Raw genomic sequence first — 72,089 nt, 5'->3', positions numbered from 1 at the left:
GGATGTTGGGACAGAAATTGTGGATCACCAGGGGCCACCTTCTATCCTCTGGCTACAGTCTTAGAAACCACTGGTGTAGTAACTGGTTTCTTCCATACCATCAGTATGGGTTCTGTTAAGGCGTCATTGAATAGGAGATGGGGCTCTGAAGAGGAAGACGATGAATGTAAAACCTCGGTCAGAATATTGTTTTTTAACTCTGACGCAGGCAGTGGCAAGTCCAAAAATTCTGTCGCCTTCCTTATCTCCCCATGGAAGGTAGTCACTTCCGCCGTGAGTTCACCACCAGGGGATAAAAGCTTCCACTCAGTGGACGTATCCAACCCACTAGCAGAGTCTAAACCCTGGAAATCCTCTGAAGGCTCAGGGATTTCTTCTTCCTCCAGTTGTTGTTGTTGCTGTTGTTGTTCCTGCTGATACTGCTGCTTCTCCAGAAGTCTCAAGGCCTTCTTTCTAGACCTCAGCCTGGACTCCAAACGCAGCACTGATAGAGAATTAATCGACTTTGACGACACGGGCTTTGAAGGAGATGGCAACATTGGTGGGGATGTCGCGTAGGCTGTCATTATTCTAATGAGACCACTGGAATGTGAGCAGCAAGATCATCCACGGTGTGGGAGACTGAGTCTGACCCACTGTGGGTGACATCTGTCGCTCCAAATCCGGGTTTTGCTCCGGCTAACTAGCAGTGCCTCTTCCCTCCCGAAAGGTAGACATGATTGGGCAGCCAAGCGCATGACATGTCATACTTCTCAGGGAAGTCGTGGTCACTCAGGTCGCATCCGGTTCTCTCATTCACAATTCGGTCTCATATATAAATGACAATGAAAACAGAATAGGTTTTAAATACTGGTGTAATAAAACGACTGCATTTTAGATAGCAAAGCGTGAGCTGCAATAACCAGAAGGACACAACATGACAATATTAAAATGGTGACGATGAGAGTGAAGCATAAGAATAACGCTATCATATTGCCACTAGAATGAATGGACTATTTTCTATCTGAATCATAATTTGAGCACAGCATGTTAAGCTCTAATCCTGCCTTTCAGGTTCCCCCGGGAGGACATCGACCCTCATACCTGAGCAAAGGCCTGTAGTCTGCGTTAGCATCTGCAGCAAAGCATTCAGCATACAGTCATGGTTCCCTGGCTGGAATCTCCTTCTTGACGTGTAATGGTTCAACCGCAATGTACCAAACTGTAGCCTTGACTGAAGCACAAAGTGATTAAGAATGTCTTGTTTGAGAACACAGTGCTGGGCTAAGCAAAACAGTTGGATAGAAGAAATTAAAACAAGACCGTAAAACTGGTTATTGTAAAAATAACAATGCGGAGCCGAATAAAATATATCTAGATCAAAGTGCACAGCGGCCTAGTGTATTAAACTAATGTGCATGGACCTATAACTAAAATGGCTACACAACACCCTCCCCTTGTCGGTTGAAAGTGGTTCAAGCCAAAACTAAAGATTTCGCAACTTAAGATATATATAAAACCCCAGTCAATTTTGACAAATTAAAAGGACACACAAGCACACTATTTGGCAATTTAAAACATGAGCATGTGGCTTATAACCGAATTCAATGATAATGTCAATTTAGAAAAGTTCCAAATTAAGTACGAGTCATAGAAAGTAGGAGATCTTCCACTTCGGCAGGTGACAGAACCGGAAAGTCTGCGCCAAAAATGATCGAGGAGCAGGTGTGTTCCATAGCCCCAGTGTCAACCAAGGCGGCATCCCATGGAGTGCCCATTGATGAGTTGGTGGCAACTTCCTCCAGGAAGGGTAACTCATAATTGGCTTCACGTAGCAAACGCAGCCTCAGTGCGCACGTCTGGTAATGAACCCTCAGCGATAACATCAACAGATCAGCATCTATTGCTGGGAGGAGCTGCTGTGAAAGACAAACTTCCAGTGCATGTTCGAAAGAGCACCAGAGGCAAAGACCAGTCACACTCCAGGAGTGTTGCTTCAAAATGCTGCATCATACGTTCATGACACAGCTGCGCAGATGGGAGCGCTGTCATTTGTCCTCGTTGTGGCAGGACAGCCATTGCGCATAAACAACAGCAACAGCAGGATGCCAGGTAATAAAGCCAAAGTTATCGGAAATCCCCCCAAAATACTACCGAAAATTGAGTGGATAGCTGAAGGTATCAAACCGAATATGGAGGAAAAAGTGTGAACAAAACCAGAACCAACAGCTTTGAAAAAATGTGCTATTCCAGTCGTGCTGGATGCATTAAATATTCGTCCCACGCGTTCACCAAAGTGTCTCGGAAAGTTCGTATTTAACAGGGACTGTATTTCTGCTGATGGCCTTGCCACTTGAAGTGCGTAGGTCTCGCGTGCTGATGTAAGGGCCACATGCTTTTGAAACAATAAAGCCTTGAGTCTACTTAACTTGTCAAAATTCATGTATGAAGTAGCAATGTAAGGCCAGATATCAGCTACCTCCTTAAATTTAGTGGGGGGAAACAGTACGTTCCCGCAGCATGTAATGACCTTAGAGACCGAAACAACGTAAACTATTCCGGCTCGCATGCCACAACAGTCTTCACTGTTGAGAAGGACGTAGCTGCCGTTCGAAAGCACCTGGAATGTAGGTCTAATCAAGGGGACTGGAACTCCCTTAAGATAACAAGCCAAGTTTGCAGCCGAGGCATTACACGCCCCATGCAAGGACAGCTGTTTACAAATCATTGAATGACTGACTGGAGTCTCGCATTCACTGCCGCTAAGAAAGACTTCTTTCATGCCATTGAAGCATTTGTACGAGAAGGGAAGCTCCCACACCTCATGGATGTAACTATCTCCCAGCTTTTCATATCTGCCTACCGGAATGTGTTTCAACCAGGAGGTGAATTGTAGTGTTGAAATAGGCAGATTAATAACCCCATGTATTAACCACTCTGCCGATGGTATTTCGGCCACGGTAAAAGGCAACTTTTCTAATTTCTCAGTGTTAAGCATGACATAAGTTGCTTCTTTCTTAGCCATTAGTAGTTGCTTTCGCGTTAGATTAATAGAATAAAATATCTCCCTTGCACTGACGTGCTGCCATGGAACGCGACCCGCCTTCAATGTCTGAAGTGTCCAACCCAACTGCATAATGGACCTGATCTGACTCTGTCCATGGTATAAAGAAGACATATCAGATTGTATAATGTCTATAGCAGAAGAGACAATGGGCCTGATTCCGACTTTGGCGGGCGGCGGAGGCCGCCCGCCAAAGTCCCGCCGACAAATGACCGCGGCGGCCATTCTTACATTTCCGCTGGGCCGGCGGGCGCTCTCCAAAAGAGCGCCCGCCGGCCCAGCGGAAATGCCCCTGCAACGAGGATGCCGGCTCCGAATGGAGCCGGCGGAGTTGCAGGGGTGCGACGGGTGCAGTGGCACCCGTCGCGTATTTCAGTGTCTGCATTGCAGACACTGAAATACTTTGTGGGCCCCTCTTACGGGGGCCCCTGCAGTGCCCATGCCATTGGCATGGGCACTGCAGGGGCCCCCAGGGGCCCCGCGGCACCCCCTACCGCCATCCTGTTCCTGGCGGGAGACCCGCCAGGAACAGGATGGCGGTAGGGGGTGTCAGAATCCCCATGGCGGCGGAGCGCGCTCCGCCGCCATGGAGGATTCTGTAGGGCAGTGGTAAACCGGCGGGAGACCGCCGGTTTACCCTTTCTGGCCGCGGCTGAACCGCAGCGGTCAGAATGCCCTTGGGAGCACCGCCAGCCTGTTGGCGGTGCTCCCGTGGTCGGTGACCCTGGCGGTCACCGGCCGCCAGGGTCAGAATGACCCCCAATGTTGTTAATTGTATATATCCAGTCGGACAAGGTATTAATCCCATTATCCACAACAGCTAATGCCTTTTTTAGATTTCCCTGATCTATTTGCCTTAACCGGGCAGCAGCATCTTGTTGGGAAAGTTTCCATATTTCATTGTATACTGCATATAAGAAACGCTTCCTACGTGGTGTTCTGGGGCCTGACAAGAAATCTTGTAAGTCAGTGGAGTTAGACAGGAGATTCAGGTGTTCTTTAACCGCGTTCAGTGAGGATGACTTTAGCCACTGTTGGCATAACTTTCCTACACTATGGGGGTTATTACAACTTTGGAGGAGGTGTTAATCCGTCCCAAAAGTGACGGTAAAGTGACGGATATACCACCAGCCGTATTACGAGTCCATTATATCCTATGGAACTCGTAATACGGCTGGTGGTATATCCGTCACATTTGGGATGGATTAACACCTCCTCCAAAGTTGTAATAACCCCCTATATGTTGTAATGATATCTGCATGTTCTGGAGATGTATAGCGAGGGTCTGGCCTACTCGTCCTAAAACCCCAGAGGAGTTAATAAAACGTTGATGACACCCATTGGTATCTACTGGCCACAATAACCACCCGCCTGGACGTGTCAGTGAAGCATTATGCGTACCATTCTGGACCCACTCATCAAGCTCATCTTTAGTTGCATTTGTGTATTTTTGCCATTTGTAAAGTTTTGCAGGGGCAGGTATACTGGGCGTGTTTAATTCCCTGATTGTTGCTAAGCCTAAACAACTTGTTTGTTGCATTGTTTCATTTAAGAAGATCATTTGAACAGGAATACGACATGCTCTAAACAATGTTTCTTTTCCCTCAATTTGCCAATTTTCTGTTCCCCAGACACTTTTCAGATCAATTGATTTGGAACAATATTCATAGCCTTCTATCGATAGCCGGGAAACAAAGGATTCCGAATATATAAATTTTGTATTAGTCAGTAACATGTGCATATCCTTAGTAGGTGGTACCTTAAAGTAATACAAATCAGCATTCTTTTGGTTGTGCCCAGAAAAATATGCAAACTTTTCAGAATACGTTTTAGAACTCCCTTGCAGTGGAGTTGGACAATAATCCCATTGCATGTAATTAAATACCATTTTGGGACTGCTCGCTCTATGTATGAAGTGGTGCCCATAATAATTATAGCAAAACATATCACCATATTTTTTTTTTAATTGATAAACATCTTCGTTTTCAAAGACAGTGTAATATTGCAATTCTGTCATCACAGAATCAACTGTTTTCACATCCCAATCATTAGATACAATGCCTGGTATCACTATATCAGTAATTGATAGTTTGAACACATACAGTATTTTAATAATTTCCGTGGGACCATATATATCAAACATTAATTTGTCCCAAACAATCCCATCAGGAATTGGCACTGCAGAAATGTTCAAAAAAGATAAATCTCTTCGGACTTTGTGTGATGAAAAATGTGGTTTCAAAACCTCCTCCACCTGTTCAACTGTTGATCTTTCAGGAAGAAAATGACCAGGTATTAAAAAAGGCAATAACAAAACCAATCCAAAGTAGAAAGGCTAGGTCAGTCAGAAAAAGCCATATATAGTTCCATGCAAAAATGAAATACCTTTCTTTAAGCCAGTTTGTTAGCTTACGTGTACTTGACAAATCAGCTGTCGAAGAGGCGAATGAGTCTGAGAAATCATCGTTGAAGTCGGCAAAATAACCAGAGGCAGTTTGTGCAAATGGCGTAGCCGTTGTCAGTGGTGGAGTTGGTGTTTCCTGTGGTGGCACACTATAGACAGCACCATCCGTTTGGCTTGTAGTTGAATTGACTTGGTCGAATGTTTCTACGTTAGTTGACGTTAGTGGAACTAATGCAAGATCATCTTCCACCCTCCCCAAGCTCGGAGAGGTATCGATGTTGGTATAAACAATTTGTAGTGGAACTTCTTCGCCAGTAGTGAGAGGGATTCGGGAACTACTGGATTTTCCTCTTGTTCGGCTGTGCAGGATCAGCCACATGGTGAAATTTGACATTGTCAATAGAGACAAAACTATTTTCTTTGGCACCTGCCAACGGTGGTAGAATAAGAGTTCTGGTACCGTGTATCCCCAGTACAGGGACTGGTGCTCGATAAGAAGGGCCAAATTCCTTTTTCACTGCGACTTTTTCACGTACAAGATCCCCAACTCTGGGAATCCAGCTGGTAGATGTTACTGGCACATCCTTAATTCCTGTGGAGGTGGCACTTTTGGAAGAATTATCATCACGGAACTGTTGCAATTCCTGTAAGACAGTGACACGTTCATTTATGTCAAAAGGTGTTTCTGCTGCCTCCACGCCAGGACCATCAAGATCCGGAACATACATTCGAGTTCCGAATAGGCACTCAAATGAAGTACGACCCCCCAGGGACCTTCTAGGCAGGTTATTTAGTGCTCTCTGGACTCCATACAGGTGATTAGGCCAACTACGACCTGTACCTAAGACTCTGGCTGTTAAGGAATTGCTTTAAATCGGGGTTTAATCGCTCCACAACACTATTTCCCTCAGGATAAAATGGAGACGAGTACTGGAGTTGGACCCCCAACTAAGCCATGAGGCTTTTGAGGCAAAAGCAGGGCCCTTGTCCGAATGGAAGGCCGCAACTGCATATGTACCGATAAAGACTTGCAAATCTTTAATAACAGTCCGAGCGTCAGCCGAGCGCTGTGGCCATACCCATACAAATCTGGAGCATGAATCAACAGCGACTAGTATATATTTTTATACACTATCAGGTGTTAAGGGACCGCAGTGGTCCAAGTACACACACTGTAATGGTTTGTTTGAAATTAAGAGGGGCGTCTGCGGCGGGCGCTAGGCAGTAGAAACTTTGATTTGTTGACAGATGTCACAACAAAGGACATACTGCTTAGTTTCTTTATAGAGACCTGGCCACCAATAACGGGCCTGTAAGATTGAAATTGTAGCCGCCACACCAGCATGTGCAGATGCTACCCCCTCATGCGCTGCTTTAATCAATTGTGGTCTTACATCCTTGTTAGGGATGTCTCGTACGCCTATGCCTGGTGTCTTAACTTCAGCATACTTCCCATATGATAATGATATTTGTTAGGAAATCCTTCAGGATGGGGGGTATCATCAGCCGTAGCTTTCACGTCAGCCCAAATGTCTGCGTCTGGTTTCGAACTCGATCGAGTCACTGCAGCTACAGTGGCTACTGTCACTGCTGACTTTGCGGCTTCATCAGCCAGTGTATTTCCAGCAACATGTATTCCAACGTGCTGGTGTCTAAGTGTGTGTACAACATGGACATTTGGTAGCGTCTCTTTCAGGTCTGCTACCTTCCCTCACAGAAGTCTGTGTTTAATGGTGTTGCCTTTAGAATCTCTGAACCCATTCTGGCGCCTATAATGCAGGTATTCATTAAAGGACTGGACACAGTAATATGAATCACAAACAATCAGCGTAGGCTGTGCAGGATCTGTGTGTTCCAATGCCATCAGCAGAGCTTTTAGTTCAGCCAATTGTGCTGTACAATCCCCTAGGGTCTGTGTAAAGGTATGTAGAGGACAAAATGTATCCCCTTCCATATAGCCACTTACGACTGCGCAAGCAGTAGAATATTGATGTTTAGTTCCAATTGCAGGTTGTGCAGAGCCATCGGTGTACATGACTCTATGATACTGATCAATAGGCAAGGTATTTGCTGGAACTGGGTATTCTACTTCATATTGTAGGAATTCCTGAGTTTGTAACTTTGGGTCGAAAATGTAGTCTACATCAGTGGCTGTCAACGACTTAGCCCATTGTATCCAACGTGGATGTAGTGCTTTTGCGTTCGGAAGTGCTTTTGTAACAGCCTCTAGGGCTGGGATTGGAGAAACAACAACAATGCGTTTACCTTGGGCATGAGGTCTTTCTTTAATGACAGCCATCTGTACAGCAGTGAGAATTTTCTCTGTGGGAGCAAAGCATTGTTCAGCTGCTGAATACAAATGTGATTTGCATGTAATCGGGACTGTCTCACCTTCATTAAATGTCACATAGGTGAAACCGATGGCCCCAGCTATTACAATGATGACCAAATGTGTTTTGTTATCCCTTGTGTGTAAATGTTGTGCTGCAAGCATGTCTGTCTGCAATTCTCTAAGAATTTGTGTATGTTCAGTTGTCCAGAATTTACTTGAAAAATCGGGACGTATTAGGTCATATAAAGGTTTTATGCGCGTAGCATAATCTGGAATGTAGGTTCTGCCAAAATTCAAGAAACCCAATAATGATTGGAGTTTTTTATCGTATTCGGTGGTTGTAACTGTGCGCACTTTTCTAAGAATTGTGGCGCTAGGCTCTTCCCTTCACTTGACAGTTCATATCCTAGAAACAGGACGCTGAGGAAGGCTATTTTTGTTTTTTTTAAATTTAATTTAGCCAAATTCGGCAAACCCTACAACAATGCGGGCTACCCGTCTTAAATGTTGTAGTAATTCCTCATCTGTGAGATATATATCATCTACATAGGACAATGCTTGAGGGTCGATCTCGTGTAAAATAGCAGTGACATGAGCCGCGAACAGTCCTGGGCTGTTCTTATACCCCTGAGGTAAATGACAGAATTATTTCCGAAAAGCCCTGTGCGCTAAAGCTTGTTAAGTCTCTGCTTTCAGGTGCTATATTCTGGCAGAAAAACCCATTAGAAATGTCTAGTGTTGTTTTGTATTTTTTACGCACAATGTTGCTCATTAGCGCAGTGCTATGTGAGTTTTGTATAGCATAGGTGCATGTATGACTATTTAGATGTCTGTAGTCTAAGACTATTCTGTATGAATGATCTGGTTTGGCTAAGGGGAATAAAGGGTTATTCATTGGCGAGACACAGGGTTCAATTACACCCTGATACTCTAATTGCATGAGTATTTCTCTCACTGGTGCTTTTGTTTCATGTTTTATAGGATACTGCGGTTGTGGCTGAGGTTCACTTTTAATGGGAATTACATGGTGGGGGAATCCTTATCCCATCCTACGTGATTTCTGTATAATGCAGGTGCTTGTGATAGAGCCCATTCAATGGAATAAGATTCAGCTCGTTCCTCTGGAACAAGGGGTGAGAAGGAAGGCTTGAGGACATCTTCTCCATATGGGCAGGTACGGATAAAGTCAGGCAGCCAATCTTGTTCGGCCAACAAGACATCATACACTTTTACTATGCAATCCCAAAAGATTGCATCTATTGTGTGTTCAATGTCTCCTTCTAATTGTAACGTTACTTTGTACTGTTGCGTGGGCTCTCATTATCCTAAATGAGACTACTGGATTTCTAGGCAGCAGGATCGATAACGGTGTGGGGGACTGAGTCTGACCCACGTGTAAGGAACTCTGTCACCCTAAATCCGGTTGTTGCTCCGGCTAACTAGCAGTGCCTCATTTCTCCCACGGGGAAGAAATGATTGGGCAGCCGAGCGCATGACATCTTTGGAACTTCTCAGGGAAGTCGTGGTCACTCAGATCCAAACCAACTCTCTCATTCACAATATGGTCTCATATACAAATGACAAAGACAGTATAAGTTTTATATAATGTTTTAATAAAACGACTATATTTTAGATATTAAGGCGTGAGCCGCAATAACCAGAACAATACAACATAGTAGGATTGATATAGTAACCAGGAGAGTAAAACATAGAAATAAAGCTATCATAATTCCTAACCGTTTCTACTCTCCCTCTGCTTGTTCTATTTAGAGCACAGCATGTTAAGCTTTCAGCTTGCCTTTCTGTATCACTAGGGAGACGGACACACTCATACCTGAGCAAAGGCCTGTGATCTGGTTCAGCATCTGCAACGAGGCAGTCAGCGTCTAGTTGTGGTTCCCTGGTCGGAATCTCCCTCTCTCATGTATTGGGACAAGGAAGTGATTTTATAACTAACATGTCATCGTGATCACAAAATGTTCCTACGCAGGAATGGCAAGTCTAGACTCCTACCACGTCTATCGGCAATGTACCAGACTGTATCCTTGACTAAAGCACAGAGTGAATATGTTATGAAGAACTCCAGTGCTGAAGTAGGCAAAACAGTGTGATATGAATAAAAAACAACACCGTAGAACTGGCTATTCTGTAAAATAACAGTACGAAGCCTAATAGAAAGCATTTAGAGCAAAGTGCACAGACGCTCTAAGCTGTTAGCAAATGAATAAAATATATTTAGGGCAAAGTGCACAGAGGCCTAAGGCCTGAAGCTAATGCGCAAAATATACGTAAAACTGACCACACTACACCCTCCCCTTGTCGGTAGCAAGTGGTTCCAACAACATTAAAAAAATTAAAAAAAACATGACCTAAATTTAAACCCAACATTTCGACAAGATGAGAAGACAACAAAGTCATAAATTTAGGAAACATGTGACGATAGAGCGAATTGCAATATAGTGTCAATTTAGTCGGGAGAGAGAGAAAAAAAATCCAATTGTCAAACAGAAGCAATAGAACGTAGAAGCTCCTCCACTTCGAGATATGTCAATATCGGAAGATCCACGCCACAAAGTACCATGGAGCAGGTGTGTTCCAAAGCCCCAAAACCATTCAGGGCGGCACCCCGTGTAGTGCCACGGAAAGAGACAAAACCATCTTCCTCCAGGAAGGGAATCTCATAACCCGCTTAACGAAGCAAACGCAACCGCAGTGCACAAGTCTGGGAATGAGCCCTAATAGGGAACATCAACAGATCAAGATCAACCACTGGAGAGCGCTGCAGTGAGAGACAGAAAGCCAGTGCATGTTCAAACGAGCACCAAAGGCATCGAAACACGGGTTGCACACAATCCAAAACCGGTCGGAACGACAAAGACCAGTCACACTCCAAATGAGCCAGGAGTGTTGCTCCAAAACACTGCATCATGCGTTCACGACACAGCTGCGCTGACGGGAGCAGCAATACAGGATCTCGTTGCGGCGGGGCAGCCATTGCGAAAAAATAGCAACAATAGCAAAACTCCAGCCAATAAAGCCAAAGTAATTGGGAAACCCCCAAAAATGCTTCAGAAAATAGAGTGAATAGCCGAAGGTATCAAACCGAATATGGAAGAGAAGGTGTGAACGAAACCAACACCAACGGCTTTGAAAAAATGAGCAATACCAGCAGTGCTGGATGCATTAAATATACGTCCCACAAGTTCACCGAAGTGACTCGGAAAGTTAGTATTCAAAAGGGACTGTATCTCCGCCGATGACCTTGCCACTTGAAGTGCGTAGGTCTCGCTAGCAGATGTAAGGGCCACATGCTTTTGAAACAATAAAGCTTTCAGCCGACTCAACTTGTCGAAATCAACCTTGGAAGTAGCAATATGAGGCCAGATGTCCGCTACCTCCCTAAATTCAGTAGGGGGAAACAACACATTCCCGCAGCACTTAAAGGCCTTGTTGACGACAACGACGTAAACTATTCCGGCACGCATGCCACAGCAGCGTTCGCTGTTAAGAACAATGTAACTGCCGTTAGAAAGCACCTGGAAAGTGTTTTTAATTACCGGGACTGGAACTCCCTTCAGATAACAAGCTAAGTTAGCAATCGAAGCATTACACGCTCCGTGCAAGGACAGCTGTTTACAAACCATGGAATGGCTAACAGAAGCTTCGCATTCGCTACCGCTAAGAAAAACTTCCCGCAAACCATTAACACATCTGTACTGAAAAGGAAGCTCCCACACCTCGTGTATGTAACTGTCACCCAATAGTTCATATCTACCCACCGGAATGTGCTTCAAACAAGAAGTAAATTGCAGAGTGGAGATAGGCAAATTAATAACCCCATGAATCAACCACTCAGCTGACGGAATCTCAGCCACCGTAAAAGGCAGTTTCTCCAACTTTTCAATATTTAACATAACATACGTCGCTTCCTTCTTAGCCATCAATTGTTGTTGACGAGTTAAATTAAAGGAGATAAAGATCTCTCTGGCACGAATGTGCTGCCATGGAATGCGACCCGCCTTCAAGGTCTGAAGAGTCCAACCCAACTGCATGATAGATCGTGTCTGACTCTGCCCATGATATAAAGAAGACACGTCTGATTTTATAATGTCAATAGCAGAAGAGACAATGCTGTCAATCGTGTAAACACGGTCAGAAAGGGTATGCATGCCATTATCAACAACAGACAAAGTCTGCAGCAGATTTTCTTGATCAATCTGTCTTAACCGGGCTGCAGCCTCCTGCTGGGAAAGTTTCCAAAACTCTTTATACACTTTGTATAAGAACCTTTTTCTCCGGGGCACCTTGGGACCTGACAAGAAATCTTGTAAATCAGTACCATTAGACAGTAACTTGAGGTGTGACTTAACTGCACCCAGCGTGGAGTACTTCAACCATTGTTGACAAAGTTTCCCCACACTGTATGTAGTTATTATATCTGCATGTTCTGGTGAAATGTAACGAGGGTCTGCCCTACTAGTCCTGAACCCCCCAGAAGAGGTAACCAAACGTTGATGACACTGATTAGTGTCTACAGGCCACAATAACCACCCGCCCGGATGTAACGATGAAGCGTTAAGCGTACCATTCTGGACCCAATGCGTAAATTCACTAAAAGTAGCATTCACATAGTGCTTCCAGTTATTTAATTTAGAAGGGACAGGTATTCTAGGCAAAGTCAATTCTCTAATCGACGCCAAGCCCAAACAACTAGTCTGTTGTACTGTGTCATTGAGGAAAATCATTTGCACAGGGATAATGCATGCTCGAAATAATGTATCTCTGCCTTGCATCTGCCAATTTTTCGTACCCCAAACACTTTTCAAGTCAACAGTCTTCAACCAGTATTCATATCCTTCGACCGAAAGTTTAGATACAAACGAATTAGAATACAGTAATTTAGTATCGGTCAACAAAATTTGCCTATTAGAATACGGTGTCACTTTAAAATAGTAAGACTTAGCGTTTCGCTGATCATGCCCAGAAAAATATGCAAATTTATCATTATACGTTTTCGAACTCCCTTGTGGAGGAGTCGAGCAATGTTCCCATTGTACATAATTAAAGATGGACTTAGGGCTACTCGCTTTGTGAATAAAGTGGTGTCCATAATAGGTGTAGCAAAACATATCACCATGATTATCTTTAAATTGGTAAGCATCTTCATCGTCATAGACAGTATAATATTGCAAATCTTTTAGCATAGCATCTACTGTCTTCACATCCCAATCATCAGAAACAATGCCTGGAATAACAATATCATTCATTGATAACTTAAGAACATACGGTATTTGAATCAATTCAGTGGGACCATATATATCAAACATTACTTTATCCCACACAATTCCATCCGGAATTGGTATTGCAGAAATGTTCACATTGGATAAGTCTCTTCGAACCATATGAGACGAAAAATGTGGTCTCAACACAGTCTCCACGTGCTCAATGTCCGATCGATCAGGAAGAAAATGACCATGTATTACTAGAAAAAAGGTAACCACAAATCCCAACCATAAAAAAATAGTCAGTACAGCCATAAAAAGCCACAAATAGTTCCAAGGAACAACAAAATATGTACGTTTAAGCCAACTTAGTAGCTTACGTGGACCCCGGATTGAAGACAGCGAATACGAAGAGCTGGATACAGCCGCATCCGCGTCGTTGAAGCAGCCAGAGGCAGTTCTCGCAAAAGGTGCAACAGTGAACAAGGAAGCTGATGGAGGTTCTCTCCTAGGCACGCTATAAATCACATGTTCAGAAACATCAGTAGAACGTACAGCAACTTGAGAAAAAGAATCAATATCAATCGTTGACTGTGGAACAATCGCAAGATCATCTTCCACCCTCCCCAAGCTCGGAGAGGAAACATGGTCGGTGCTAATCACCTGCAGCGGGACTTCTTCCCCAGTAGTGAGAGGGATGCCGGAACTACTGGGTGTCCCTCTTGGTCTGCTGTGCAGAATCGGCCACATGTTGTAACTTGACATTATCAATGGAAACAAAACGATTTCCTTTGGCCCCTTGCAGCGGCGGCAAAATCACAGTTCTCGTGCCGCTCACCCCCAACACTGGGACAGGTGCTCGATAAGAAGGACCAAATTCTTTCTTTACTGCGACCTTTTCACGCACTAGATCCCCAATCCTGGGTATCCAACCAGTAGGTGTTACTGGCTCATCCTTAATTCCAGAGGAGGCAGCACTTGCAGAAGAGTTATCTTCACGGAATTGTTGTAAATCCTGCAAAACAGTGACACGATCATTTATGTCAAAGGGCGTATCTGCCGCCTCCACACCAGGACCATCCAGATCAGGAACATACATTTGTGTTCCGAACAGGCACTCATATGAAGTACGACCCCCCAGTGACCTTCTAGGCAAGTTATTAAGTGCTCTCTGTACTCCATACAGGTGGGCTAGCCAACTACGACCCGTACCTATAACCCTGGCTGTTAAGGATTGCTTTAAATCACGATTTAAACGCTCCACGACAGAATTTCCCTCGGGATGAAATGGAGACGAGAATTGGAGTTGGACCCCCAACGAAGCCATGGTGTCCCTGAATGCCTTAGAGGCAAAAGCAGGGCCCTGGTCCGAATGAAAAGCCGCAACTGCAAATGTATCGACAAAGATACGCAAATCTTTAATAACAGTCCGAGCGTCAGCCGAGCGCTGTGGCCAGACCCACACAAATCTGGAGCACGAATCTACAGCAACCAATATGTATTTGTATGCACTATCTGGTGTCAGTGGACCACAATGGTCCAAGTACACACACTGTAATGGTCTATTTGATATCAGAAGAGGAGTCTGCTGCGGGCGTCTAGCCGATGATGCTTTAATTTGTTGACAGACGTCACAACAAAGGACATACTGCTTTGTCTCCTTATAGAGACCAGGCCACCAATAACGGGCCTGTAAAAGCGAAATCGTGGCAGCCACACCAGCATGCACAGATGCCACCCCTTCATGCGTTGCAGAAATTAATCGAGGTCTCTCAATCTTATTCGGTAACTCACGTACACCAACGCCTGGAATATTAACAACAGCATTTAGTGCACCACTCAAGCAGTAACTATATTTAGAAGGGAATCCTTTAGGAAATGGCGTGCCATCAGCCGTAGCTTTTATGGCAGCCGAAATCTCTATGTCTGGTTTTGAACTCGAACGAGTTACCGCGGCTACAGTGGCGATAGTCACTGCCGCCTTTGCAGCCTCATCAGCCAAAGTATTCCCAGCAACGTGTATTCCAACGCGCTGGTGTCCAAGTGTATGTACAACATGGACTTTAGGAAGCGTCTCTTTCAGACCCGCAACCTTACCCCACAACAATTTATGTTTAATGGTGTTGCCTTTAGAATCTCTGAACCCATTCATTTTCCAATAATGCAGATATTCATTGAAGGATTGCACACAGTAGTAGGAGTCACAGACCAGCAAGGTCAATATCGCCGGCTCTGCATGCTCCAACGCTAACAAAAGAGCTTTGAGCTCAGCCAGCTGTGCCGTGCAATCTCCCAATGTTTTAGTATAAGTATGTCGGGGGCAGAAAACTCCCCCCTCCATAGTCCCGCTCACCACCGCACAAGCAGCAGAATACTGTTGTTTAGTCCCAACCGCCAGTTGCGCAGAGCCATCGGTATACATGACCACTTCATATTGGTCAATAGGTTATGTGCCAGCAGGAACCGGGTACTCTATTTCATATTGAAGAAATTCTTGAGTCTGCAGCTTAGGGTCAAATATGTAATCCACATCAGTGGCCGTCAAAGACGTAGCCCATTGTATCCACCACGGGTGTAAAGCTTTCAAATTAGGAACACTCGCTTTTGTAACAGCCTCTAAGGCTGGAATTGGGGAAACGACAATAATGCGTTGGCCCTGGGCTAGCGGTCTTTCTTTGATCACAGCCATCTGTACTGCAGTGAGAATTTTCTCAGTCTGTGCAAAACGTTGTTCTGCAGCAGAATACAAGTGGGACTTGTATGCTATCGGGACTGTCTCCCCTTCATTAAAGGTGACATACATAAATCCAAGAGCCCCAGGAATCACCCTGATGACCAAATGAGTTTTATTGTCCCGCGTGTGTAAATGTTTAACTGCTAAGAGATCATTCTGCAGCTCTCGCAGTATGTGTGTATGCTCAATCGTCCAAAATCTACTTGAAAAATTCGGGCGAATCAGTTCATATAAGGGTTTTATACGTGTAGCATAATCAGGAATGTAAGTTCTGCCAAAATTCAGAAACCCCAACAAAGACTGGAGCTTCCGAACCGTATTAGGAGGCTGCAGTAAAGCACATTTCTCTAAAAAATGTGGCGCCAGGCTCTTGCCCTCACTCGATAACTCATATCCCAGGAAAATAACACTGAGGAAGGCAATCTTCGATTTCTTAAAATTAAACTTATAACCAATATCAGCAAAACCCACAACAATGCGCGATACGCGACTGAGATGTTGTAGAATCTCATCGTCCGTCAAATAAATGTCATCAACATATGATAACGCCTCAGGGTCCAACTCGTGCAGAAGTTCAGTCACACGAGCCGAGAACAGTCCTGGGCTATTCTTATACCCCTGAGGTAAACGACAAAACCTTTTCTGAGAGCCAAACGCACTGAAACCGGTATAGTCCCGACTTTCGGGTGCTATATTCTGGCAGAAAAATCCATTCGAGATATCCAATGTTGTTTTGTATTTTTTACGCACTATATTATTCATAAGCGCAGCGCTATGTGAATTCTGTATAGCATATGTGCGTGTATGACTATTCAAATGTCTGTAATCCACCACTATCCTATAGGAATGGTCCGGTTTAGCAACCGGAAATAAGGGATTATTCATCGGCGAGACACAAGGCTCAATCACACCTTGGTACTCCAATTGTGTAAGAATTTTCCGAACCGATGCCCTTGCTTCAAATTTAATAGGATATTGCGGCTGTGGCTGAGGTTCTCCTTTAATGGGAATGACATGATAAGGTGATTGTTTATCCCACCCCACATTATTTCTATATAGGGCGGGGGCTTGTGCTAGAGCCCATGATTTACCATATGACTCCGCTAGTTCTCTCGGAACAAGTGATGAAAAGGAAGGCGCAATAACCTCCTCCCCAACTGGACAGTCGCGAACAAAGTCAGGTGGCCAATCTTGTTCGGCCAACAGGACATCATATGATTTCACCATATGGTCCCAAAAGATGGCGTGTACAACGCGGTTAATGTCCCCTTCTAATCGTAGAGTCACAAGATATACTTGATCAGGATCAGAGACTCGCATATCCGCCGTCTCGACTTGTATGAAGTCATCAGTTGCTTTCGCCTCCAGATGCTCTAGAAGACTCCGGCGAACTATTGTGACCTCTGCAGCGCTGTCTAACAGCGCTAACGCCCATGTCTTGTTCGTCAAGAGAACTCTCTTCTTGAGCGGCATGTCTAACTGAGACTGCTGCCACTTTCTTCTTTTTAAACTGCTGTTTTTGTTGCAGCTTCTTCTTGTTTAATAGAAACCTCAGCTGAGCGTTATCAATCCTGTCTCGGTTTCACGTACTCCGTCCTCCGCTCTGACCGCCCACCTCTCTCACTTCTTTTCTCCGAGGAGTCCTGAAAGGAACGAGATTGGCGCGTATCAGTATATTGATATCTATCAGGCGTCTTCAAAGTATCCCTATTCCTGAGATTATACTTATTTTGTGGGGTCTCCGGTTGCGGAGACAGCCCACCATCTTTCTTAGGTGTTTGCTGTTTCTTATCCCAGCGCTTTTTCGCACCCTCAGGTTGCTGTTGCTTACAATTATCCTTATTATTTTTACCCTGCAATTGTGGTTTCTGCGGTCGAGCCCCTAGGCTATCACGACCAATACTAGAATATGTTTCAGCTATTATTCTCGGAAGTTCCCGCTCCTGATTAATCTGCGGAACGTCCCGAAGACGCATTCGCACTGCTAGTGCTACAGCCTCCCCCTTGAGATTACTCAAAATAATAGAAGAAACCGCGTCAAAATTACCCATCAATTGCATGCCTAAATCCAAGGCAGGGGCAGCCCCATATTCATCCTGAATTTGTTTAAGCACCTCCGGCAAATTAGCCAAAGTCGGTGTACCGTGTGCTGTAGTATAGAGAGCGGCAAACACCATGCCCCAAGTATTACAATGATCCACCGTAGGAACCATCCCATACGGCAAACACATCGTCAAAATTCTATGCTTATCCTGAGGTCCCGTATGGGGAAATACTGCTTCCAGCGTATTAATTTTTTGCGCCAGCCAAAACGGAGTCTCCTCACGTTTAGCCGGTACCTTGCCCATTACAGAGTGTACAGTGGCCGGATTTATTCCCGGCACCACTGCATGTGGATGAGCTGGAGCAGCACGCGGTGCATTAGTATTTAATGTCTGCATCACAAACTGAACTAATCGTCTGTACGTTGCAGTTAATTCCACATATAAACGACGCACTTCAGCCACTGCCACATTTGCCACTCCAGGATATGGTGTATATGTAGCCAATAAAGGCCAGGTCGGACCATCATTACTCAACGGACCTAACCGTACTGGTGTTACTGAATGTGGGAGGGCGCCATCAAGCCAATTATGGTGTTCTTGATAAGATAAAGGTATTTCTAAGTATGCATAAGCCCTGTATTGTCCAGGGACATTCGCAACAGTATATTCGTGAAAAGTATTTGTACCCCCATCAGCTGCTGGAAATACGACCCAAGAATAAAAAAGTTCTGATCTATAGGCTGCATGGGCGTCCACCACAAAAGTGACCGGACCCCCCTGGACCGTCAGTCCATGTGTTATCAGATGACCCGTGAGCGGAAATCGCATATTAAGCGGTATATCTACTACAACTGGATTCGCCATTAGTATAACAATAATAGCACTAGGACAGAGAAGGCACACCAATATCGGGGTATTTCCTTTCAAAGTTCAAGCTTGAACAACCAACCACTAAGTAATAGGATGTACCCAACCTGTGGTGGCGGAAACCCTCAGCCCCACGGACGTCTCCGCATACGGAACCGAGGAGTCAAAATATATACGAGACCGAGCGAGTCAGTCGGACCCAAACATTAGAGCCAGACCAAACGTTGGCGGCGCCATGTCGCGTGGGCTCTCATTATCCTAAATGAGACTACTGGATTTCTAGGCAGCAGGATCGATAACGGTGTGGGGGACTGAGTCTGACCCACGTGTAAGGAACTCTGTCACCCTAAATCCGGTTGTTGCTCCGGCTAACTAGCAGTGCCTCATTTCTCCCACGGGGAAGAAATGATTGGGCAGCCGAGCGCATGACATCTTTGGAACTTCTCAGGGAAGTCGTGGTCACTCAGATCCAAACCAACTCTCTCATTCACAATATGGTCTCATATACAAATGACAAAGACAGTATAAGTTTTATATAATGTTTTAATAAAACGACTATATTTTAGATCTTAAGGCGTGAGCCGCAATAACCAGAACAATACAACATAGTAGGATTGATATAGTAACCAGGAGAGTAAAACATAGAAATAAAGCTATCATAATTCCTAACCGTTTCTACTCTCCCTCTGCTTGTTCTATTTAGAGCACAGCATGTTAAGCTTTCAGCTTGCCTTTCTGTATCACTAGGGAGACGGACACACTCATACCTGAGCAAAGGCCTGTGATCTGGTTCAGCATCTGCAACGAGGCAGTCAGCGTCTAGTTGTGGTTCCCTGGTCGGAATCTCCCTCTCTCATGTATTGGGACAAGGAAGTGATTTTATAACTAACATGTCATCGTGATCACAAAATGTTCCTACGCAGGAATGGCAAGTCTAGACTCCTACCACGTCTATCGGCAATGTACCAGACTGTATCCTTGACTAAAGCACAGAGTGAATATGTTATGAAGAACTCCAGTGCTGAAGTAGGCAAAACAGTGTGATATGAATAAAAAACAACACCGTAGAACTGGCTATTCTGTAAAATAACAGTACGAAGCCTAATAGAAAGCACTTAGAGCAAAGTGCACAGAGGCTCTAAGCTGTTAGCAAATGAATAAAATATATTTAGGGCAAAGTGCACAGAGGCCTAAGGCCTGAAGCTAATGCGCAAAATATACGTAAAACTGACCACACTACAGTACACCCTATCAGGCTTGGAGACACGCATGTCCGCTGTTTCTACTTGTATAAAGTCATCAGTTGCTTTCACCTCCAGATGCTCTAGAAGAGTCCGGCGAACTATTGTGACCTCTACTGCGCTGTCTAGCAATGCTAGAGCCCAATTCTTGTTCTTCAAGAGGACCCTCTTCCTGTGTGGCATGTTGGACTGCGACTGCTGCCACCTTTTTCTTTTTGAATTGTGGTTTTTGTTCAGCAGGTTTCTCTTCCTTTTTAACAGAAACCTCCAAAGAGCATTGTGATTCCTGTCTCGGTTTCACGTACTCTGTTCTTCGCTCTGATAGCCCACCTCTCTCATTTCTCTTTTCCGATGAGTCCTGAAAGGAACGAGATTGGCATGTATCAGTATATTGATATCTATCAGGCGTTTTGATATTATCTCTATTTCTGAGATTATACGTATTCTTTGGGGTCTCCGTACGCGGAGATTCTCCCCTTTCATTTTTAGGCATTTGTTGCTTTTTATCCCAGTGTTTCTTATTACCCTCAAGTGTTTGTTTGGGGTTATCTTTATTCGATTTACCGTGAAATTGAGGTTTTTGTGGTCTGGCCCCTAGGCTATCTCAACCGATACTTGAATAGGTCTCTGCTATTATTTTAGGCAGCTCTCGTTCTTGATCTTGTTGCGGAACGTCACAAAGCCGCATGCGCACTGCAAGTTCAACTGCTTCCCCTTTAAGGTTACTTAATATGATTGAGGACACTGTGGCAAAATTGCCCATCAATTGAATCCCCAAATCTAGGGCCGGAGCAGCTCCATATTCAAGTTGAATTTGTTTCAGCACTTTCCCGGGAAATTGGCAGGTGTCGGTGTACCGTGTGTGGTTGTGTAGAGCGCGGCAAATACCGTGCCCCATGTATTACAGTTTTCTACTGTAGGGACCATCCCAAAAGGCAAGCACATCGTTAATATTCTATGTTTATCCTGAGGTCCCATATGGGGAAATACTGCCTCCAGCGTATTAATTTTCTATGCTAACCAAAACGGAGTTTCCTCTCGTTTGGCGGGTACTTTACCCATAATCGAATGCACAGTTGCAGGATTTATGCCTGGCGTTACTGCATGTGGATGTGCTGGAGCAGCACGTGGTGGGTTTGTATTTAATGTTTGCATCACAAATTGTACTAATCATCTATATATTGCTATTAATTCAATGTATAAGTGACGAACCTCAGCTATTGCTAAATTTCCAGCCGCAGGATGTGGTGTATAGGTGGCCAATGAAGGCCAGGTAGGACCGTCATTGCTTAGTGGACCTAACCTTACTGATAATATTGTATAGGGTAGGGCGCCATCAAGCCAATTATTATGTTCTTGATAAGATAGAGGTATCTCTAAATATGCGTGCGCTCTGTATTGTCCAGGCGCGTTCGCAGGTGTATATTGATGAAATGTATTAGTGTTCCCATCAACTGCTGGAAATGTGACCCAAGAGTAAAAAAGTTCTGTTCTATAAGCTGCATGGGCGTACACCACAAATGTTACTGGACCTCCCTGGGCCGTTAGGCCATTTGCTAGTAAGTGTGCTGTAAGAGGTTGTGTCATGTTAACAGCTATTTGTACATGTTGGGGATTCACCATAATAGTAACATTTTAGTTCAGAGAAGGCACACCAAAATGGGGTTTCCTTTTAAAGTTCAAGCTTGAACAACCTCCAGTTGCAGTAGGATTACCTACACAGCTGTGGTGGAAATCCTCAGTACCAAGGACATCTCCGCATACGGCATTGATGTGTCATTATATATAATGAGACAGAGATACTCCGGAGGACCCGAAAATTAGAGCCTGACCAAACGTTGGCGGCGCCATGTCGCATAGGCTCTCATTATTCTAATGAGACTACTGGATTTTGAGCAGCGAGATCGTCCACGGTGTGGGAGACTGACTCTGACCCACTGTGGGTGGCACCTGTTGCTCCAAATCTGGGTTTTGCTCCGGCTAACTAGCAGTGCCTTGTCTCTCCCGAAAGGTAGAAATGATTGGGCAGCCGAGCGCATGACACATCATACTTCTCAGGGAAGTCGTGGTCACTCAGGTCGCATCCGGTTCTCTCATTCACAATTCGGTCTCATAAAAAAAATGACAATGAAAGCAGTATAGGTATTAAATACTGGTTTAATAAAACAACTGCATTTTAGATAGCAAAGCGTGAGCTGCAATAACCAGAAGGACGCAACATGACAATATTAAAATGGTGACGATGAGAGTGAAGCATAAGAATAACGCTATCATATTGCCACTAGAATCGATGGACTATTTTCTATCTGAATCATAATTTGAGCACAGCATGTTAAGCCCTAATCCTGCCTTTCAGGTTCCCCCAGGAGGACATCGACCCTCATACCAGAGCAAAGGCCTATAGTCTGCGTTAGCATCTGCAGCAAAGCATTCAGCATACAGTCGTGGTTCCCTGGCTGGAATCTCCCTCTTGACGTGTAATGGGACTAGGAAGTGTTTTTATAATAACACAGCTAATGTTCTAGGAAAATGTCCCTATGTAAGGATGTGTATTTTCTACGAATTTTGGAGACTAAAATTCTACCATGTTCACCGGCAATGTACCAAACTGTAGCCTTGACTGAAGCACAAAGTGATCAAGAATGTCTTGTTTGAGAACACAGTGCTGGGCTAATCGAAACAGTTTGATATAAGAAATTAAAGCAAGACTGTAAAACAAGACCATAAAACTGGTTCTTGTAAAAATAACAATGTGAAGCCGAATAAAATATATCTAGATCAATGTGCACAGCGGCCTAGTGTATTAAACTAACTTGCATGGAGCTATAACTAAAATGGCTACACAACAGCGAGGTGAATCCACACTCCACGCCGAAGTAGACGTTGCGACCCACTCGATGCCAGTATCAATGCCAATGGCGCCGTCATCTGGGGTATAGGTGGTTACATCCTCGGCATCAAGCTAGTAGCATCGAAAGGTGTTGCTGGTAATTAGGGCATAAATGGAGCCTGCTTATATGGCGCCGGTAACCCCAGTGGGACCAGCAGGTGCACCAGAGGGGACCATCGCCCTATTAACAATGCTAAACATAGCATTGAGGAACAAAGACGGATCCGCTCCCGGAGGCGGAAAGGCAGGATACTCTTGTTCCCTTTGTGGTGGTTGCGCTGGATCTGGTGCTCGAGCCCCAAACTCCTGACCGTGGGAGGATGCAGGTGAAAAGTGAACCACTGGACTCGCAGGGGACTCATAGATCTCAATCAAAGTTAGTGCCGGAGATGCCGGGTGGTTGTCGGGGGAGACTCCAACAGATTTCTGGATGAACGCGTCATGACCCATGCCATCAGCGTTGCTTCTTATGAGACCTCGATGATCTGTGTGACGAAGTGTCCAGTGTCCTCGACCTTCGCCGACCTCTTTTCTCCTTCTTAACTTTTGACACAAAAAGCTTTGCCTCTCTCTCTTTCAGAGCTTTCCGGTTCATGCCCTGGCAGGACAAGCAATCTGCCAAATCGTGATCAGAACTCAAACACCAGAGGCAGTTCTCAGGTGGATCCATCACAACATATGGCCTCCTCACTTGCTACAAGGTGTAAACCCAGATTTCTACAGAGGGACACAGTAGTGCTACAAAATAATTCCCTCAATACAGTTGAGATACAACAGAAAGGTAGAAAACCGTAAGCGTCGAAGGCGCAGAAAAAAGGGAACTGACGTCAGCACGCAGGCTAGCACTTCTTATGGCATCAGACGGAGTTGCATGCGGACCCGAGCAATTGTGACGTCCTCGTCGACGTGGAGAGCTAGGAAAACATTTCGGTTGAATGCTGGCGCATTGGGACAATTCATAAGGTGAGGAATCCACAGGTAGTTGTGTCCATCAGAAACATTATTATTAGCAAAAACAACCGCAACCACTGTGGTACATTTTAAATCCCGAATTTGTGCTTCTCCATACCAAACACTCTTCAAATATACTGCCTACTTCTCACTGTCTAATGTAACTTTTCCTATACACTGATTTAAAGCTATATGCTTCATTGTCTATACATAATGTGTGCAATGTAAAGTGCTCTGACACCCTACACTGATATGAGCAGCACTATAAAACAAATGAATGCATGTGAGTGAGGACCTAGGGAGAGAGGAGGTGCACTATTGGGGGGGTGGTAGTGAGGGAAACCATGCAGCAGGAGGTCACAGGACAAGGGTCACCAACAAAAAGTGTTGCATGGGGCTCCACCAATGCTTACGTCGGTGATGGGTGAAAATGGCATGAGCAAATGCTCCTTTCAGCAAAACCCTTGCAGTCTGCAGTTTGTTGCTCAGCTGGAATAGGTAGAAGAGGTGGACATTCCTTCCCACTTTTTCCTTCCTGATGCAACGTTTGCACAATGCACCATCTCATGACTGTCTACCACACTACTGTGTTTGTGGGGGCTGCAGGAGTGTGTTTCTGTTGCCCATCTGAGGCTGAGAGTTATGTGACACGTGACACTATGTGACGGTTGTGGAGGAGAGTGGAACAATGTGCATTAAAAAATGGTGCTGCAATCCCAGCCAAGAGCAGGGCCTCACACCTTTATGGTGCTGCATGCGGTACACCCTCCTCAATTACATCCGCAAGCAGCCATAAGGATGTAACTGAATGCGCAACTATCAAATTTTTAAGGACCAAGCCTAAGCAGCTCAAGCCGTTCAGTCTTTTTACTTGCATTCTTGAACTTGTAGTCTTAAAAATTAGCCCATTATAACATTAGGACTACAAGTCCCTGCTAAGTAACTATCTGGTCTAGACAAGCTGTTCATGCACTGGGTAGCTGTGCTCCTTTGTGGACCCACATTTAGTGTTTGGTTTTACGCGCCACTCTCTTTGAAGTTCATTAGCCGCCACTGTGCTAGGGAGAGGGGAAAATGGCAGAATAAAGTTAAGACAGCAGTGCAGAATTACACAGATGCTCATTTGGATGAAGGACCGCAAAGGTGGGGAAAATGCATAGTCGAGGGAGGTATAATGTACCCAGCAATTACCACTGAACAATTCTGAGAAACTGAAGAAGAAATCAGCACAGGGAAATGATGACGAGGGAGCTGCAAAGAAATCCGACATTGATAGTGATTCTGGGGTATGATATTTTGAATGCATTACTGGCTGCGCGTCCACCACCATGAATGGCCCCTGTAACAGCTAATGAGGATCCTTCGACTTCTAGTGCTACAGCCCCTGTTAACCAAAATCCAATTTGAACTGAGAGACAGTTACAAATGATGCAGCCTATTGTACAATCCGTCACATATAACACTGTGCCTGTGTAAGTAGAGACTGTTCCTTCAGTGATATCTCCATGTATTGTTGCATCTATTATGACTGTGTCAGCACCAGTTACAAGGGTGATAACTGCTCAGCCCTTAGAGATTTGAACGGCAACTGCACCTTGTTGAGGCGGCATGTTCTGGTTGGCTGAGGCGAGGCCCTAGCTAGGCAGAACCTAGCACTCCCATCAGGGGTGGGCGATTACACTCACTGTACAACCTGCGCTCACCCTTGGGTAGCTTGGTACAGAGCAGTCAGGCTTATCACAGAGGCAATATGGAAAGCATTGGCATAGCACTCCCATACAATAATGGAGTGCCACAACAGTGACTTTACACGATGTATGTAAACAAAATTTGTATTCAGCGCACACATGAATTAATTCCACATGAACATCATGTAAATCTGGACATAAATCACATTTAGAAATGTAACTAGTAGTACTAGGTCCAAATGTGTTAATATGACATCAACAGTACATACAAGTGAGAAAAATAGTACTTTCCCTTCCAGCACCCATATGCAGTGCAACCACGTTAGCAGCATGAGACTCACCCCAGTAATCACCCCAATTCAATATCAAACAGTTATAGGATGCGTCCCAATTCCCAATGACTGCAGCAATGTATACATACAGAGAGTTGCAACACTTTTAATATAACCCCGTGGCCTAGGCCACACCAGTAGACCTCGATGTCAACCACAATAGTACAAATGTGCACTGCAATGCTACAGCGCAGTGTAGTCATCCCCGAAGTTCACTCCCGCACACTCACTCCACATTGCTACGTGGTGCCACGGATATCAGTCAAGCTAGCATACGCCTACTCACACACACTCGCTTCCAGCACCCTAATGCGATGCTCTGATATCCGGCAGGCGAGGTATAAATGAGTTCACAGACCCCTCTTGGACCCAAACTTTCCTCCACCCTCCAACCAATTCCTGCCCCCTCAGAGTTAGAAGTGTAGCAACCTTACCCCTGGATACTAGGCCGCTCACGGCCATTGTTTACACTTAGTCAGGATCGCGGGCAAAGGTATGGGGGAAGAAAGAGAGAATGGCTGATCAAGCAACAGCTGACAAATGGAGATTTGGTCCCCCCTTGGGAAGTTCACTCAGGGGTCTCCATACCGGCCTTTCAGCACAGGCCCTGGTCTGCAAAGCACAGGGGGAGGGTCGCCTTGGGACACACAATATTCACAGTGCCGCCCAGCCAAGCCAGACACTCCAATTCATAAATAGTTACTAATTCCTCTCCTCATTATATAGGAGGCACCGCGTCTGGGGTGCAATGATTTGATCTATCTAGCTTCCTGAGTTCTATAGCTGTCACTGGGGAATGCACCATTGTGCTTTCCCCCAGTGGAATGAAGCTTGAATTAAAAGGCACACAAATAGGATTTTAGAACATGGAAATGCCCACTTTCTAGAAGTGGCATTTTCAAGGTACTACTGACAAAGCTACCTTTACCATTGGCAAAGGTTTGTCCGTGTGAATTCAATGATAGTAAGCATTGTGCGGCTGCTCCACTGCAAATCCACTACTGCAGCTAGGATTAATTATAAACTTTCTCCCATATTAACCTATAGGAAAAGCAGCTCTCAATTATAGTGAAAACACACATGGGTATTCTTCACTCTCTGGGCACAGACCCCAGGGAGTAACGCACGTACCAGCCTGCAGAGGCAGGCTGGACACAAGCTTTGAAAACACTACACAGGTGCAAATGTGCAAATACTGGCAAGCTGTGCCAGACTCAGTATATTTATGAAAGCACCAATGTGCAAGTGTGCACATAATGACAGGCGCCACTTTCTAGCAGATGTAGGAAGGGCATGCACACTTTCATACTGTATTTACAGTAAGAAAGTTCCAAGGGTCTGAGGGCCACTCAACGAGAATCAGAAAAGCCTCATAGAAAAATCAAAAAAGTTTGGGAAACCACTTCCTCAGTGTGTCAGGTCTAACACATCTATAAACATTGTTTCAACAAAGTGGTTCAAGAAGCTGCTGGGGGAAGCACCTGCAACAGGATATATCCCTACATCACAGTATTCAAAGAGTGTTGCCTTGATACCACTTAAAACAGTACAATCATTGAGAGAAGGGAGAAAAATTGTCTTTATGAAACAATTAATACAGGGAGAGGTAAATCTTCTTAAGGAAGGAATTTTTACACGTTGGATTGAAGAAACCACAGAGAATAAAAAGACAGGAAATGCAGAAGGTCAAGTTGTTACCTCCAAAACTAAATAAGAGAGGCAATGAAACATTACAAAGTTAAGGGTTGGATATGAAGAAATAATTAGGGGATGTTTAGATATTCGGGACATAAATCAGTATCATGAAAATGAACTGATCTATCCGAGTAAAGACATTACAAGGCATGCAGCAGTTACATGTGACAGATTGGCTGAATTGGCAAGGTAATCTGATATTGATCTTTCAAAGAGTGTTCCATTGCAAAGAAGTTTCAGAGCATAGTTAGATGATGAGGCCATTGAAACAATGTGTTCTTCATGAATGTGATTACACATTATTGACTTAGTAAAATGCATCTGTGTTGGTCGAGATTAAGAAATCAGACAGAAAATGGTCAAAAAAACAGGCAAAGAAAAAGAGACAATCATATGCGGCTGAGGTAGATAGAGATAGTAAACCACCCAAAAGTGCCCCATATAAAGAAGGAGCTTTGATTTTTCTTATGAGAGAGGTGCCTTATGTAGCATATGTACATGGAGTAGAGAGATCTTGCAACATTTATGAGTAATTTTCCGAAGCTGAGAGAGAATCCTGCACAGTGGTATACACAAGCTGAAAGATTTGTGAAAATCGCGAAGGTGCTGTGGACTGATTTAAATACATTCATTGATACTGTATTACCAAGTGATTTGTGGGCTGAATTAAAAAAGCTGTACAATAGCCATGTTCTGAACCTCCGATGGATGCGTGTGCTCATGCAACATATCCTGTGGTAATGACTAAATACAATGAGGTGATTACTTTCTTGAAGGGCAAAGTTCCAACCAGAGATATTGACTGGTTGAAAATTAATCAAACACCTCAAGCAGCGAAGGAACCAGCGCATGCCTATTATGAGCGATTGCTGCAGGTCTTAAAATAACACAGTGCACACGAAAATCTCAAGAAGGAGTAGTTGTTTCGCAGGGTACAGGTTGAGGAGTTCCAGCTGATCTGAATTCTGGTGTAGGTGTTGCAACACTGAAGAGAACGACTCCTTCTCCCCTTTGTAACAAGTTTAGGAATTGGAAGTGGGAGTGTAAACAGAATCAAAACAGATTAAGTGGTGATGGCCAAATGCAGGGAGGAAATCAAATGCAAAATGTACCTGTTCAGGATATGAAAATGCCAGTGAGGAAGACCTCACAAGGTCTGATGGTTCCACAGAATATGGGAAACTCCAGGTTTAATGTAGATCAGATGCACAGAGCAAATCCAAACCCATCCCAGAACCAGAACCCATTTCAACTGTTTCTTGTGTTGGACAGTGAGATCTTTGTCTCTGACAGTTTGCAATGACAGTGCCTGAGGGGGGAGGAGGATTGCGTACATGGTGCAGTCTTAGAGGCAGACAAGAGTGGACCATTTGTAGAAGGAGAAGTTAACCTCTTGGGTTCCGTTGACATAATGGTTATGTCCTCAGCTGCAGCGCTGCTGTGCCGAGGACGTAACCATTACGTCCTGCAACTAACCCATGGGGGAAGCATTAGCGCTCCCCCTGAGGGCCACTCACCCACATCCCCCGGGCAGGGATGGCAGGGGAAGCGCTTCCCCTGCCACCCAACCCCTCCAGTGACATGTGATGGCATCGCGCGCTGACCTCATCAGCGGTCGCTCCCATCGCGCTGGATGCCTTCCGGAATCCACAGGAATCCACAAATTTCCTACCTCCCAGCATAGCCGCATTCATACCAATAAAAACTTTGCCCCACTGGTCAGCCTAAAAACGTTTTATTTCAAACTGCCCTTTTCGACCCGCTTTGGTTCCCTCTCAATTTCAACATGTTCTTTGCACTTTCCTGTCACAAGCACTTGGCCCACCTACACAAGTGAGGTATCATTTTTATCGGGCGGCTGAGGGGAACATTGGTTGGTAGGAAATTTGTGCCAGGGCAGTGATCCCACACAGAAATGCGAGGAAAATGTGATTTTTTTTAGCTAAACTCGAGGTTTGCTGAGGATTCTGGGTAAGAAAACATTGGGGATCCATGCAAGTCACACCTCCCTGGATTCCCTCGGATGTCTAGTTTTCAGAAATGTCTGGGTTTGGTAGGTTTCCCTAGATGGCCGCTGAGCCCAGGACCAAAAACACAGGTGTCCCCCACTGCAATAACAGCTGTTTTTGTAATTGATAATTTTGATGCATGCATATTGTTTTTAGGACCCTTCCCTGTCATGAGCACTAGGCCTACCTACACAAGTGAGGTACCATTTTTATCAGGAGATTTGGGGGAGTGCTGGATGGCAGGAAGTTTGTGGCTCCCCTCAGTATTCATAACTTTTCATCACCAAAATATGAGGGAGAAGTGTTTTTTTTTTGCCAAATGTTGATGTTTGCAAAGGTTTTTGGGTAACAGAACATGGTGAAAGCCCCAAAAGTCACCACATCCTGGATTCCCCTAGGTGTCTAGTTTTCAACAATGCACATGTTTGCTAGGTTTCCCAAAGTGCAGGCTGAGCTAGAGGCCAAACTTCACAGTTAGGCACTTTCCAAAAAACACATCAGATTTCAATGTAAAAATATGATGTGTCCATGTTGTGTTTCCTGTCGTGGGAAATACAAAGGTTTCCTTGATACCTATTTTTCACTCTTTATATTTTACCAAATGAATTGCTGTATACCCGGTACACAGTGAAAACCCATTGCAAGGTGCAGCTCATTTTGTGGCTCTGGGTACCTAGGGTTCTTGATGAACCTACAAGCCCTATACATCCCCGCAACCAGAAGAGTCCAGCAGATGTAACGGTATATTGCTTTAAAAAATCTGCCATAGCTGGAAAAAGTTACAGAAGAAAACATGGGCAGAAATGGCTGGGTTTTTTTCAACTCAATTTCAATATTTTTTTATTTTTATTTCAGCGGTTACTTTCTGTAGGAAAACCTTGAAGGAGCTACACAAATGACCCCTTGCTGAATTCAGAATTTTGTCTACTTTTCAGAAATGTTTAGCTGTCCGGGATCCACCATTGGTTTCACACCCATTTCTGTCACTAACTGGAAGGAGGCTGAAAGCACAAAAAATAGTAAAAATGGGGTATGTCCCAGTAAAATGCCAAAATTGTGTTGAAAATTTCGTTTTTCTGATTCTAGTCTGTCTGTTCCTGAAAGCTGGGAAGATGGTGATTTTAGTACCGCAAACCCTCTGTTGATGCCATTTGCAGGGAAAAACACATGCTTTCTTCTGCAGCAATTTGTTCCCATTTTTCCCCCCAAAATGAAATTTTCGCTGTATTTTGGCTAATTTCTTGGTCTCCTCCAGGGGAACCCACAAACTCAAGGTACCTTTAGAATCCCCAGGATGTTGGAAAAAAGATGCAAATTTGACGTGGATAGCATATGTGGACAAAAGGTTATGAGGGCCTAAGCTCGAACTACCCCAACTAGCCAAAAAAAAGGCTTGGCACCTGGGAGGGAAAAGGCCTGACAGTGAAGGGGTTAATGGTCACTGAGTGTAATTTCTGATCGACACTGGAGCTACCCGTTCCACTGTTAGAACTGTGGAAGTCCCAGACCTACTGCTCTCTATAAAGAAGATCAAAGTTGTAGGGGTTACAAATAAACAGATAACAAATCCAGTTTCAGAGCAAGTCCTTATGAGAATAGGTTCATGTGAGGAGAATTGTCAATTTGTAGTTTGCAATTCGAGTCTTGTAAATCTGTTGGGGAGAGATTTATTGTAGAAGTTAAATTGCACAATTTACTGCACACTGGATGGTGTTGAGTTTCAAACTCATGATGAAGATATTGAATAAAAAATGGCCCGACATGGAACAGCTGTAGGATGGTATCCAGTGAGACCACAGAGGTTCTGATTTAAAAGAAACTGTGATCCCCAAATATATGGGATTTTATGAGCAAAGATATTGAACTAACTAAAGGCATAGAACCAGTCCATATCACAGTGACACCAAACACATTGTTTCCAAGAACACCACCATATAAATTGACCCCAGAGACAGTGGCGGGAATAACACCAGTAACCGAAGACATTCTGAGGTGAGGGATTCTAAAAGAAATTGTTGGGATCCCTTGTAACTCGCTGATCATGGGTTTGCAATAGCCCAGTGGTAAGTATTGTATTGTTCAAGACTTCAGAAAGATTAAGACATTGTTGTTCCATGTTGCGCTATAGTACTGAATCCAGTTATAACACTTTTTCAGATCTCGTGTACTGCAGGTTTACCATAGTGGATTTGTGCCAGGACTTCTTCTCTATCCCATTGCTTGTGGACAAACATTGCCTGTTCTTTTTCATGTTCAGAGACAGAGATTAGGCATTTGTGCCAAGTTCCATAAGAGTGTACTGACAGCCCCTCAATCTTTAGTCAGATCTTGAAGAAAATTATTCAGTCTTCGCAAATGCCTTGCGATTCAGTTCTTGTGCAATACATTGATAACCTACTTGTGGTATCAAGTACACAAAAGGCTTGCCGACAGGATATTATTGTGTTGTTAAATCATTTGTCTGAGAATGGACATAAAATGTGTCGGAGCACATTACAGTATTGTTCAGAAGAAGTTCAGTATTTGGGACAATATCATTGGGAAGGGAAAGTGAAAGGTGCCATAAGAAAGAGTGGAGACTATCCTTAAGATGAATCCACCAAGAACCCAGAGAGAGGGGAGGATGTTCCTGGGAATGGTTGGCTACTGTAGACAGTGGATATCAAACTTTTCCCTAATGGCCAAGACTTTACTGAGGCTGATGTACAAAAATGTGCCTGATCCACTTCCATGAAACAACAAGGCCCGTATTTATACTTTTTTTAGCGCCGCATTTGCGCCGCTTTTTGGCGCAAAATGGCGCAAACCTACAAAATACAATGGCATTTTGCAAGTTTGCGCCGTTTTTGCGTCAAAAAACGACGCAAATGCGGCGCAAAAAAAGTATAAATACGGGCCCAAGTGCTCGGAAGCTGTCCTTGAGCTGAGAGAAAGTCCATGTTGTGTCCCAGCACTAGGAATGTCTGATTACAGTAAGATGCATGATGAATGCCGAAGACCTGCAGCATAATTTTTGACAACCCTTGACTCTATTGCCACAGGATTGCTCAGCTGTCTTACAGTGGTTGTGGCAGTTGGTGTCAGTACTGAGAGGATTGAAAGCATAGTACGGACATCCTTTAACTGTTAAGGTTCCTCACTCCATAGAAATTTTGCTTACCCAAACAAAAACACAGTACATTAGAAACAGCAGACATAGTATGAACAACAGATTCTTGCTGCTGAAAATGTGATATTAAAATGCTGTCAAGCATTAAACCCATCTACTCTGTTGCCCCTTCCAGAAAATGCAAACAATGATGATGAAATTAAGCATGAAATTAAGCATGATTTTCTAGATGTCACAGATTTATGCAACAAGCCAAGACCAAGCATGTGTGTGTCCCTGTTTTTTCCCTCCCCCCTCCCCTGTGTCGTAGGTGCAGTACTCACCGTGGTCTTCGCCGCCTGCGTTCGTGCTCCTGGTAGAGGAGCAGGAAGACTATCGCAAGGAGAATTTAGAGTTCCGGCTCCATGGTGTCCTGGTTCCTCGTGGGGTGTGTAGAGGTGAGCGTTTTCCCTCCGAAATCCTGTTTCCGACGTGTTTTTATCCGCGGGGAATCCACCCTGGAAAAGGTGGCGGATTGGTAGGTTGTGATACTGTGGGTGTTACTTTGTCTTCCGATTTGTCTGTTGGCGGTGACCGCCAAGCTGTTTGTTTGTACCGCCGTGGCGGTTGGAGTGTCAAAGTGGCTGTCTTTGTTGGCGGTTTCCGCCACGGTCGTAATTGCTAATTTTTTACCGACGGCCTGTTGGCGGCCTTACCGCTGCTTTAACACCAACCACCAGGGTTATAATGACCACCTTAGTGACTGCACTAAAGAAGCCCTAAACTCCCCTTTTATTACATATACGGCACCCCTAAAGTAGGCCCTAGGTAGGAAATTGGATAGGGTGCTATGTAACTAAAATGTAAGACTTTTAAGTTTTACATGTTCTGGTAGTGAAAAACTTCCAAATTCTTTTCCACTACTGTGAGGCTTGCTCCTCTCATAGGTTAACAATGGGAATTCCTTATTACACTTTTAAGGTGTAATTCCTGTTTGCAAAGGAGAAGAATAGCTATGTCAAGTTTTATATGATTGGAATGGTAATAATAAATCCTCTTTACTGGTAAAGACAGATTTAACATTACTATTTTGAAAATGCCAATTTTAGAAAGTGGGCATTTTTTTCTGCTCTTACAGCTCTGTGTGCCTGCAGCCTATCTCCAATGGAAGTATGGGATGGCTTACAGCTACACTTTGTGTATTCCTTCTAGAAAACCGCAAAACAGAAAGGTTAGGTGTGTCTGAGTATTCATTTGCATTCATCTGCATTCTGATGGCTCTTCCTGGGGAGGAAGGCCAGGAGAGGCAGACACTTACACCTAAATAGGCAGTGCCTGTCCCACACAAAAGGCTGATAATCCCCTACTGATAGTCTTGATCCAGAGCTGAGGAAGAAAGGATACTTGTATTCTTCAAAGACCATTCTTTGAAGTGACCCCCACTTCAAAGACACATTTGGGGATATGTACTGGGTCTCTGACCCCACCAAATCAGACACTTCTGGACCTATAACTGGACCCTGTCAGATGAACTGCTGTGCTGCATCAAGGACTGTTAGTCTGCTGGACTGCTGACCTGATAGCACTGCTTTTCTGTTGTGCTGTCCTGCTGCCTGCTGCGTTCTGAAACTGCTGAGAGCTGGACGTTGCCTTGTCTTGCAACCCGAAATTATCTCAATGCGTTGTTGGCTTGCCTCCTGTTGCTAGAGACTCAGGGATATCAAAGCCTCTACCCCTGCTCCTATGCCTGGTTCCCTAGAAGTGGACCCAGATACTTGCACAAGTGAAATTGACACCGCTCCTGCCTGCTGGAAGTGGCAACCAATTTATCGACCATGTTGTTGTAAAATCAGCACATCAACCTTAGGGTCCGAGCATCATCTCCGGAACCGCCACATCGACCAACACATCTCTTGCCTGCTGGAAGTGGCAGAAGGTGCATCGGTATAGACACAGCACTGAACCCTCTGCATCGCCGCCATCCCTGAAGGACGATTGACATTCCTGGGCTGGACGGGGACCAGAATGGACTGTAGAGTACTGGCGATCTCCATGACATTACACTTAATTCAAACTGAAGTACTTGCATCAACTTTACTACAACCCTACACAGTCACACAGGATGAAGGCAGACCTAAACCCATGATGATGGTGCTCTTGACACCCCACGAGTACTTTTTTCCATATGGTTTGAGACTGCTCTGTCACACACAGCTACTAGCGGACTATACACGGCACTCTTTCTGAAGTGGCGGACAGAGCGAGAACACCGGAACCAGAACTGATTCTTTTAGGGCTGATGAACGAATGGAGGGGAGCCGCCATATAAGGCAGCTACTTGGAATGGGCTTTTTTATTGCCAAAAGTGATATAGCGCGGCACTGGCTCCACCGATGGACGACTGAACTTGTGGGATAGACTACACTGCTGCAGTACAGAAATTTGTATGTAAATCCTGTGGTTGCCCAAAGAAACATCTGGGGGGAAATGGATAGCCTACTCAGATACTGAAACCCCAAGGGGTTAGCTCACACAAGGCTACCTTATGTTAAACTTCTCTCCTGGGTGTGGGGACGGGTTTGAAAGTACTGCAGCGTTGTTTACATGTGTGTTGTTGAATTTATTGTATATGTTTCAAAAACAAAAAACTGTTATAAAAAAGGCAAACTGCATTTTGATAAATTCTCCTTCCTTAGTGATGTTTATTTACTCAGAATATCTTTGGAGAATTCCAGGTCAAAGAAAGCCAGCCCAACGCAGGACGTCCATCAAAGGCAGGAATGGAAAGTACCTTGGGGCTGCTTCCATGTACTTCCGTGAGTATTGTGGTAAGAGGGCCAGAAGAGGAATTAAGGGTACATGGGGACAGTTGGACAACTCTACGGAGTGCTCAGAAATGGAAAGAATGACTAGGTGGAGGAAGGCAGGTAACAGCAAGGGATTTTGATGGTCCCATAAAGTATGCATGGATGGAAGGGCAGCTCCTGATGTTTGAAGGAGCAGAAGCGAGGCAAGCTGAGACGTGTCTCAAGGGAAAACAAGAGATAATAAAGCAAGCAGTGAATGAGTGTACAATGTGGCAATGAGAAGCTAGTAGCAGTGCACATTTCTTCTTTTATTCGTCTACTGGTTCTGGCAGTTATGAGGGAACTACTTTCTATGCAGGTGATAACATTGTACTTGGGCAAACTTTAGCCACTCAAAGATCGAAACCAAAAGAAATTAATGGCTGAAGTAGGCAGACTTATTGCTCTATGACAGTGATACCAAGTATGGCCCTTTACATATGGGCGTCTGCTGTTTCTTGTTTACTCGACTCGGCACTACCATCAAAAAGAAGTAAAATAAAGAGGCAAAAATGTAACTGAAGTTAAGGAAAGTGAGTACTAGGATATCTTGAACTGCTTAACTTTAGGAACACCTTAATTTTGAGGTTAAGCGTACAACCTCTTGTATACTTTTAATAAACTTCTGTGGGTTTCAAGCTATTTCATTTCTTCATTTCAGTGTCATTTAAAAATCCTTGATTGCTAGTGGTTAGTCATGCCTCTTTGCCCCTCCTTTGACCCTTTTTTTGGGAGCAGGGTCTAACTATTGTATAATTACATTTTGTCGTGTTTACCTGTTCTCTGGGGGACTTTTTTTTTCACAGTTTCCTGCTCGTGTTCGGCAAAACTTCCCTTTTCACGTGCAAAGCATTCTTGCTCTCAGCTAACGTAACTATATGGCATACTCAATAAATGTAATGAAACATTTTTATAATTACACATTCTTTTCTTTTGAACTTATTCAAATGTTTTTATCAATTAAATATTTTATCTCTCGCTGTGCTGCCCAGGAAAGTGCCAGATTTCATCAGGGCACTCTGAACTGTACACAACATCTGCATGTGCTGACAATTAGGACCTTCCATTGCCACAATTGGGCGCATTTTGCTTCAAACCCACTAGGGTCTTTTCATTCCAAATTTTACCAAATGCTTGGTGTATGATTTCCCATTTTCAACTACTTAGGGGAGTCACGCAAGGAGCACTCACTAAAAGCACTGGATTACAAATATTCACATGCAAACAGTGTTCAACGTCATACGATCCACAGCATGGTCTGAGTCATTGCATTAACCACCACAGTTACATTTTTTGGTTGTCAGTTGGTCTATGATCTTCAAAATTAAATACACTGTTTACCATTATGGTCACATCACAAAACATGTTGCACTCGCACGTAGAGATCTTCGGTATCATGGCGTCACCATTTCATTTGACTGTAAAGAGTCATGTTGTAGAACCAAGGCAGGAAGAGATTTTTATTGATTTTTCAGATACACCTTGTTGGACCTGGCTCTTTTTACAGGGTCATCCCCAAACATTTTGCCTTCCTCGGCCTCCTCCTATTTTTTCTGACCCTTTTTGTTGATGTCAGGACTCTGAGCACTTTATCAGTGCTAAAGTGCATGTCCTCTCCCTTCTAAACTTACTATGATTGGCCTACACCTGACTGACACATTTAATTTACCTGCAAACTCTTTGTACAGTGGTATCCCTATACCCAGGGCCTGTAAATTAAATGCAAGTAGTGGGCCTGCAGTGCAGCTTGCGCCACCCACAAAAGTAGCCTTTCAAACCTGTCTCACCCCTGCTACTGCAGAGCTAGCATGCACAGTTTACTGCCACAGGGACCTGGAACTCCCCTTTTACTACATATAAGTCACCCCTAAGGTAGTCCCTAGCTAGCCCTATGGACAGGGGGCTACATACGTAAAAGGCAAGACATGTGTCTGGTCTGGTTGTGTGGCCTGCCTGGTGGTGATAAACAGCCTATTTGGTTTCTCACTGCTGTGAGTGCTGCTCATAGGATTGCATTGGAAATGCCCTACTTTATGTCTAGGTGGTATTGTCTGGTCTATGAGGGGAAGCTTAGGCATGTTTGATATGGTTGTAATGGTAGTGAGAAATGCTGCTTACAGGTGTAGGTAGATTTTTTAATACCATTATAGGAATGCCATTTTTAGAAAGTGAGCATTTCTCTGTGCTTATGACTCTGGTATTTTGCAACTTGACTCCAATCCACGTCTGGGTAGAGTGAAAGCTGGGCTGTGTGCATACTTTTCAGACAGCTTATACACAGGGAGGGTGGAGGTGTCACATAGGTGCATCTACATATTGAATGGTCTTCCTGGGCTGAGAAAAGGAGCGGCAGGGCACACCTGCATTCGTAAAGACTGTGCCCTGGACTCACACAAAGGGCTTGTTAACCCCCACTGGTGTCTGGAGCCAGTGCTGGAGGAGAAAGGGGACTCTCCTGGAACCAGTTAGTACGAGTTGGAACCCTTCTTCCCCCTTTTGTCGAGACTACGCAAAACCAGTATAAATACAGGGGGTGTTCCCACACATTTTTAGAGCAGTTTGGAACTGGGGCTAAACCTCTGTCGTAGGGCCTACTAGACTGCACCAATGACTCATCTGGACTGTTTGTTGCCCTGCTGCCTGGCGTCTGCTGGGTGGCCCAAAGGACTCATCAGAATCGCTTTTCTCCTTGTTGCCCTGCTGCCAGTGCTCCCTGACCTGGACTTCCCTTGCTCTGCTGGATTGGCAGGAGGAACAGCCACCCCAGCCCTACCTTGCTTGTGTGAGCTGGCCTACCTTTAACAGCTGTGCCCCTCAACAGCACCTGAAGAGTGCCCAGTGTCCCCCAGTCTTTGAAGAGCACACTAGGAACCTTGGAGCATGAGTAGAGCTCTCCTTGCCTCATTTTCATCAGCGCATGAAGAGTGATGTTATCTTAAATTGTTACTAGTTGAGGCGCGACGAAGCACCCGTGTCCCCTGGTGTGTGACTCTAAACCCCCCTCCCCCGCCTCCCCAGGGTGTGGGAGAGCTTGCAATTGGCGTGAGTCAGTGTGGATGAGCGTGCTCTATCCAGTGCTCCCAGGGCACAAGCAGGTCCTCCCTCCAGCGTGTGGAGTCCCTGAGCGAGGCTGTGCTCGCTCCTTCATGTTGGACAGGTTCACCACTTCAGCCCCCGAGAGTGTCATCAGGCTCCTCCACCCCCCCCCAAATGCAGCCACACTGTAGGTCCGTGGGCAGCTGCAAGAGACCTGCTTTCAATGCAGGGAGACTGGAAGGTTTTTTAAAAGCTGCACTGCATACTTGCGGGCAGCCACCCTGCCTTCACCTGCACGCAGGGAGATCAGGAGCCATCTCCTTGCTGATGTAGTAGGTGCGTGTCCCCCCCACCCCCCCCCACTCTCCTTGAACATACCTGTGAGGGCACTTCCTCAGGACAGCTCGCAGGAAGGGAATCCTCAATGGAGGTCCTGTTCCTGCAGAGCCTTGTCTTTACTGTAATTACAGTGATAGGTGCGCCGGAGCTCCTGTGCTGGGTGTGTGCATAATTTTACACATCGTATAACTTCTGAAAGAAGCACAGGTGCCCTGTGGTTTCATGTCTGTGTTTTTTTAGTGATGACATAATGTTCTGTTTCCCCCTGAAATGAGCTATACCCCCACAGGCAGTGTTTACAATATGTTATGACTTGTAGTAGCTAGTTACATCCGTTTGGGGTGTGGAAATACTTCGCCTGTCATGGTCTACAGTATACGTATTGGGAGGGAGAGTTTTAGGATGACATATGCATAGGAGGATAATGTTTTAAGACAAACACCATTAGGAAATATTTCATTTTATGTGCATTCATGTTGTTGTCTTGGCATTTCTGATAATAGGTTCATCCTGACATGTGCTTCTTGGTGGTAACGACAACCTGACTACTGCTTGTGTTGCAGAATAACCAGCAACCTCTATGTTTACCTAACTACTGCTTATCTTCACAGAGTACTAGTAACCTGTGTGATGTTCTGACAACTGCATTTGAGCAGCAGGGTACCACTGATACATGTTGTGTGTGGTCTAATTATGTTTTATGCAATACAGTTTATTTTTATATAACATGCTGTTGTGTTTCTTTTGTGGTGTATTTATTGTGTCACATGTGTTTTATGTGTTGTGCAATTGCTTTACACATTGCCTCTGGGATAGGCCTGACTGCTTGTGCCAAGCTACCAAGAGGGTGTGCAGGGATTATCTTCGGTGTGTAACTCCATTGCCCTGACTAGAGTATGTGGGTTCTGCCGGGCATACCCTAGCCAACCAGAAACTCAATTTCTAACACCCCTGATGAAGGGTTATTTAACTTGAAGTGCACTGAGATTGGGACGTTGTTTCAATGGATGATACTGTTATTATCATGTGAATCCATTCATTGCTGATCACATAATTAGGTTGGATGTTAATCTACATGGTTCAGTGGATTCAAGTCAATGGAGGTTGAAACTTATGAAATAAATGAAAAACGTTTAATCCAGAAAAATTAGAGAACCATGATTTCTGGTAACATTTGAAATGAAAAGGTCTGAAGCAAGTGCGCCCCATTGGCGCTATGAGAGAGTCCTCATTGATTGCACATACAAATGTTAGGTACAGTTCAGAGCGCTCTAATGAAATGAGGTACTTTTCTAGGCAGCACAGTGAGAAATAAACTATTTAATTGATAAAAACATGTAGATACCTTCAAAGGAAAGGAGTTCAAAAGAAAGGAGTGCATGATTATAACATTTTTTCATTGTCGTCATCTACACAGTCTCAAATAATCGCACACCCATTATTCAAAATGCCGTTTGAAGATATTATACAACTCAAAACTAATAAAGCTGAAACATTAGGGTTCACCCCAGAAGCAGCAAAAGAGATCTATGGATTAATTAATGACAACAGACAGTATAGTACTGATAAAGGATCTACCTCTGTCACAAAGAAATAAACCAGAGGTTGCACGCAACTATGTTAATACAATATCATGAAGCCAAAAGAATTAAAGAGGATTGCACATAACTTCAACACTGATGTTGTGTAAATCAAACAAACAGTTCATGGAAAAATGGTTTGCAATATTAAACAAATGTTCTTTGGATCTGATCTTAATAATTATCGCGGACTCTCCAAGATTTTAAAATCCCTTGAAGCAGAGATATACAATGTGAAAACAGAATTAAATAAAAGAGATGATGAGGAGGAATGGATAACTTTGTTAGAGGACACCAACAAAAAGCTGGAAAACTATGCAACAGAAATCAATGAATTCAAATTGAAAAAGTTCAAAAGAGGTACCATAGATTAGAAACTTGAGGTTTACACACTGGCTGAGATCTAGTCTAAAAGGAGAACGCACAAGAAAATTACTACGGTGTCTTCAGAGGAAAGCTTGATTACTGAGGGGGATACAACTGTTGATCGTCCACCACAACATTCAGACAACCCTAAGAGAGGATCACCCAACCAAGGTATGGACGTATAAACCCACAAAATCTGTTTTTTTAATGACCAGCCCAGAAGCCAACAATCAACCTGAAAGCACAAGGAAAAAACAGGAAAAGCCAAACTAAAAGAAAAGGAAAAAGGAAAAATTAACTTGCACAGCAAAAAGACTTAGGCCCTCATTATGACATTGGCGGTAAATCCCGCTTACCGCCACGCTGAACGCTGTCAACTTACCACCGCGGCATCGGATATCTGTTCACCATATTATGACACACACACACCAATCTGACAGAATTCAGCCACATACACAAATCCGCCAGACCAAATGTCAGTGATAAACTGGTGGTCCCAAAACCTACACCGTTACACCAATAAAACAACACCCATCACATTATGACCCACAAATCACCACAGCGGACATTTAACAGCAGTAATCCATTGGCGGTACATACCGCTGCGCTCACAATGGACACCCACAGACAAAACAACACCACATTGGACAATTCTAGCAACACACACCTGGCACCAATACACACACCACACCCACACAACTATAAAACAAACATCCACAGTACCCACAACCCCTTACGAATACAAATCATTGGCACGAGACTGACACCAAGACCACTGCAACAACTAGAGGCACACACCACCCACACCCATACACCCCTCACGCACTCCACATCACACAGCCCAACACACCCTCACCAACACACATCACATAACACCCATGGCACCACAAAGGCACCCCCGTTTCACTGAGGAGGAGTTAAGGGTCATGGTGGAGGAAGTCATCAGGGTAGAGTCACAGCTATTTGGGGCACAGGTGAAGCAAATATCAATAGCAAGAAAGATGGAGCAATGGCGGAGAATCGTGGACAGGGTCATCGCCTTGGGACAGCACCCCAGAATAAGGGACGACATCAGGAAGAGGTGGAATGAACTACGGGGAAAGGTACGTTCCATTGCAGCAATACACCAGCTCGCTATACAGAGGACTGGCGGTGGACCCCCACCTCCTCCCCCACAACACACAGCATGGGAGGAGCAAGTCTTGGCATTACAGCATCCTAAGGGTCTGGCCGGAGTTGGAGGAGGACTGGACTCCGGTAAGTCAACTTTCAACAATTATCACCCCCCATACCTGCATGCCATCACACACCCTCACTCCCATCATTCCACTCCATCCCACACACTCCACTATCACATGGCACTAATCCCAATGCCAAGCCCTGCATGCTGTACCAATGCATGGACACCCCTCACACCCCTGCATGGACACTCATCACTAAAGCATGCACAGCATAGGGAAACTAACAATCCCACCATACACAAACATACACAAGTATAAGCTGGCAGGGCAATACCAACCATAGAGGGGAAGCCAGGGATATACAATATGTCATGAAGCATAATACATCATTTACATCCCCACAGGTGCCCTAGCCAATGTCACTGGAGAGGAGGTGCCATCACTATCCAGTCCCCCAACAGAAGAGGCCCACAGTGATGATAGTGACTCTGGTCTTCAGGATCTGGACAATTTACCTGGCCCATCAGGAACCACTGAATAGCTGGTCACCCAAGCCCAGTCACAGACCACCACAGAGCCTCCCCCATCTGGAACCAACATCACAGTGCCCACCCAGCATCCCCAAACCTCTGTCCCCAGGGAACGTCAATCAGCAGTGTGCCCACCTGTACAGGGGCCCCAGGCCACACCTCGCACCCAAGACAATCAGGGACCTGGGATCAGTGGCAGTGGGCACACGGTTCAGGGGCAGAGGCACAGGCCACCAGGGACACTGGGAGGACTGCTGTGCGCCAGGGGGAGGACAGAACCAGGGAACCGACTCTCCAGGAGGCACTCTCAGAGATCCTGGGAGCCTATCAACATTCCCAGGACACGACGGGCCAGATCCTAGACAATGTGCAGGAGAACAGGGGGCTGCAGGAGGGACAGTATCAGGGGATCAGGGAGGACTTGCAGGCCATCAACAACACCCTGATCTCCATAGCAGAGGTGCTGGCAGACATGGCCAACATTATGAGGGAGGCAGTGTCACATCAGTGGGCCCCTGCCACCAGCCAGTCATTTGAACAGCCCTACACTTCCACTGCCACTAGTGGCAGGAGGCCCAACCACTCGACCAACAGGCCACCAGCACCCCTCCCCCTGCAGAAGGTGAACCACCCGCAAATGTTCCCTGTGAACCAGACAGAACCCAGAGACACTTGCCAAGACCACCACCAAGAAATGAGACTCTGCTGATTGTCCCCCTTGTGTCCCACTCAGTCACCTTGTCCACCTTGAACTGCCATTGCTCCTCTTCCTATGTCCCCATGAACAATGCACCTGTGCTACGAACAGACTGGAACAATACCCTGGACTTTCTTCCACCATCACCCCATTCCATTGCACTTTTCCCTCTATATATTAGCACTACAATAAACAGCCTTGGATAAAATTAGACTTCGAGTATGTCATGTATTTCAAATATGTATTGATTGATTGAAACAGCTAGAACCATTGCAAATGTACATAGAATGAGCATAGAATTAATTACCTGTAGCTGGCTGTTGTGATCACACCAGGAGTATTTGTCAAATCACCAACGTCTGCAAAATTAATATCCAGAGGTAACAGTAAGTAGGCAAAGAAGTGAGAAATACCAGCATGCCAATGCCACACAGAATACAACAAAAGTCATAGAAATATAAAGTTGCACTGTCTCACCTGTGTGTCATTGGAAGTACTGACAGATCACAGATGCTCTGTTGCCCTCATCCTCACTGTCCACAGGGTCCACTGCTGCCAAAGGGGCATCTCCAGTCTCCTCCTCCTGCAGAAAAGGTACATGTAGTCTGAGGCCCAGGTTGTGCAACATGCAGCATGCCACTACTATCTGGCAGACCTTGGGTTTGTAGCACAGGGATCCACCTGTCAGATGGAGGCACCTGAACCTGGCCTTCAGGAAGCCAAAGGTCCTTTCAATGATACTTTTGGTTCGCCCATGTGCCTCATTATAACGATCTTCTGCCCCTGTCCTGGCATTCCTCACAGGGGTCAGCATCCATGATAGGTTTGGGTAATCAGAGTCACCTGCAAATATTGAGGGACAACATTTAGTCACACACTATCCTATATGGCCAACACCACAGGGATACCCAACATATACTGGGTGGAAACCAGGGCTAACCTATGAGCCACACTCTGCCTCTGTAGTTGGGCCATCACATTTGGAATGCTGCTATTCCTCTGGACAAAGGCATTATGCACTGACCCAGGATACTTAGCATTGACGTGGGAGATGTACTGGTCTACCAAGCACACCATCCTCACATTCATAGAGTGGAAACTCTTACGATTCCCGAACACCTGTTCATTCTGGCGGGGGGTAACAAGTGCAATATGTGCTCGGTCAATCGTACCAATTATATTGGGGATATGCCCCATTGCACAGAATACGACCTTCACAGTGGCCAAATCCTCAACCAGGGGGAATGCAAAGTAGCTGCACATGTGTTTTATCAGGGCAGACAACACTCTTGTCACCACATTTGAGAAAATTGGCTGTGACATTCCTGCTGCCAACCCACTGTCACCTGGAAAGTACCAGTTGCCAGGAAATGTAGAACTGATAGCACTTGCACAAGAAGGGGGCCTGTCCAGTCTACAGGTCAGTATAATGTGCCTGTCCTCCAGTGTAGCCGAGTCAACCAGAGGTCTTTACACGGGGGTATGTCTCCATCTCCTATTCATCCACAGCAGTAGGTATCTAAAGGACAAAAGAGTGAGGAGGCTGTCACAAACTGAACAATGGAGCCACAACAGCAGTCCGCAACTTGCAAACATGTTATGAGACAGTGTAATTTGTACCTATTTATCCTGTGACACAGCATTAATCTATAGGCCTGTTCCACCCCCCCTTGAAATGGTGTCCACCTGTCCTGTGTGAAGGGACAGGTAGAAGTGACGTAATGCCGCTGACGTTGTGTGGCGTGGCGTGGCGGTAGGCGGTTGTGAACCGCTGTTCAATTCCTCATTGGTTGATGTTGGGCCCTATGGGGTACAGTGGCCAATGGTGATCTATGCCGTCGGTGACGGTATGCACTGCCGTGGACGTGACTGCCATTTTCTATCATATTCCTCACTTGTTTCCTCACCTTCCATAGGAGAGGACTTACACTGCATGTGCTGCTGTGACCTGTGTCGGGAACCCACCATGGCCCATGTGACCGGGGAAAGGGCCCCAGCCTTCACTACTGAGGAGTTGGAGCGACTGGTGGATGGGGTCCTACCCCAGTACGGACTGCCGTATGGGCCTCCAGATCAACAGGTGAGTACACTGTTGGCATGAATGCATGGAGTTGTGTGTGTGAAGGCCTTCTGTAAGGGGGGTGGGTGGATGTCCTCTTTGAGGTGAACACATTGTGTGCTGCGCTATGTGTGTGCCAATGGTGATGGGAACGGGTATGGTGGGCCATTTGTGTTACTGGCTGGACTGTTTGTCTAATGGTGTTCTCTTGTCTGTATTGCCTCTGCAGGTCAGCGCCCATCAAAAGAAGGGAATATGGCGTGCCATCGCCAAGGACGTGCGGACCCTGGGGGTCTATGGCAGGGGGAGCACCCACAGTCGGAAACGGAGGGTGACCTACGACGCTGGGCACGGAAGACCGTGGAGGTCCAGCTGGGGATGACCTCTCAACGAGGAAGGGGTGCCCGTCGGATCCTGACCCCCCTGAGGGCCCGCATACTGGCGGTGGCCTATCCTGAGCTGGATGGGTGCTTGAGTGCATCACAGCAACCACAAGGGTGTGAGTACAGTGGCCATCATTGAAGCTCACGACTGGAGGGGTGGTATCTGGGTGGTGGTTGTGTGTCCGTGGGTGCCACTAGGCCAGGCCAGATATAGCAGCGTAGGTCCTCTGGTGTGTAAGGGTCTGAATGGGAAATACTGCTTACCTAGCTTATTAGTATTCACTACTGATCAGGGCTGAGTGGGTCCCAGGTGTGCTGCATTTGGCGGTGTGTACCCCTCCTCATTCCTTGTTGAGTAGCCATTTCACTGGTAGTACAATGCATAGTGCGTAGGCCTGTTCCCTGTGTGTGAGGGTGCTGTGGATGCCAACGGTGGTGTTGGTGCAGTCATTGACCAGTGTATCCTTTGTCTCTCTCCCCCCTTTCTTGTTTTGTCATCCTATCCTTCTGTGCATTAGCATCATCTGGCGGAGAAGTAGAGGCACCAGTGACAGAGAGAGCTGCATCCCACAGGACCCTGGAGGCAGAGTCCACTGACGCTGAGGGCACCAGTGGGACAGAGGGCGAGGGAAGCACCGCGGCGGGGACTAGAGGGAACAATACAGACTCAGATATCTCCTCCGATGGGAGCTCCCTGGTGGTGGCGGACACCTCTATGAACACACCAGCTGCAGGTACAGCTGCCACCCCCATACCAGCACCGCCCTCCCAGTAGCCCCTCAGTGAGTTGCCCGTGCCCGCTCACCCAGGAGGGTGGGTATCTCCTTCGCCACAGGCACCTCAGGCCCTGCCCCAGTGAGCCCTGCTGCCCTGAGTGAGGAGGCTATTGACCTCCTGAGATCCATCTCTGTAGGGCAGTCAACCATTGTGAATGCCATCTAGGGGCTGGCAGCCCAGATGCAGCAATCTAATGCATTCCTGGAGGGCATTCACAGTGGATTGGTGGCCCAACAGAGATCGATTCAGGCTCTGGCCTCCTCTCTGATGGCAGCCATTGTCCCTGTTTCTACCTTCCCCCCTCCTACTTCCTCTTTCCAGTCCCATTCTCCTCAAGCCCAACCCTTCCCAAGCACACAGCTAGATGAACATGTACACAAGACAACACCCAATAGTGTCACAGGCAAACACAAGCACCACACTTCATCACACAGGCACTCGCACAAACACCATTCATTTGCAGACACAACAACATCCACTATTTCCACTGTCTCCCCTTCCTCCTCTTCCTCCACCTCCCACCCAGTTACGTCCACACTCACACCTGCATGCACTTCATCAATATCTACTACCAGCATCATCACTACACCAAGCAGAACACGCACCTCACTGGCAGACACCTTCACAACATCCATGCACACATCCCCTGTGTCCTTTCCCATTGTGTCTGTCCACACTTAAAAGGTACACAAACGCAACCACTCAGACACCCATCAGCCATCCACGTCACAACAGCATACAACCCATGTACTTGCACCCAAATCCTGCAGACAAACACCTCCAACAACCACTCCCTCATCCTCCACTCCCATTAATCCTCCCTCTTCCCACCCCAACGTTCCTAAAAAACTTTTCCTTTCCCAGACTGACCTCTTCCCAACCCCTCCCCCACCGTCCTGCACGTATTGGAAGGGTAGCAAGGACACAGCCAAGCACCTCAGCCAAACAGTCAACAGGCCCAGTGGTAGCAGCACCTACACGTGGTGGAAATGATTCCAGGCCAACAATGCTAAAGGGGAAGGAGCCTGCACCAGCCACAAAGAAGGGGAAGGAGCCTGCACCAGCAGCTGTCACAGAGCCCCCACCGCCAGCTGTGGTTGTGCAGCCATCAGAGAGTGCAGGGGCTGAGCAGGAGCCTCCCACATCCACTACCACAGTGCAGCCATCGGAGGGTGCAGGGGCTGAGCAGGAGCCTCCCACAACTACCACCACAGTGCAGCCATCGGAGGGTGCAGGGACTAAGCAGGAGCCTCCCACAATCACCACCACAGTGCAGCCATCAGAGGGTGCAGGGGCTGAGCAGGAGCCTCCCACAACTACCACCACCACAGTGCAGCCATTGACTGGTGCAGGGGCTGAGCAGGAGCCTCCCACAACCACTACCACAGTGCAGCCGTCACGACCGGTGGATGCCATGTAGTCCAGCCTCCAAGGGCTGCTGTGCGGCCTGCCTCCTCCAGAACCAGTGGGGTATTCACCCACTCGAGAAACTGTGGCCTTGCACTCCCCAAGACAAAGCACAGGGCATGATGCCCCCTCCAGAACCAGTGGGTAAGACACCCACTTGAGAGACTGTGGCCTTGCACTCCCCAGGACAAAGCACAGGGCATGTTGCACCCTCCAGAACCAGTGGGGAAGACACCCACTTGAGAGACTGTGGCCTTGCACTCCCCAGGACCAAGAACAGGGCATGTTGCCCCCTCCAGAACCAGTGGGCTTGTTTCTGCATCCGGCTGAGGTGCCCCTGAGGTGCCTGCCTATATTCCAACTGATGCCCCTGCATTGTTCTCTCCGTATTGGGGCAGGATTCAAGTGGGGCCTTGGACTTTGACCTGTGGCCATGTGGGCCCGGCGAACTATGGACTCGGCAGTGTCCCTTTTTTATGCATGTGTACAGATCTGTTTAATGTGTACATCTAATTGTTGAATTTATTGTTGGACTGATTGCAATCATTTTCGAAAATTCCTGTTGCCTTGGCATTATTCTGCAGATTTTCATGGTCAAATTGTTTTTGTTATGCATATGGTTGTGTGTATGGTGTGTGTGTGTTGTGCATGTGTGTGTGTCACTGTTGTTTTCCTCCCCCCCCCTTGTGTGCTAGGCGGCTATACTCACTGCCGTTGTCTTCGCCGGCGTTGGTGTTCCAGGTTGACCATAACATAAAAGATCACCGGAAAAACTTGCAGTTGTGTCTCCAATGGTGAGTCCTTTGACTTTTGTGCTGTGTCTCCGCCAGGATTTGATGGTGTTGGTACCGCCCCGGAAAAGGTGGCAGATTGCAGGGTCAAAATATGGTGGGCAGTACTTTGTCTTCCACCTGGCTGTAGGCGGCTACAGCCGTTGTGCCTGTTGTTTCCGCCCTAGTGGTTGGTGTGGTACATTAGCTGTCTATCAGCAATATCACGGCCATGGTCATAATCTAGCAATAGTTACCGCCAGCCTATTGGCCGTATTACGCCACTTTATCACCAACCGCCAGGGTCATAATGAGGGCCTTAGTCTTCAACACATCTATGAAGTTAACGCCATTTCAAGTACTTAATTTCTACCCACCTATCAGAGCAACATCACAGAGAGTGACATACCCTTTTTTTAAATTCATGAGATCTATTTGGTTAAAATACTTCTTAGCACCGTTGAGTCTTCCTCTCAACCTAGTGACAAACCTGAATACGTGGAGTTTAAACCTAAAAGCTCTTTCATGTCTGAATGAATGTCAAGAATGACATGGATCACTTGAATTTTGAGTCCCATACCTAGATGAACTTGACACAGAAAGAATGGAGTGCTTTAAAATCTATAGCTAACACTTCCAAGATAATATTTCAATCTGCTGATAAAGGGGGAGCGTTTGTGTTGAGGGACACTGAATACTATGAGGCAAACGTAAATGTGCACATTAATGACAACGTATATATGCTATTGGATTCGGACCCTACAGCATTGTTCCAATCCATCTTGAGAAAGATTTTGCTTAAACCAGCAGATATGGAATTGATCAGTGAATGCACCAAGCATATTTACCCACAAATACCCAAGAGGGCCGAGATTATAGATGTTACCAAAGATTCACAAAGATCCCCTGGATCCTCCATTTAGACCCATTGTTTCTGCATGTGGATATATACATGAACCTGTGGAGCAGTATTTTGATTTATTGATTACATTTTTATCAAAGGAAGAGGCTGTCCTCTGACATTAGTGGAAAACATTGATATATTGAATAGTAGGAGCAATCACATCAGGTTTATCTCATCAAATCCACAAACACAAAATTTAATTTCTGGATGTGTTAGTAATGGTAACTCCTGAGGCTATTCATACGAAAGCCTTTACTAAGCCTACAGACAGAAACAATAGCCTGCATTACAACAGTTTTCATCATCCTTCTCTGAAGAACCATTTACCTTTTTTACAAATTATCAGATTAAAAAGAATCATCTTAGATCCGGAGGAACTATTGAGTTCATTTGAGGAATTTAAAAACAAGTTTAAGGATAGAGATTTTCGTCAAAAAATTTACTCATTCCCCGTCTTCGAGATGGGAATCCCCAGTACATTAAAAAAGACAAGGGCCCTCATTACCACCTCAGCGGTCTTGTCAAAAGACCGCAGAGGCTGCGGGATCCAGAATACTGTCATTACTGGCTCCCTATTACAACTTTTCCGCTGGCCTAGCGGAAAAGTCACATCAACATTGCTGCCGGCTCGTAATAGAGGCAGCTGCAATGCTGATGCGCAGCGGGTGCAGTAGCACCCGTCGCGCATTTTCCTGCCCGGAATTCGGGTAGTGAAATGTGCGACGGGGCTATGCCTGGGGGCCCCTGCACTGCCCATGCCAAGTGCATGGGCAGTGCAGGGGCCCCCACGGGCACCCCAAGTCCCCCTTACCGTCAGCCTTTCCATGGCGGTGTTTACTGTCGTGGCCTGGCTGGCGGTCAGAGACTCATAATCCCCAGGGCAGCGGTACTTGCACCGCTGCCCTGGGGATTATGACTGCCAGGCGGAATCCTGGCGGTATAGTGGAGGGGCAGGCGTTATGGCCGTGGCTATTATGCCAGGGTCATAATAGCTGTCGGAACACCGCCAGCCTGTTGGCGGTGTTACCGCCAGCTTACCGCTGGATCAGTCTGCAATGTTCTCTCTTGATTTTTGTGAGCACTCATGAAATCAGGGGAACAGGTGGAAAAGCGTAGGCAAATATTCCATACCATGCCATTGAAAAGGCATTTCTCCACGAGCCTGGATGGAGACCCCAACTGACATAAAAGCGACATTTTGTGTTCTGCGAAGTTGCAAAGAGATCTAGGTTGGGCTTTGCCCACATTTTGAAAACTTGATCGAGCACCTCCTGGTTCAGCTCCCATTCATGACAGGAGGATGTTAGTCTGCTGAGGGTGTCTGCTGTCTCGTTCTGCCTTCCTGGCTGGTGTTCCGCTTTTAAACTGATTCTGTTTCGAATAGCCCAATTCCAAATAGTTTGAGATTCGAGATAGGACGAGAGACTTCGTTCCTCCCTGCTTGTTCAAGTAATGCATCGTTGTCATATTGTCTGTTCCTATGAGAACCACAGATTGTTTTATCCTGGGAAGGAAAGCCTGCAGGGCCAGAAAAACTGCTCTCAACTTTAGGAAATTGATGTGATATTTCCGCAAAGAGCTGCTCCACCTTCCGCTGACCTTTAGATCTTGAAGGTACGTCCCCCATCCTTCCAGAGAAGCGTCCGTGGTACTGACCAACAGGGGTCGATGAAGCAGAAAAGGAAGACCTACTGCGATGTTTAACTGATCTAACCACCAGTGGAATGCTTCGATCATACAAGGAGTCACTGTGATCGAATCGTTGAATGAGCCTTCTTTCTGAATCCATTGGAGATCTAGTTCTTCTTGCAGGGGGCGCATCCTCAGACGACAAAAGGGAACTAGCTGAATGCAAGATTACATCATCCCCAGAAGGGATTTGTAGCTGCGTACTGAGAGAGGCTTTCTTTCTTTGAACTCTGCTTGTTAGAGATATGAGCTTGGTTTGTCTCTCCACTGAAGGGAAGGCCTTGTCCCTGATCGTGTCTATTATTGCCCTTAAAAAGGTCGCTACTCTTGTTGGTAAGATCTTTGACTTGTTCCAATTCAGAGTGAGACCCAGTTCATGGAATAATTCCATGCAAGCCCTCATTGAGTCGTGAACTTCCTGATACAACGCGCTTTTATTAGCCAATCGTCTAAATAGCGAAAAATTCGATATTTTTTCTTTCTCAGCCAAGCCGCTACAGGAGCTAGACACTTTGTAAATATTCTGGGGGGCAGACTTCAGGCCAAATGGAAGAACTCTGAACTGGAAATGGCTGCCGGCTACTGTGAAACGCAGAAATTTTCTGTGAGCAGGTGAAATCGGGATGTGAAAGTAAGCATCCTGTAGATCCAGGGTCACCATAAAGTCTCCGTGATTCATGCGGATCGGAATATCCTGCAACGTGACCATGCAAAAGGTTTGACGTCTGAGGTATTTTTTTAAGTCTCTGAGTTTGAGAATAGCACTCCATGCTTCCCAGTTTTTGCATACTAGAAAGAAACAGGAGTAAAAACCTCTGCCCTTTTCTTAAGAAAGAACTCTCTCGATAGCTCCCTTCCTTAGCATGGTCACGACCTCCAGATGGAGTTGTTTTAGATGCTTTTGAAAGAAGGTATGTGGAGGGCATGAAGGTGGGATTTGGATGAACTCCAAAGTAAGGCCAAATTGAAATATATTTAATACCCACTGGTCCGACGTTATTTCTTGCCATTTCCAAAAAAAGTGTGATATTCTTCCCACCTATTCTGTGAATTGGTGGGGGGATGTAGCCAGAGCCTGAAAGCTGTCATTGAAGTTGAACTGCATCCTTGCTCTGAAGCACTCTACCCCTGGGAGGAGGCCTGGAACAGGATGTGAATGTTGCAGTTGGAACTGCTGAGTCGCATAGGAGGGATAACAAATGTTTTGAAAACTCCCTCTATGATGGGACCCCTCGACCTCTGGAGCCTCGAAAAGGAATTTTTTTTAATTGAGGGGTCCCCAATGACCTGGCGGTGTCTGTATCAGTTTTTATTGCTTGCAAGGCTTCATCTACGTGTTGCCGAAAAGAGCCTTTCCATCAAATGGGAGGTCCAGTGCTTTATTATGTACTTCCGGAAGAAAGGAAGTTGCCCTAAGCCAGCCCTGCCGTCAGAGCACCGCCCCACCAGCTAACTGTCGAAAACCAGTGGTCGCAATATCCATTGCGCAATCTACAAAGCAATATCAGCCCATAATTGCCTGTCGTATCTGCCCAAAGTTGCCAACGAGTTCGCTGCTCTCACTATAAGCCCCGACATAGAGGATAAACACTTCCCAATGTTGTCCATTCTTCTACCTTCCTTGTCTGGGGGGGGGGGCTGAAATTGGCATTGATGGATTTTTTGAACGCCTCTGCGCTTCCTGGGTTATGACCGAGTCTGGCTTCGGTTGACCAATGAGACAAGTTGGAGCGTCTTCTGGAGCCTTACATTTTTTGTCTAACCTTGGTAAGACCGCTGTCACAGTAGCTGGATTCTTCAATATCTTTAGACCTTCCTCCCAGATGTAGCCTACTACAGGTATGGAGCGTATACTCTTTTGAAAAGGCTCCTTGAAGTAGTATAGAAAGCAGTTCATCTGCTTAGATGGCATGGGCAGTGCAAATCTCTTTGCTGCTCTTCCAAGCAGATTATGGAAACCCCCAATGTCTCCTGGGGGTGAATCCACCAGAGTAGGTGATGGAGATGAATGGGTTGGCAATATATAGTTGTCCCAATCAGAATGCACGTCCTGAAGCGCTCCTTCTTCCCTCTCCTCATCCGAGGAGTCAGTAATCTGCATGAAGGTTCCCTGTGGGGTACTCCTCACCGATCTAGGGGACAACATAGGCTGTGGTACCAGAGTGGCAGGTACCAATGGTGGAGGTTCCGTTGGGAAGTTCTCCGACTGTGGTGCCGACGGAAACCTTTTCTTATAGTCTGACAGCATAAGCTGCAGATCAGAGATAAGGGAACTTGGAATAGAGACCATATCCTCTGGCACACCTGGTTGGTCTCTTTGAGGAGAATAATACTGTTGGTAATATTCCTCTTCATCTTCCTCACACTTAACATGTAGCTGGGAAGGACTATTGGCTGCCCCAAAGGGCCCATCATCATCTGAATCCTCCTCCAAAAGGTGGACCGAAATTAAAGGTGTGACCTTACTCGGGGATGTGGCACGAGGAGTTATATCCCCTTTCCCAGTCACTGCCTGCATTTTGTTCCTCGTAGACGTTGTCGAGAACGGTGCCGTCAACAAAGTCGTATCCATCTGCGAGGGTCCGCCCTGGGTCTCCGTCGATGGGGCCGCCGCCAACGGCATCATCAGAATCCTCGTCATCGACGACTGTGTCATTGTCGGAGTAATCGACGACATCGATGACATCTTTATCTTCAACGTCGACAGTCTAGATTTTATTACCGTTGACGAGCAGGAGGCAACAGTCGATAGGCAGGTAACCGTCGTCGTTGTCGTAGTTGATGCAGCTGCTGTATATGTTGTCCTCGACAACTGTGTTGACGACATTGACTTCGTCGACAGTAGAGTCATCGTTGAAGGTCTGTCATCCGGAGCTAAAGAAGGCTTTCTGAAAGTAGTAAGATTCTTTGGTGGAGGTGTGGAAGGCTCTGAAGAAGGCTGAAGGCCGATGTTTAGACTTTGAGGAAGATTTCCTTTCATGAGGTGATTTTGAGAGACTGCGGCCTTCACCAGACCCCTGTGAGGTCTTTTTAAAAGGTTTTGAGGGTTGTCCTGAACCCTTTTCAGAGTGAGGCAATCTTTGCTTCTTTCATGATTTCTTAGAAGACCAGGAATATTCTACACTGTCAGAATCTGAGACAGGGTTCTTCCTTGTTTTAAGCTTTTGGAGCCATATAAGTAGTCTTCCCTGTCTATCCTTTAAAGTGTTTGAGGAAAGGTACAACATACCTTGCAATCAGAAGCAGAATGTTCAGGATAGAGGCAATATATAGAGTCTCTATGTGGATCCTCAGAGTGGAGCCTTTTCTTTCCACATGTACTGCAGGCTTTGAAGGTACTTTTCCTCTCTCTGTCTGACATTGTGCTGATAAAGTCAGGTTCCAGAAATTCTGAGTGTGAATAAGAAACACTCTGTAATAAAGAAGAAATTCAGATGTAGTGGCAAAATCTACTACAGGAAGAAAATGAGCAGAGCTCAGAGGATAGCCCCTAGCACGATGTGCGGTAGAAAATCTGAGGTGCTGAAGTTTCTCTCAGGAGGGTTCTAGACGGTGGGGTCATCTGATTGGTTAATGCTGCAGTTTGGGCCTTTTTACATAAGGACTTGGATAGATTACTAAAAGCAGAGCTCAACTTACTGCTGTTATGTCTTTGGGGACATTGTCTTTTTTAAGGCACCGGGGACTCCCATCTCGTCTACGGGGAATGATTCAAGCATGTGAATCTATGAAAGTTCCAAATACTGGAGTTTTAAGGATTGTACAGTCAAAAACCCTTATACGCTCACGGCCGCTCTAGAACTTTGAAGGAAATTCTAAAAACAGAATTGTCCTTTTAAGGGAAATCAGTAGCGTCCGAACTGTGTGCATTGCAATAACGTAATTACAGGAGGCGCTGCGATACACCCTATGAAAGGCACTCTTTTAAAACTGAAACACTGCATGCTGCAACAGTGAAATGCCCCTGCAGAAAAATGTATGTGGGTAAAACGAAGCGAAAAATAACAGTGTGGATATCAGAACGTAAAAGTAACATACCAATAAAGTTTCCAATTCAAACATGGTTGTTCATTGGCAGGAGGCAGGTCACAACATTTCTCAATTAAGATTTCAGATTTTGGAAGTAGTGCAGCCAAGGCAGATAATGACTATTAAAAGCAGCGGTCCCAGAACGAATTCTGCTAGATCAAGAGATTCGAGAGTATGCAACCCAAAGGGATGAATGATAAGCTGGAATATACTTGTTTTCTTTGAAAATACCAGTTACATAATTTTCTAAGACAAAGTGATAATTTGGAGTGACATGAAGCATTTCGAGCATTTTATTTTGTTTCGATCACATTTGTTTTTATATTTGTATATTTTCCAGTCACATGTCTTGGGTTATCAGCACTTTTCCGAACTGACGAGCATCCACTTATTTATACATTTTACACAATACAGAGAAACTGACTCTTCCGAGCCCAGGTAAATCAAAAACCTCTTTGATTGAAAGTAGCAATAATGGCCTTGCACTCAAGCAAAACCTCCACTGAAACAGTAAAACAGCCCCTTCCTGGTTGGTCGCCGACATTGCGAGGTTTGAAAGACTGTGCCACAGTAGGACCTTTTCTGTGTCCATGTCATAAAAGGAAACCCTATTAGTATAAACTATTAAATTATAGGCCCGATAAAACAGGGTCCTTCTTGTGGCCATTCTTTGATCAGGCATGATATCATTGCGGTGCTTAATTCAGTGTGCCATATTTCACCAAGAGAGGATTATGGGCGACGTAGGCTCAGTTGACGAGATTTCCATACCTAATGTGGTCGACACAAGTTCTCTAAATGATTTTTTCAAGTTTTCAAATGCGGTCTAATGTTTAGAGCTTCACCTACAGGTAAAGCTTGTTTCTACCTACCCTAACTGGAGAGATGGGCTGGAGATACTTCAGTACATGTGCTGCCTTCCTTCCCTCATAAGCTGTGGCGGATTTCCGCGGCCGCAGCGGTGTGTTGGCGGGCTTCTGCACGGCGGTAAATTGCTTTTACCGCCAATGTTGTAATGACCGCCTATATCTGTGCACTGAGAAGTATGTTTTTTTTTAAAGTGAGCGTTTAAGCATAAATTTAGAAACATTCATTCTTCACCCAAGCTTGGCAGCAATGCCAATATTGAGCCAAATCAGTTCTTATGTGCACTTTTTGGGGGGCCTGGGTTCCGATCATACATGAACAGCATTATTTGTTACCCATTTTCTGGTTCTCCAGTGCCGCAAGGTCATACAACTTAAAATAGTGGTATGCGAATATTATCACTCCACCGCACAAGAACATTTTTAAAAAATGCCATTTTCAATGCTAAGAGCTCTAACTTTCAGAAGTGAAAGACCGATTGCATTGCAAATGCTTGTTAAAGACATCTTGCAGTAGAAGTGCAAAAATATAACAAAGACTCTTCAAAATTTTTAAAAGTGTATTTTATTAGCATGCAAAACCGTTCCCCCTTAATACAGCACATTAATACATCAGATTATATCTGTGCACTGAGAAGCATATTTTTTTTTTTTAAGTGAGCGTTTAAGCATAAATTTAGAAACATTCATTCTTCACCCAACCCTGGCAGCAATGCCAATATCGAGCCAAGTCAGTTCCTATGTGCACTTTTCGGAAGACCTGGGTTCCGATCATACATGAGCAACATTATAGTTAATTACATGAAAACCAGGAGAAGGTGTTGTACAACACATATCCTGAAGGCTCCCAGCAAAGGAGAATCAAATCACCCCAGAATTTTCATCTCGTAAGTCCCATCTCCCTCAGAGCCCGAGTACTGTTCCTTGTTGACATAACAGAATGAGAGCACCAGTCACTGCCAGCTACTGAAGGTGCCAATTTCATGTGAGCTGGCAATATGCAACATCCACTGCCCTCCTGCTAAGATGCAACAGGTTCACAGCACAAGTTGCTTCAGTCATCTCAAACCAGGGAAGAGGTGATTGAAAAATAGGATGCTCAGAGTAGAAACATTTTTACTCTTTCATGGCCTCTTCGGCCAGGTCACTGACAATGCACAGGCATACGTGTTCAAATTCTAGTTTAGATCTAATATTTAGGGATAGTGGCGTGTTTTCAATATTGTAGTTCACAAATGGTATTTAAAATAACTTGTTTCAAAATTACTTGAGGTCATGACTCTCTGCAGAACAGAGCTGTCTCTATTATGGTAGTCCCTGAAATGTGGGGGCCCACACTGCCCATCCCTTAAAACGCCTCTCAGTAAATCAACCATAACATTTTGAGAAATGATGAATCACAGGACAAAACAACTTTCATTAGATGAAGGAGTGGATCCTAAACTTCAACAGTCTATGTGAACCCCTAAGTTAACGATAATAGCTAAAGCTATTCTCTTGAGCTCTTGAAGTTCAGTATGGCCTCCTCTGTACTATTTGTTAAAGGCAACTTTTGTACAGGTAAACCCCCAAACTACTAGGAAAGGTGTATCATCCAGTTTATCACTTTTACTTAGAGGCAAGGTATTTATGCAAAATATAGAAATCCAACACCAATTTAGTAGAACAGAGTCATTTTTAATAAATTGTTTGACACAAACATGACAAACATCCAATCAGCAGAACTGGAGTTATGATTTTTTTTTTTAAATGACGTGTAAAATAATACCTAAAAGATCAAAGCATATCTAGTAGCATGGGACTGGACAAATTCCAAAGTTATGGCGGACCGTGATGGAGCGCAGGTCGGATACACAAAGTGTATTGGGCCTGGCCTCTGCTTACCTTCAAACGTAAAGAAATTTTAAAGAAAAATGTCTCAGAAGTTGAAGTTCAGCGCAGCGTGCCCAAGGAGGTGGTGTTGTCGTTGGGGACCCACTAGTTAATGTCGAAGTAAAGATCTCTATGTTCGGACTTATAGTCTCATTACAAGTTCGGCGGTCACAAGACCGCCAGCCTTGCTGTGGTGGTGGGACCACCATAGCTGTGGCGCCCTGCTGATTACAACTTTGCTGATTACAACCTTGTTCTCTGCCAGCCTTTTCATGGTGGATTCCCCACCATGATAAGGCTGGCGGAGAACAAGTGCAGGGGAACCTCAGTGCTGGTTAGCCCCCTCTGTGCTACAAGATACCACTTGGATCCTTTAAGGGAGCCAAGTGCTATCTCGTACCACTGTTTCTGCTGGTCTGACTGGGGGAGAGGGAATGACCTATTTCAAGGTTTGTCTCTGGTCAGCCAGGACAGACCGGTAGAAACCCTGTAATGGGGCGGGGAATGCTACTGCCATGGTGGTGACGTACTCCCCGCGAGTTTGGCAGTCCTGCTTTGGGACTGCCATACACGTAATGAGCCCCTTAGTCTCTTTTATGGAAGTCAAAAATCTCCAGGTGGGTGAACTTGCAGACTGTAGCTGACAAGAGCTCCACAAGACTGAATACTCTTTCTGCGAGGAGCCACTGAAAAGAATCTGCTACTGTGGTGAAGAATGTAGTGGGAGCTGTGGTGAAGTCAAGCCGACCGGAAATGCACCTTGGGTGGATCGGAGAGCTGACAGATCCCGGTCTCCTCTCAGTTTTCAAAACACGTTTTATTAAAAAATACTTGAAGTCCCAAGTTTTGGATTTAGTGCAACTTGAGCTCCATTTCGAAGGGTCCAGAACTGGAAGGCCATCACTTGGAGGGTTAGGACTCACTCAGACTGGGTCCAGGTGTGGGTTCAAAATAGTTGGAGCCTTTTCTGCCTCTGAGGCTCTGACCAGGAGGCCTGCCAATTAGCCATTGGAGTCACTCTGGAAGTCTAGGGTTAAAGTAGAAAAGCAGGTCTGGAGCAGTAAGGCAGGCTTTAGGCAGCAGGACAGTCCTCTGAAGTACACAGCAGGCAACAAGTCTGGAAGTGAACTGAAGGGTGGGACTGAGAACTCTATTTTTAATTCTGGTGCCCACTTCGAAGTGGAAGAAAGCTTCTGGAGTTTTCCCCCACAACAATGTCAGGAATGTCCCGCCTCCCTGCCCTGGTTCAGTCTGTTTGCAGCCATAATGGGACACGGTTTCCCAAAAAACTGCTCACACTCAGCGTGAGCTTTAAAAATGCTTTCACCGGGTTGGAGAAGAGATGTGTTTCTCAGACTGCACTCTTGTGGGCTGGGAAACTCATCTTGCTACTGCCCAGCAGGAGCATGCAAAAACAGCTGCTCCCACAGGGCAGGAACAATGCAGGATTCCGATGCATCCAGGAAGCATGCATGCTGGGAGCTGGTGGAATTGCAGAGGCCCTTTGGTTCTCCCCACAGCCTTCTATGTAATTCCTTGGGTTGTCCCCTGTGGGCATGGGTCACCCACCTAAGGCCACAGTGGATGAGGTTACAGTGGCCACTATTGGCCAGGGGGGCACGTGCCCCCATCATCGTTAAAAAAAAGGGTTCCAGGGGATGGGAATCCCTGGGGCCTTAAAGGCTCAGGAGGGCGACGGTCCACCCCTTCCCCTTAACAAAGAAAACAGCCCTAGGGGATGGGGACCCTGAGAAAGTAAGGCTCAGGGATAGTGGGCTTGATGCCCCCTCCCTTAAATTAAAAAAGCCCATAGGGGTGGGGTCCCTGGGGTCCTTCAAGGGTTGGGGAGAGTGGCCGCACAACCCTTCCCCTTTAAAAATAATACAGCCTAAGAGTTGGGGTCCTCGGGCCCTGTAAATGCTCAAGGAAGAGGGCTGAGCACCTCCTCTGCACAAAATAGAAAACATCCCTGGGGTTTGGCATCCCTAGGGCCTGTAAAGGCTTATGGAGGGGGAGAACATGCCCCTCCCCAATAATTACACAAAAAGCTTGTCCCCAGGTGGTCACTGGAGCACAAAATGAACAATAAAGGAGGGACAAGAACTACTCATTTATTATACACTACTCCTTGAAGGAGTGCCCTATGATGCCCTGCAGGGCTTTTTTGTTTATATTTTCCTTGAGCTTGGTGGTGCTCCTAGAATGGGGAAGGGCATCACCAAGCCTTTTTCTTTATGTTGTGGGGGGCTGTCGGGAGTGCAGCAGCCCCCAGCAACATTAAAAAAGGAGTAGTAAGTTACCTGGGTCGTTAAATAATGAGCTCAGGAGAGCGTACCATATATTTTTAAAGCACTCCAAGCTGGAGCTCTATGCTCTTTAGTTGGAGTGCAAGGCCCTCTTGTAGTTGTTTTTGTGATTAACATTTTTCAGCCCACAAAATGCAAACAAAAATCTCAGAGATATTTTGTTTTTATTTAAAGAAACCAAAACAAAAAACAATATGTCAGCCCAAAAACTACTATAATAAAAACTATGTTAAAAGAAAGGCTCAGAGGCGTGCTTTTATGAAAACTTTATGAAATATTTTTATAATAATCACTACTATTAAAAATTGCATTGTGTGAATTACTGAAACATACATTAGATTAAAAATATTGGTAATTTTTGGAGAAGGATGATGGATCTGCTTTATATGTATATTGATGTAGGCCAATACACTATTTTTTTTATATTTTGGTGTTGTGACTCTTTGACCAAGTCAGTAAGTCTGCCTGTGTGTGGCCAGAACCTGTGACACCAACTGCACACTGCACATGCCTTCGACGGATGGCGAGGGGTTGCTTCTCGGAGAGGGGTTGGTCTCAGTCTCACCATGCACTGCAAATTACCTCACATAGTACATCACTCATGACATGATCTATGACATCATTGATAGTATGACTGCAACATCTGAAATAGAATTGATGACGAGACTGTGCGTCTTTGTGGCGCACATTAGCAACCTTGAGGCACAAGTTAAAGTTACTTGAGATAACTATAAGTGGTTAATTTCAGTGGAATTTGGAGTGTAAAACATACATACTTACTGAAATTTAGACCTCACTATAACGTTGCTTTACCTTTAGTTTTTTTTCAGTGAATATACATCTATAGATATATTACACAGTGCCCAATCACCATTGTGTAGGTATTGTTCATATGGACTGTCCATTGAAAAAGCATTTGTTGATTTGCCTATAACATTTGACCTTGTGGACTGACTTCTACAAAATGGCAAATAGCTACCATCAGTAGCTATTGTCCAGGAGCCCAATCGTCGTGCAAATCCAGGCAGGGGAAAGAAAAGTTAAATTGGGAGGGTGAAAAAAAGAAGTGTTTTCCCATTTTTTCTCCCATAGGAAATTTTGCTCACAGCCAAAGCACGAACAGCTGAACGAATTTATACCAAAGTTGGAATAAAAGTAGAACTTTACTTAGAACATATGCTTTTATTTGTTTTAACGTAAATCCTTTCAGTTGTTTTTGATAAATTAGATTATACAAACTAGGAATCACAGTACAAAGAGATCTGATTGACTGTCATTAGTTACAAAATTCTGAAGGAGGAGCCATTACAGAATGCAGAGCACAGTTGCTGAGTCTTGCATTTTATAACAAATTGGCTTATAAGGTGACAAGATAAGAAACCCTGACTTCAAGATCACACTAGGAGGAACCCACAAAGTCCCATTAGTTTACATTCAAACCCACCCCACCCCAAACGTAATGTGATTGTCATATCAGGCTAACAAATCTCCAACACCTAAAATTGTGACAGTATACTGATGTGCCTACTTCTGTACCTTGGCCACAACAATGTTATTTTAGGTGTCAGAAGTTTTTAATTTACAACCATGGTAGGACCCTTTAAGAGTCCCTCGACTGTGGTCTGTAGTCAAGGTAGAATTATCTTGCACATTATATGTCTTTGTGATTTATTGTATAATTTTAAATCCCAATGTATGCCTTGGATGGATCTGGTTTTCTTGTTTTCATTTACCTTCTATTTATTTCACAAATGGAAAAACTCCAAGTCTGTTCGTACTTTCAAATAAGTAGTGCATTAAAATGATAAAAAGACAGACATTCTATGAAATATGTTTACTTTTGGCTTCTAATGAGACAAATATGTCTAACATCACCTGTGTGATGAGAGGCCGCGAGGGAGCACAATTTTAAAAAACATAGAAAACAGGAAGTCCCATCAATGGATTTTCTCAGGTGATGCTGATGCCTCTGCGTAATTACTCCTGACCACAGAGGAATAACTCCTTGGCTACCTCCAATTAGGCTGCTATAAAGTTTAGCTTAAATGTAGGAGAGCTAAAGCTCTGCATCTTTGCTCCAGAAAGAGATGGTCCCATTGGCCGTCACCCCAGACAGCTTTGGCAACATTCTCTTGCTGCTTTTCCACTTCTGTCTGGCGACTGTCATCATGATAGTCAACCTCTCTGTGTTTCTCGCCATTGTGCTAACAAAGTCATTCCGGAAGGAGAACAGGTTCATCTACATGATGAGCACGTGCGTTAGTGACTTCTGCACAGGCGCTTCCTATTACTATGTAGGGCTCTTTGATGTCAAAGATGATCACCCCAGGAAGAATGACACCAAGTTCATTGCTTCCAACTTCCTAGGGCTGTCTTACCTGTCCATCCTGGCAGCCCAGGCAGACAGGTGCCATGCAGTTATATCCCCAATCCATTACCCTCAGAGAATGAGTCCTAGGAAGACCCTGTTGGTCATCGGGACCCTGTGGCTCTATTCATTTGTGTTCTTAGCATCCCAAAATCTCACCACTTCAGCAAATGCACTCAAGATCCAAGCCACAGGTATTATCATTTGGAATCTAATCACTTTCTGCATCATGATAGGCCTCAATATCAAACTGTACCTTGTCGCCAAGTACCAGTTAGAGCGTGAGCCTGCCACTCCCGAGCGGGAGGCAAAGCAGAGCTCTCTCTACCTCATCATAGCTGTGGCCGCCAGTTTCATTCTCGTCTGGTCTCCCATCTTTCTGCGCATCAACATCTGTAATTTTACACCACTTAAGTGCTATGTGACCAATAACCTGGCGACAGATCCCCTTGCAATCCTCCCCCGTATCAACACAGCTGTCACCCCAATCCTGTACATCAGAGGGTGCACTCCTCTCCGGGAGATGCTGCGCAGCAAGATCTGGAGGTGCACCTCTATCTGCAATAGGTCCCGCAGGTAAGTCCTCTGCAAACTAATTGCTATTAGCAGCCCGATTATAAAAAACATCTGTAAATCTACACCTGTGGGTTTATGCATCCTTATGGAGTAGATTTACCAGCTTTTGGAATTCTCAAAGAGTTTCATGAGTACTGCTAGGACTGCAACAGTTGTTGCTCACTCGTGTGTACTTTATTGAGTGTGCAATACAATAACAAAAGTGCATTTGCCGTTCTTCTTTTTTTGCAAGTTGAACATGGTTTCATGAATAGCTTTGTGAATTGAGTCACAAGGGATCTATTTACTCATTTTATTTTACATAAAAAGGCAACCTAAAGCACCCAAAGCACTGAATCTTAGTGCAATGCATGCCTAAATGGCTGTGAAATTGAGCAAAATATGTAACCCTAGTGGTAGCAGCACAGGGCTACTCCCTGACCAGCCAGGATTCACTGTTTCCTCTTCCTACTGAAGAAACGGGGTTGGGATGGGTCGACTGGGTGGCCTAAATTATGTTATGCAGCTTTGTAAAGTGCACTATCACTCAGAGGGTATCCTAGAGCTGAGCAGGTGCGAGTCTAGGCACATCTAGGCCTAGTGGGACTACTCAAAAATGACAGTTCTGCAGCTTCTTGCAGAATTCAAGAAGTGGGGAGCACAATTCAAACTGCTTATCCACAATTTCAAAGCACTATATAACAGTGGCCCATCATACCTCAATAATCACATCTGCTTTCACAAACTTTCCAGATACGTCCGCTCATCCAGAGTCCTACTTGCCCAAATCCCAAGCATACCAGGAAACCAGATATGGCGGTTGAGCCTTCTCCTATTTCCCTCCTAAAGCATAGAATGACCTGACGCTACACAATAGAGCCTCGTCGTCACTTCTTGCATTCTGTGAGGAGCTAAAGACCTTGCTTTTGGAGCAGTCGCACAAGCCCATACGTTACGCTAGACTCACACCGGCTCAGCGCCAGGATACCCTCGCATGTAACAGTGCACTCTACAAATCTGCATAACATAACTCAAAGTGCCCCTGTTTATGAAATGCAGCTGCCCGCAAATGTGCCTACTTTGGAAGTTTCACTAACATCTGCATTCGTGTTTTGCTACAAGCTCACGCAGACATTTTAATCAACGACAGAAATATATTTATCTTGTGCACAACGGTATTTGCCACAAGCATGTTCATGTGTGACCCTAGTCAAAAACCTGACCATGACGATCTAACTTGATTGTTGTTTTTTTAAGCGAATCTCCATGATCTACCTCCTTACATACTCATTCATGGCCTAAACATCTTGCTTCTTCCCTTACGACTCCTTGTCGTTAGCAGCAAATCAACATTTACCTACCTTTGTTTACTTTAACAGAGCACAAAACATTCTGCACTAATTCACTACAATGTACTTACAAGGGCTGTTGTTAAAACGGTTAAGGGTGTTGCTTATAGTAAAATAAAAGACCACAAATACATGTTTAATTAATGAGGACACAGGGCCTGATTCAATGCAAGAGGTAGCACCCTAGAATGCCCAAGAAACAGTGGATTCCTCAGTTCCAGTGGGTGGGGTGGTTGGGGGGGAGGAGGGTGTAACCACCTTATTAAGCTTACCGCTGGTGGAGATTTCTCTAACTCCACCAAGGTGAGGAGAGCAGACTTGTGTAGACATGGTGGGCATGACACATCCATCACTGACTGACTTGCCTGTCATCATGTCTGGTGGCAGTAGCACTAGGAAGATTGCCATGGCAATGGTTGCGCCTTTCAGGAAAGGTAAGAATAGGGTCCTTAACTTGCTCTCTGATATACTCCTAGCATGCTATGGAGGCCAGTACAGGGGTACTGATCGTATGCCACCCAACTATGAGGATATTCCCAGTGTCCATGTTTGAGGGTGGAGTTTTCATTAACATTGACACACTTTAATGGCCTTTTCTTTAAAATATTTACCATGACTGATTGGGCCATTCTGGGGGGAAAACACTTCTCACTCTCTAGGGGGACCCCTAAATACCAGTCCTTTTCTTTTAGCATAATATACTCTATGTATTTAGTTCAAAACTTTAAAAAGCGTGTGGTAGCAAAGATAGGCCTACTTCTCCTGGAGACTACAGTGAACTTATCACACACGCCTCTCTGCAGGCCTACAGCAGTGACAACATACCGGCTTTCTACGCACATCTTCATTGCTACTGTATGTTTAAATGAATATGCAACACCTACTGGTGAGGAGAGTTTGGTGGAGTTGAAAAGAGACTCGGGAGTAATAAAAGGGAAAACATGCAATTTCAGATTGAATGGTTAGTAAACTAAGTAAGCAACCAATCAGAAGAAGTGATCCGAGCAAACACAATTAAATAAATTACAAACGTTTGGGGCAAACAACTGGAACAAAATCGCGAAGGAAGCAAGTAAAAGTAGCAAATAATGCTTAAGTGGCAGCGATAGGTTCGCAAGTAGGGAAAGTGGCTGGGCCTAGGATTCCTCGTTTCCTTTCAAATTCAAGATTACTTTAATTGTATTCAGTCATGCTGCGGGAAGGATTGGAGACGCAAACATCACACTCCTCGGTTATGCAACATTAGCATCGTTATTTGCATAATGAATTGCTCCCGTCGTCTGCCAAGATCACTGCTTCAGGTCACCGAGCTGCTCTACACTTTTAAGTCTCATTTCTTTTTAAGAAATGTAACGCGTTTGCATTCAAAAGGCAGATGTTTCACCTCTTCATACCTTTGCCAGCTGACACTGTCTGTGTAGCCCACGTCTTTAATTCCAGCTGGGTACTCTTGAGTGCCTCTGTTAGTAAGAACTTTCTGACATCCTGCAAAGGTACTCCTTGATTGTAAGCCAGGGCCAGAAGGTGACCAACAGGAATTGAAGAGAAGATCCGGGTAGACTGGGAGGTCGATTCTGGATTAAAGTACTGAGTAGAGAAGAGGTCTCCCCCACTCTGAAAGGACATAAACAGCTTTTTGTGAAACCAGTGCCCTCACCTACATCTCATCCTCTGTAACTATATTCAGAGCGGATAATGGTTAGTGGGAAGATTAGCTTATGGTTTGCAACAGAATAAATGTCAGTTACACTTGCCCAAATATGGTGCAGTGCGAGATATCAGAAAGTGCACCAGTGCCATGCCATTTAGCACCAATACTAGACCATTCAGCACTGGTGCTGGAAGGTTTTCCATTGAGTGCCACTTGTGAACTGATGGATGGCAATTTAGCACCTGTCCTGGGCTGATACTTGTACTGACCGACTGGTACAGAAGGCTTATGCAAAGGACATTTAGTGCAAAAGTCATTTTTGCACCTGCCATCTTTGCAAATGTCAGTGCAAACTTGTTATTGCTGTTGCAAAATTACCCAGAACCAGTGCAGAGTTCCAAGACCAGGGAAATATGTGTGATATGGTCGATGCTCTTGTTCGTTCTAATTTCTTTCTTCACTTTCAGCTCATTCTCCTACTCACTAAAGCTTCTCCATACATTTCCATCTGAAAATAAGATTGTTTAAGGTTTGTCTTATACTCATATTTTCAGCTATACAAAGATCCCAAGCGTAGACTCATCTTTGAAGTAGTTTGGTAGGTAGGGTAGTCCACTGTCCACGTATACATTTTAAATTTCCTATTCTGCTTGCGGCTATACACAGACAAATGTTGAACAGTGTGGGACAGGAAATAATTCGCACAGAATATGCCAAATAAGCTGAACGTTCTAACAGCAACAACCGTAAAAGATCTTAGTTGTTTTGCTGTCCGTTCGTCCATTTTATTTATCCCATAGTCCTCACCCACTCATGGAAGTCTTTAAATCTTTGGCACGGGGACTAGGGGTGCAACATATTTAAAGTGATTGCTTCTTGCCACGTTATCTGTTTTTCATAACCACATTTTATAGAGTTGTCACAGCAAATAAAATAAGACACACATATGACATATCAAGGAGACCAATACAGCAGTAGAGCACAATAGGCCCAGTCGATTGACACATAACCAAAGCACTATATTTCTACCCTTCACAAGATCTCAAGCCAGCTGACCATGCCATTTCCCCCAGATACGGTTAGACCATGTAAACAGCCTTCTCTTGTTGGGAACACCAACACACCCCCTGGCACCACTGGGATAGGGTAGGAGGAGTGGGAGTTCTCCAGCGAGCGGCTATGTCCACTTTGTCCAATGGCAACCATTAATGCTGTGCCCAGGAATGTCCTTTCGTCCCTCATACCTCGACAGCCCTCAAGAACTCCCAATAAAAGCATCAAAGGGGAAAGGGAGAGATCTCCCCCCACCACTACCTCTGGACCTCAGGACACACCCAAACCATATAAGTCTATGGTGCTTCACCACAGTGGGGGCAGGTTGGTTCAGAGAGGAACCCTGCACAATGCAGTCCAGCTGTGGAGAGGTAGACACTATACAAATAATACATTTGAATCAAGTGCAGTTTAGAAGATATGGTGATGGTCAAGGGCAAAATAAGGGTATCGTGCCAATCATCATTCTCCAGTGGACCTATCCATTTCTCACATCGAGCTCTGAGGTGGTCTAGCGTGCCCAGAGTATGAATGACCAATGTACAGTAAATGTGGGAGACCCCCACCTTTGCCCAGTGGGCCCATGAGGAGTTTGACTTCCAACGGGCTAAACTCGGGGAGGGCGGTGGTCTAGGAAACAGAGGAGTAGAGGGTGTTTCTCAGTTGAAGATATTTATAGAATTGCATGTTAAGAGAGGGTGTAAGTGGCCTGATGTTCTTGAAAGGACCACAAATTCGCCCCTGACCAGACATCGCCTAACAATGAAAGGCCTATAATGTCCCATTTCCCAAAGCCCTGCAATGACGCTTTCTCTTGCAGACAGGTGCTATGCCAAAGGTGTGTTTGCTGCGTGAGTGTTGCATTCCAGTGGGTGTGAGGTGGGGCAGCTCTCCAAGTCATGAGTACGGCTTTGGTCACAGAAGGTGTGTTTTGGGGAATCAGGGAGCAAAAGAGTATTGTCAATAGTTGGGAAATCCCTAGAAGGGAGAGTTCTGGCCAACAGGCGAGGTCCGACCACCCCCCATTGAACCAATCATGGATCATTAAAATATGGGATGCCAGATAGTAAAGATAGAGGATGGCCATGCTCACGCCACCATCATATAGGGGATGTTGGAAATTAGTGCAAGGCGTGGCCTAGATCCATGTCAAAGGAAGGAGGCTGCAACCCTATCCAGTGCTTTGAATCAAGGCCGTTGTATGAGAAGCTGTTGGTTTTGAAGCTTGTATAAGAACCTCTCCAGTATCATGATTCTAAATAATGCTATGCATCCCATAACATTCAGAGGGAGGGCTTGCCATTAGGCAAGGCCAGCCTTGGCTTTCCGCATCAGGGCCTAAAGGTTGAGGACCCAGGTAAGTTTGGGGTGAAGTGCCACCAAGAAGTACTTAAAATTGAGCCAAAGGATGGGAATGGTATTTTGCCAGTCAAAGCAGTCACAGGAAGGAGCCAGAGGTACAGGCACAGATTTGGTCGGGTTCATCATAAGGCCTGAAACCTCCCCAAAGCACTGAAGAGGATGGAGGCAACATGGCCCACTCTTTTCAGGATTGACAAGATATATAAGGTCATCATCCGCATATAAAGCTATGAGGTCCTAGTATCCTTTGTTCCATTTCCAGCCCTGTAGCTGGTCATCCCCATGGATGAGGCATGCCAGGTGTTCAACTGCTAAGACACACAGAGGGTCATTCTGACCCTGGCGGCCGGTGGCCGCCAGGGCCACCGACCACGGGAGCACCGCCAACAGGCTGGCGGTGCTCCAACGAGCATTCTGACCGCGGCGGTTCAGCCGCGGTCAGAAGCGGAAAGTCAGCGGTCTCCCGCTGACTTTCCGCTGCTCGTGTGAATCCTCCATGGCTGCGGAGCGCGCTCCGCAGCCATGAGGATTCCGACCCCCCCTACCGCCATCCTGTTCATGGCGGGAAAGCCGCCATGAACAGGATGGCGGTAGGGGGGGTCGCGGGGCCCCTGGGGGCCCCTGCCGTGCCCATGCCAATGGCATGGGCACGGCAGGGGCCCCCGTAAGAGGGCCCCGCAAAGTATTTCAGTGTCTGCCTTGCAGACACTGAAATACGCGACGGGTGCCACTGCACCCGTCGCACCTTCCCACTCCGCCGGCTCGATTACGAGCCGGCATCCTCATGGGAAGGTCGTTTTCCCCTGGGCTGGCGGGCGGTTTTTCAGCAACCGCCCGCCAGCCCAGGGGAAAACTTGTAATACCCGCCGCGGTCTTTTGACCGCGGCGCGGTATTTTGGAGGGCGGCATCCTGGCGGGCGGCCTCCGCCGCCCGCCAGGGTCATAATGAGGCCCACAGAATGGGGCACAAGGGTTAACTGTGTCTGGTCCCCCGGATGATAGAAAAGGCCTGGGAGAGGATTATGTTAATTTGGACTTGGGCCTGGTGGTTTGAATAAAGGACTTGGACCAATCCTCGAAAGTGGGGCCCCACCCCATCACCCAACAACACTAATCGCAGGTAGCCCCAGTCCACAGCATCAAATGCTTTCTCAAAATCTATAAAAAGTAATGATGGATCGTGGGGCAGGAGATGGCGGTGGGCCAAGGTCCCATGGAGGCGTCAGAGGCAATGCCTCGTGCTGCGGTTCGGCATAAAGTAGCACTGGTTGGGATGTATCAATGTACAGAGGACCCACTTAAGATGGGGTGGCCAATAGCAGTGCGAAGAGCTTAACCTCTCTGTTAATGAGGTATAGAGGGATACTCATCACAAGCAGTAGAGGGAAGCTGCATTTTTTGGATCACTACAATTGTAGTGGTCTATTTCTAGGGGAAAGGTACCCTTATGTTCTACTTCTTTAAAGAGGGCCAGAAGGTGGGGGATCAAGAAGTCACAATATGTTGTGTAATATTCTGCGAGAAAGACATCAGGGCCAGGTGTTTTCCCTGAATCCATCGCGGGCAGGGCCACACCTATCTCTTCCACCGTAAGCGGTTTGTCTAACAATTGAATTCTGGCGCAGGACAGGCAGGTGAGGGGTATTTCGCTAAGGAACCGAGAGAAGGATTCTAAGTCCCCAAGAGGAATTGCCGTATATAGACAGCAATAGTAAAGGGCAAAGGCTTACGTAATCTCAGGGCGGGTATGGAGAGTATTACCGCTTTTGTCAGCAGTTTCTGGCACAATTCTGGTTGCATGGTGACAAGAGGCCAACCAATACGAGAATTTCCCATTTTTGTCTCCGCACCCGTAGACTCTGGCTGTTGTGGCATGCTACAGGTGTTTGGCGGCTTCCAGGGATTGGAGACATATGTCTTCATACAGAAGGCTCAGCTTGTGGGAGGTGTTGCAATGTGAGTCTGTAGCCAGAGCACTCTCCAGTAGGAGGGTGCGGGCCTCCAGTTGAGCAATGTGTGGGGAACAGGCACACTTCTTCGCACTGATGCGTCCCTTGGCAACCCCCCTCATGGTTGCCTGACCGCTGCACACAGAGTGCCAACTGAGGCAACAGAGCTGTTACTGCGGAAGAAGGCTTGGAGTTCAGTGCAAAGGGCCTGGGTCCTGAAGGCACCAGGTGTGAAGTCGCCACATAGGGCATTGGCCATTCCGGGTAGAGCCAAGATGGAGGAGGAGAGGAGCACGGTCTGATACTCCCCAGGGGAGAATCTGAACTTGGGAGATGGTACGACAGTCCACTGTGGGCGTTTAGGTGTGAACAGAGGAGACGGGAAAGGTGGCCACAGATGTAAAATATTCTCTAGGCGCTGTCTAATGTTTATACATTTCAGATATAAGGTACACTGGGCTTCTTAAAGTGTATAGGTGATGGAAACATATTATAAGTAAGGTCAGTTGTAAGGAAATGCCTCCTTGGCATGGTTATCCCCTGACTTTTTGCCTTTGCTGATGCCAAGTTATGATTTGAAAGTGTGCTGAGGCCTGCTAACCAGGCCCCAGCACCAGTGTTCTTTCCCTAAACTGTACCGTTGTCTCCACAAGTGGCACACCCTGGCATCCAGGTAAGTCCCTTGTAACTGGTACCCCTGGTACCAAGGGCCCTGATGCCAGGGAAGGTCTCTAAGGGCTACAGCATGTCTTATGCCACCCTGGGGCCCCTCACTCAGCACAGACACAGTGCTTGCCAGCTTGTGTGTGCTGGTGAGGAGAAAATGACTAAGTCGACATGGCACTCCCCTCAGGGTGCCATGCCAACCTCACACTGCCTATGGCATAGATAAGTCACCCCTCTAGCAGGCCTTACAGACCTAAGACAGCGTGCACTATACCATAGGTGAGGGCATAGGTGCATGAGCACTATGCCCCTACAGTGTCTAAGCAAAACCTTAGACATTGTAAGTGCAGGGTAGCCATAAGAGTATATGGTCTGGGAGTCTGTCAGACACGAACTCCACAGCACCATAATGGCTACACTGAAAACTGGGAAGTTTGGTATCAAGCTTCTCAGCACAATAAATGCACACTGATGCCAGTGTACATTTTATTGTGAAATACACCCCAGAGGGCATCTTAGAGATGCCCCCTGAAAACATACCCGACTTCCAGTGTGGGCTGACTAGTTTTGCCAGCCTGCCACAGTAGACATGTTGCTGGCCACATGGGGAGAGTGCCTTTGTCACTTTGTGGCTAGTAACAAAGCATGTACTGGGTGGAGGTGCTTCTCACCTCCCCCTGCAGGAACTGTAACACCTTGCAGGGGGAGGATTCCCCCAATAGGATTAGGGATGTGCCCCCCAACCCTCAGGGAGGAGGCACAAAGAGGGTATAGCCACCCTCAGGGCTAGTAGCCATTAGCTACTAACCCCCCAGACCTAAACACACCCCTAAATTGAGTATTTAGGGCCCCCCAGAACCAAGCAAGATAGATTCCTGCAACCTGAAGATGAAGAAGGACTGCTGACCTGAAACCCTGCAGAGAAGACGGAGACACCAACTGCTTTGGCCCCAGCCTT

This window comes from Pleurodeles waltl, chromosome 11 (genome assembly GCF_031143425.1).
Source record: "Pleurodeles waltl isolate 20211129_DDA chromosome 11, aPleWal1.hap1.20221129, whole genome shotgun sequence".
NCBI classification, from domain to species: Eukaryota; Metazoa; Chordata; class Amphibia; order Caudata; family Salamandridae; genus Pleurodeles; species Pleurodeles waltl.
Note: the sequence above shows the minus strand (reverse complement) of the source record.